General features: G+C 46.2%; 1 protein-coding gene across 2 annotated transcripts; it reads left to right on the top strand.

The window, feature by feature from the left end:
* The first annotated feature begins 32,404 nt into the window (after positions 1-32,404).
* Positions 32,405-50,435, top strand: NKX2-2 (NK2 homeobox 2). 2 transcript variants are annotated; one of them, XM_024110705.3, is made up of 4 exons: positions 32,459-32,597; positions 40,916-41,592; positions 42,830-43,138; positions 50,115-50,435. In XM_024110705.3, the coding sequence occupies exons 2-4, from the start codon at positions 41,334-41,336 to the stop codon at positions 50,228-50,230; spliced, it is 684 nt and encodes a 227-aa protein (XP_023966473.1). In that variant the 5' UTR covers positions 32,459-32,597; positions 40,916-41,333; the 3' UTR covers positions 50,231-50,435. The 2 variants fall into 2 exon arrangements, with proteins under 2 accessions (XP_005287545.1, XP_023966473.1); XM_005287488.4 differs by lacking the exon at positions 50,115-50,435 and having other exon boundaries at positions 32,405-32,597; positions 42,830-44,095.
* The last annotated feature ends 21,654 nt before the right edge of the window (positions 50,436-72,089 follow it).

The following is a 72,089-nucleotide window of genomic DNA, read 5'->3' as shown; positions in this document are numbered from 1 at the left end:
AGAACTGTGAAAAGTGTAAGGTGTAAAGTATTATGTCTTGCTTTCATTTTAACAAGGTCCCTTGTTCCTTTTCCCTTTGGCTGGAGAGAGTTTTTAGAAGGTAAACCCCCCTTGTTGGACAGTCTCTTAGATGATAATAACTGTCCTTTTGCAGGAAAGAGAAGATGTGAGTTGAGATGGACTGGAGCCATTCTTGTTGCTAACGTCCGATCACATTTCATTTTAGGTGGTGCGTGGGATTTGGCTGGAGCTGGTAGGGGTGGCAAACTCATCTGGATCCTTTCTGTGACCCGAGCTGATCAGGACGCCTTTCAGGATTAGGACGAAGAAGGAGCGGGGTTCCTGGAGGTGGTGGGGGTGACAGCCGCGATGGGGAAACTCACTCCAGTAGCCTCCGTCTCTTCTTCCCTCTGTTCTTTCATTTCCTCACAAAGTCTCTTTCTTTAAGGTCCCCCCAAAATGGAGTGATGGATGCAATGACCCATCCCTCACTATTTTGTCCACCAGTTAATATCCAACGCTTCAATTCTGGTTCATTAATTTCTGGTTCCACATCATCTGTGTTTAACAAGCATAATTTCAATGGTCCTTGGATTACATCAACATCAATATGGCCTCTCTGGTTTAGACTAGTCCCGTTTTTTTGGTTTTCTTGCCCCGGTTCCCATCAGCATTTTGTCATTCTAGGTTATCGTGACATCTTATGAACTTCCACTCAAGTTTTACAGTTGACTTTACTATTAGGGTAAATTTGCAGGCCCAAGTGCTCACCATGGAGGGGTTGATGCTGGGCAGGGCCGGCTCTGGCTTTTTTGCCGCCCCAAGCAAAAAAAAAAGAACAAAAGGAAAAATCGGGGCGGCCAGAACGGCAAAGCAAAAAAAAAAACCAACAACTTGCGGGGCGGCCGGAGCCAGGGTGTAAGGGGACTCCCTGTGCTGCAGACGTGCCCTGGGCAGCGGGGTAGAGGCGGAGGGAGCGGGGGGGAGAGAGAGAAGGGGGGCGGCCAGGGCTTCAGCGGGGTGCTCGTCACGCGGCCCCGACCGCCACGCTGCCTGCCGGGAGGGCTCCACGCCGCTCTGGTCGGTGGGGAGGGAAGGACACGGGCTGTCCTGCCGGGATTGCTACAGACCTGGCACCAGCTGGGGCAGACGGAGTGCGCAGCCCGCTCCCAGCAGGACGCTCCCCTCCTCCACTCTGCCACCCCCTACAGGGCGGCCAGACCGGCAAACCAAAAAAAAAAGCGGCCGTGCCGCCTTAGGATTGGGCAGAATGCCGCCCCGTAGAATCTGCTACCCCAAGCACGAGCTTGCGCGGCTGGTGCCTGGAGCCGGCCCTGATGCTGGGGGCCAGAGGCCTGGTGCTGCATTACCTTTTCCAGAGCAGTAGTGGGTGGGGTGTTGCTGCCCTTGGTGTTTTAGGATGTGCGGGGTGACTGCAGAGACCAAGGTCCTCCTCCATTTTGGAAGCTGGGGCTGTGGGCGCAGGGAGGTGGATCAGACTGTGACTGGCTGCAGCTCCGGAACACATCGCATTGCTGTGCTAAGTGACGACCAAGTTGTTCAAGACAAGCTCCCTGTGCAGCATTAAAAACCACGCACAAAGGGAAGAGCCAAGGTGAGTCCCTCCTACGCCTCCCGCCCAGTCTCCAAGCCCTATGCCAACCTGGAACCCGGACTGTGCAGAGGGGACTTTGTTGGGCCTGGGTATGTGGGGATGGTGGGAGAGCCTCCAAGTAGCATGGAAATAACTGAGCTCACCTTCCACGTGAAAGAGAAAAGATCCACGCAGACTTCCCTACCCGAGTCAAGGGAGGAAAATCTTGACTGAGTTTTGACTGAGGCCCTGATCCCCAAATGAATTTAAACCACCTGATGAATCAAGCCTGAATGTTTCCCTGGAGTAGCCCTGACCTGCATAAATGAATATAATGGTTGCCATAGACCACTGCCCTTTCTGCTGCATGCATGAAGCTGTTGCAGAGCTCAGACGCCCAGGAGCAGAGCCATTGGAGTTACTACCCTTTCAAGCAATTCGACTTGGCATCCATTCTCTGTGATCTACACCATGCTGTCTTCGCATATACTGATCAGGCCCAGGGTGTCACGACCTTTCATACTTCTCCTCGGATGGTGGATACATGTTTGAAGGAAGCCCAAAGCCAATCAATAAACTTTTGTGTTTGCAGATGTATCGACTGTTCAGCTTCAGACATCATGGAAGAGAAAACAAGACCATGTGATGACTCAGACATGACTCGTTTTTATTTGCCAGTAACCAGTGCTGACTGACTAAGTGTTCAAAAATTACCAGTCAGCCCCTCCACCCCATTCCGCTCCGGACAAATCATGAGATTGGCATAAAAATTACGAGATTTTTAAAAGGTAATAGTTTTGAGGTCTTTTTATTTGCTTTCTGGCTTTTGAGCTTTTAAGGTTCACATTTTCAAGCTTTTCTGTACAAACACAAGGACTAGAAATTTACTCTTTTTAAAATGAAAGCTGAGAGTCTCACCTAGTCACATGACTCTGGGAGCTGGGGCTTGAAGAACACCAATTATCATGAGACCTTACACTAAAATTGCAAGTGTTGGCTGCACTGAGTAAGGTTTTTATGACCCTATTGAACATGAAACTGGTTTAGATAACGAATAACTGGGATCGTGTGGCTGACTTGACATTTGCTTGAGTTTAGTTAAAATGTAAATACGATAACCAGAAGTGTGCTAGAAGCAAAAATGAAAACAGTTTAGGAGCTTACTTAGAATGTAAGCTCTTTGGGGCAGGGACGATCTTTTGGTTCTGTCTTTGGACAGCACCAAGCACCATGGTCCATGAGTGGGGCCCATACGCGCTACCACAGTACAATACAGATAATACAGAAGGGTGACGGGATCATTCCAACCACACAGCTGGAGTGATGCTCCAGCCGCAGCTGTCCTGATTTAGTTCGGGACCACTGCTCCACAGCCCATGGATGTTTGAAGCAAGTGCAAAAACCTTGGGGAAGGAGGGGGGGCATTTGCCCCTCCTAGCTCCCGCCTCCCCCAATTAGTGCCACTGTTGAGAATGCCCTACAGTTCACACTCCTGTAGTCCAAACGGTGGCACTGTTAGGATCAGAAGGTAAGAAAAATGATAAAATAACTTTAAAATATACATATTGTGGGGGGGTTGTTTCATTTTTTTCAATAGTTCTCGAAAACATTTTAGTAATGCTTAGCTCTAGTCAGCACTGGGACCCTTTGTGTTGGTGAGGGTTAGGATGTTCAGTGGCCAGTTTTTGCTTGTCAGGGGTGGCCAGTGGCTGGTTTTTCTCCATCTCAGAGGTGGCAACCCTACCTACATTCCATATGTCCAAATTTGTGTCAAGTTTTTCAGAATCGACTAATGATTTGGGGCACCCAAATTGATGTGTCTTAAAGGCACCTAATTTTCCCAAACCAGTGAGCATCCACCCTCTGAAAATCAGGCCCTCTGAAGGCATCCCAATTTGGGCACCCAAAAATTTCGAGAACTCTGAGGCCGTGTCTACACTGTGGAGACTATGCTGGTATAGTCTCCATCGTGTAGACACAGCCTCAGAGTTCTCGAAATTGAAGCCAATGAAATCAAGTTGGAATAGAGATGTTTGGAGAAGGGAATTTTCATCTGACAGTAAATCCTGACATTTTTACTGCAAATCCAAACAGAAAATGTAACTATTGAAAAGTTTCATGGAACCAAATATTCCCAAAAAAGTTTGGAATCAGAAATCTTTCTGTAGAAACGTTTCAACATTTTCCATCAAACTGAAGTGAAAATTGTCCTTTTGCGTTGAGGTTTTGACATCAAATGTCATTTTGGATCGTGGTTTTGGCGATGCGGTGTCTACCCCATGCAGGCCCTGAAGAGGTTAATGTGGGCCTGGGAGGCCAGTTAACATACCTGGTAGCAGCTGGGAGAGAGAGAGAGAGAACCAGCCAGGGGCTGGGTGGTGATGATAAAGCCAGGAAGTTTGCAGCAGAAAGGGGCTTTAGGGAGAGTCTGCAGTCACTCTCTGGGGGATTGAAGAGGTAGGAAGCAATCCAGTGAAGCAGACTTTGGCTGCCAGCTACAGGGTCTTTGGGCTTGAATGCAGAGTAGAGGGTGGGCCTGGCTTCCCCTACCAGCCACCATGGAAGGTGAGGTGAAAGCCCTTGAGGTAAGGGGTGTAAGGTCCATGGAGCCCAGAGACAGATGGGAGACTTGCTATAAGGACACTGAACTATACCTGGGTTGGACTCTCTGTTACCCCTGAAGGGGTGAACTAAAGTATAACCCGGCCAGAGGGCCAAGTAGCAGGAAGAGAAACCACCACAGAGGTGGAGCAACCATCAGCAGAGAGCCTCATACAGGGAGACAGCCACTACATCACATCTGGCCACAGGGGGGCGCGCCTGCGGTGAATGAACCCCGTTACTGTTTTAAACTGTAAAGTGAAATCCAATGATATTTTATGTCAAAATAAAAATTGTCATGTTGTTTCAGGATGTCAATTTGAAATGAACATTGTCGTTTTGACATTTCTTGCCATAAGCTTGAAATTTTTCATCAGAATTCAGGTTTACTTGGGAAAAACTGCCGTTTTTCGATGAAACCGGTGGAAAACTTTCTGCACAAAAAATGTCAACCACCTCTAAATTGGAATTCAAGTTGGGGCCGGTGCAGTGGTGATCAGGATGATGTATCTTGAAGGGGTGAAACATTGCAAACCACCAAGGCTGAAAATACCTGCTGGATAGACGTGGAAAACTGGGATAATCCACTGTGGAAACACCAATGGGTTTATCCATTGGGCCTCTATTCTTTCCTCACAGACATAAATTTGCTTCAGATAATGCAGTTCCCAAGATGACCTGTGAACTTCCAGACATGGGCATGAAGAGGGAGTTTATTCTTTGTTTTGAAACCAGGATGAGATCCCTTGGACAGATGAGGCATGGAATTCTAGCTCCAACTATGCACCATGTGTGGGATATTTCTGGAATGCAGGTCTACAAGTCACTCCTCCAGTCAGCTGCCTATGTCCCGGTCTACATACAAAAGTTGTACCACTTGAACTCTAACTCCCTTGACAAGGAGCCAATTACCCCATCAGCCCCAGGCTGGTAAAGAGGCAGGAAGGAAGTGCCAAGGGGGGAGAGAGAGGGGACTAGGGCTAGGTGAGCCCAGTTACACAGAGGTCTCTCACGGGAGGGAGACCTCTGTTTCCCTCAGATCCTGAGGAGAGGGCCAAAAAGCACGGTGGTGCTGTAAGTAGATCGTCGCTCAGGGACTGTTGTGGAAGTAGTTATACAATATAACTGTGTCCACAGGAGGAGTTGTACCAGTCTGCTTATTTCCATACAAAACTCACTCCCCGAACTGAAATTGTTAAACTGGTACAAAAACGGTGTTCATAAAGGGCAAGAATTTGCTGCAAGTTGTGCTGCCTTTGTCGTGCGGAGAACTACCGGTGTCAAATGTGAAGAATCTCCCAGGGTAGAAAAATGTCACTCTTAGTTTGATGGAGGGATTGTCGCTTTCTGAAGCACATTTTGCATCATGCAGGGAAAATCACACACTTACTGCTGCAGGGTCGCATTCTGTTCTCGGAGGATGTGTTGCTCCCGTTGACTTCAATGGTAGTTGCATGTGTGTAGCGCACATGGCGTGCTAGGCAGAGTGGCCTAGTGGCTGGAGCACTAGACCAGGACTCTGCAGACCTGGATTCTGTTCCTGGCTCTGTTGATGACTTTGAGCAAGTCACTGCCCCTTGCTCTGCCTCAGTTTCCCCACCTGTAAAGAAGGGGATAGGATTCCAGACTCACTTTGTAAAGGTTTTTGAGATCCGCCGATGAAAAGTGCTACATTGGAGGTAGATATTATTATCAGACAGCCGAATCTGACCCATAGTAATTAATGGACAATATTTCCACTGTTGATTTCCTTACCTCTAATTAAGTGTGGAAGGCAGCGTCTCACTAACATTTAATTATTCCTCCTTCTTGGACTATATTTATTTGAGATTCAACTTTTTCCCCCCCATCCTTTCAACAGCACATTGTTTTAGCTGGAGTAATGAGTTTCAGGAATATGTCAGAGCACTTTGGTGAGTAATATGCCTGGAGAGTGACACTCGTACGTGGGTGTTGTAATGTGCCTAACAACATTATATTCTGATCCAGCCCTGCGCGTAACCTCCAATTTATTTCTAAGCCCCTGTGTTTATTTAACTGAATCTGTCTTCCATCGTTTAAAGCAGTGGCACTCAACCTCTAAGAGCCCAAGAGCCACTTCATCATCGCATAGATGCAGAGAGCCGCAAAGACGCAGTGAGTCACGAAAGAATTCAGCGTACTGCACTCAGAATACCAAGACGTGTTACTCATACAGTCATCAAAACAGCTAAAGAGAGGTTATGGTCGGAACAGAGTTACTCAGAGCTTCAGGAAAGAACTGGCATTCTACGGCCGGTGCCCACTCCAGTTGGCCAATATTTCTGCCATCCACCTGGGGTTGCAGCCCTTGTGGGTGTATTTCCGTGCCTGGAGTCAATTGGAGAGGAGTCCCACGCGGACCGGGGAAGAACATGCAAGGCTCAGGAACTGTACGTTGGCCACCATAATTGTCACAGTAGTGCTCAGAGGTGCCAGGCGGGATCAGGGCTCCATTGTGCTGGGCACTGCATTTTGGGGGTATACGTGTCCGTATACACACACAAACTGAGAACAGATAGGGACAGAGAGAGAGACAGAGGAAAAAACATGAAAGCCAAGCAGTACCCTGTGAGCCTCGAAGAAGCTAGAGAGAGCTTTTGGGTCTGTTGGATAAATAGACTTGCAGCTGTGAGCTACGACATTGCTTCTTTTGGTTTTGGTTCCTACTGCATTTAGATTAGCAGGACTTTATACATTCCTTGTGCATAAACAAGACTGAATCAAAGAAAATACCTGACTCCATCAATTTCTGCTTCCAACTGGAACACTCCCCGGGGCCCAGAAATTTCACTAGCCACTGGGGTCGAAAGGGAGCAACTTCATACTCACTGGCTTCCATAATTAACCCATCAAATTGGCAAAGGCAGATTGGCGACCAGTGCAAGATTTGAAAATGCCTGTATCTGTCTTACTGAGAAGAACACCTTCTTGTCAACTGTTGCAAATAGGCCACTTCCATCTTAATTAAATTGGCTCGTTAGCACTGAACCCTCACTTGGTCAGGCAATTCCCATCTTTTCATGTGCTGTGTATTTATACCTGCCTACTGTATTTTCCACTCCATGCATCTGATGAACTGGGTTCGAGCCCACAAAAGCTTATGCCCAAATAAATGTGTTAGTCTCTAAGGTGCCACAAGGACTCCTCGTTGTTTCTGAGAAGAATAGAAGCAGAAGGATAAAGCATTGACCATGCTGCCCTTTATGTTGATTGAATTATCTGCAGTTTTGTGGGTTCGTCACAGGTATTTTAGGCATCTAACACAATTAATTGGAAAAAAACCCACCCTTGGCTTGTTTTTCTGTTTAGTGTTCTGGAATATAATAAAAATGTGAAATTGCTTAAGACACTTGACCTCCACAACCTCACTTATGCACTTGTTTCACTTTTTGTAGTGTTAAGGGTTGGTGACTATATTGAACGTGCCTCCGTTCTCTTAAGTCTAGCAAAGAGATTGTGCACATGTTAAATGCAATGCTCCAGTGGCAGCATGTTGCATGTCCTCCAATATCACTCTCCTATTTATTCTTTTGTAGCCATTCACAGAAATTATTCTCTGTTATGAATAAAGTTATCTCTGATGTCCTTCAAAAAATAATGTCAGGCTTTTCACTGACTGAAGGAAGTTCAAGGAAAATATTCCAGGTGGCCGGGACATGAAGAACAAGCTATTGAACCTGCCTTCTGTTCTCCTGCTTCTATGCCACACTCACCATTTGAAACATGTTTCCTTTGCTTAATGAATAATGATTAACAGCACGGAAGCATTTAGATTGGTAAGAACCAGGCAAATAAATGACTGGAGCTACATATATCTATTGTATAGAAATACTCTATGAGCCGGATCCTCTACCGATGTAAACCAAATAATTGAAGTCAATTGAACAATTAATTCAAGGGAGCTCCACCAGGAGAAGATCGGGCCCTATGTTTGTATTGATTTTCACCCACGTACACACAATTGTTGAGTTTTATATTCAACTTTACATTGTCACCATTTTCTTTTCTAAACTGATCCTGGTGGAATGTGACCCAAGGCTAATTGAAATGCTGTATTTCTAAACGAGGTCAAAGAAAATCATCCTGGAGCTTTTGTGAGTTTATTTCTCTCCTTGGGTATTGCAGAAAGTCAAATAAAACACACACACAAAATAAGGGCATGGAAGCAAACCTGAGGTGGGGAAACAAACGTGTGGAAATTCCTTTGCCAGAGTGGATGAAGTGGAAGAAGTTAAGCAGGGGAAGGTTCTGAGATCAGTGCACGATGTTCATTACCCTAAAGCCTACAATATCAAGTCATATCAGGAGAGCAAATTAAGGTGGAACAACAAGGCGTTAAAGGTAAAAAATACAGGGCCAGATCCTCAGCTGGTGCACATCAGCCTGGTTCCACTGAACTCAATAGAAGTAGGCCCATTTACATCTGCTGGGGATCTCCAGATAAGATTTCAATCACCTAACTTGACGGAATCTTTCACGTCTTAGGAAACTCTTGCTCCCAGCATCCAGTCCAAGCACGCAGGCTGTATGGGCGGAGATGGAAGACGAGTAATTCTCCTTCTCAGTCTGCAGAACGGCAGATTGGTTGCTGCTTAGCTTACGCTGCAGAATTATGGCTGCAGTAGACTCCACGCTAGTTGCATCTCACCACAATGGCTGTAGTTCAAATCCATAGGTACAGAACTGCCCGTCTCACTGTAGTATGAAAGGACCTCCCTTTGAGCTGGACTCTGCAGGTTACGAATCCTGGCCTACCTTCTACAGTAGACCCAACCACCTATCCTGTGTGCCTTCGAGCGTTGCTAGAACAGTAAAGAAAGGTGGTATTTCAAACACAGTTCCTGCTTCACCTAACTTGCTACGTCCTTGAAGCCAGTTTCCAGCTCTCCAGTGGTAAAACTGATGACCACAAATAACAGCCAAATCATTTATTCTTGGTACTATGGTTATACCTCGAGGCTCCCATTGTGGTAGGCACCGTGAGAGTATATAGGATGCCGTTTCTGTCCTAAAAAGCTTACAATGTAAATAGATAATGGAAGGATGGTTATCCCCACTTTACAGACAAGGATCTGAGGCACAGAGAAATGAAATGGCTTTCTCCAGGCCACACAGGAAGTCTGCAGTTAAAGTTCAGCTAATTCCCGCCAAACAAAATGGGAATTCGCTATCAGGCCATGCTCTGAATCAAGGCAAGTTCTCAGCAACAGCAATGCCTAGGGCCCTACCAAATTCACGGCCATGAAAAATGCATCACGGACCATGAAAACTGGTCTCCTCCCATGAAATCTGATCTTTTGTGTGCTTTTACCCTATACTATACAGATTTCACGGAGGAGACCAGCGGTTCTCAAACTCAGGAGATCTGGGTCTAATTCGCTACTCTGCCATTTGTATAATTGTAATTGTTAGGGCCCTACCAAATTCACAGTCCATTTTGGTCAATTTCACGGTCATAGGATTTAAAAAATCGTAAATTTTCTGATTTCTGATATTTAAATCTGAAATGTCAGTGTTGTAATTGTAGGGCTCCTGACCCCAAAGGCAGTTCTGTGTGTGTGAGCGTGGGCGGGGAGTTGCAAGGTTATTGTTGGGGGGTCGGGTATTGCTACCCTTACTTCTGCGCTGCTGCTGGTGGTGGCACTGCCTTCAGAGCTGGGCTGTCGGAGAGCAGCTCCTGCTGGCCGGGATCCCAGCTCGGAAGGCAGAGTCACTGCCAGCAGCAGCGCAGAAGTAAGGATGGCATGGTATAGTATTGCTACCATTACTTCTGCGCTATTGCCTTCAGAGCGGGGTGTCCTGTCATCAGCTGCTGCTCTCCGACTGCCTAGCTCTGAAGGCGGTGCAGAAGTAAGGGGGGCAATACTGCAACCCCCTAAAATAACCTTGTGACCACCCCCGCAATCCCCTTTGGGGTCAGGACCCCTACAGTTACAACACCGTGAAACTTCAGATTTAAATATCAGAAATCAGAAAATTTACAATTTTTTAAATCCTATGACCGTGAAATTGACCAAAATGGACTGTGAATTTGGTAGGGCCCTAACAATAACAATAATACAAATGGCAGAGAGACGAATTGGACCCAGATCTCCTGAGTCCCAATCCAGTACTAGCTGTGATATTTACACTGGGGCAAGAACCATCTTTTTGTTCTGGGTTTGTACAGTGCCTAGCGCGATGGGGTTCTGATCCATGACTGGTGCCCTTAGGTATAACAGTGCAAATTAACAATAACAATACTAAATACCTGACCTGCCACCAGGCAACCGTGACACCTCAGTGCTCAGAACTCAGAGCTTGGGAAAAAATGAAAGAAGCTGATTTTGAAATATTTAGATTTAAAATCACAGGCCTCCAATCCCAAGAACACTTCTGGAGCTGAGTAACCCAATGTTCATGGATAATCGATCCCATTGAATCCTGCTTTCAGGACTGGGGCCTTTTTCTGCTACAGTATTTTTAGTCCTTGGCCCAGACTTCTAAAGGTGCTTAGGTACTAATGATGCAGATAGGTGTCTAGTGTGATTTTCAGAAGTGCCCAGGCTTTGGGAAATCTATGGGAGTTAGGTGCCTGGGCACTTTTGAAAAATCCATTACGTGTCCAACTCCATCTTGAGGGGCCTAAATATCTTTCAAAATCTGGCCTAAATTTTCAAAAATGGGGGCCTAAAATTAGGCTCTTAAACACGTTTGACCTAATTTTTAAAAGTGCGCAGCACTCTCCACTCTCCTTGTAGTCTACGGCAGCTCAGCACATTTGAAAATCTGGCCAAATGTACGTGGAGGCGAAATATGGATTTAGGAGCTTTGGGCCCCCAGTCTTGGAAATATTGGCCTTTACTGGTTAAAGTGTCAGAGCATGCAGCATTAAGGAGAGAACCTCAGTCTTGGCTTTGAAATCACGTTTCACCATTTCATGTTACAACATTAATATTACTTACATTTATTTTTGCACTTAAAATAGCCATGCATTTCTCTCTCCTTAGGTACGTCTGGGAACTGAAATAACCCACATCAAAGTTTATCATCATATTAATTTGGAATATATATAGTCTTTCTCTGAATGCCAGCATAAAGATGGGGATATGGATACATTCCTCTTTGTTTCTCACAATGTAATTTTTTTCTCCATTGTCAGCATCATTGTTGATCCTGAAATTATAGTGTCTGGGGAGATATTCAACAGGAGATGTTAGAAATAAAAAATGGGTTTTGGAAAATAACTGCAACAAGAATATTTAAATAAACCTGGAGATTACAGAGGGAAAATACAAAAATATCTCCAAGGAGCTCATTTGGTTTCATTCTGCTTCATCTGAGAGTTATCTGAAGGGGGGTGGGCAATAGCCCAAATTTGACAGGCACCGTAAGAAAAAAATCAAGCATTTTTCTATACACAGCTGAAACTATTAATTATCCTGTAGTAATATGAGTCAAGTTTTCAGTATTCAAATGAATTCCTGTATGCAAAAGCTTTGTCAGTGTAACTGCTGGCAGTGCGGCTATTCTGCTTGAGAATTTGGCTCGTAGAACCCCCTTTTTTAAAAAATCTCATGATTTTTAAGCCAATCTCCTGGTTTTTTTGAGGCCCGAATTATGAGCTTTGAACGCCTGGGGATGACAATACTGCACCTGATGTCTGCCTGAATGGATTGGGCCCCAGTCCTGCAAACACCAAAGATTGCAAGGCCTGTTTGTTCTGTCCAGCTTTAAGAGAATGGGGGGATTGTGCAGATCTGAAATATGTCGATTTCGGCTGCTGGGTTATTATATGGGCCAGAATGGACTTCAATGGAGCTAGGCCGATTGATCCCAGCTGAGGATGTAGCCTGCATGTTTCTTATTGGGGTGGCAGGGTGGCATTGGAATAGTGGTTTACCTTTGTATCTGTAAAATGAATCATAGAAGGCCTGCAGTAAAGACTAGGCACCGTTCTTTCATGGAAATGAGTGTGCGAATCGAAATCAGTCAATAAACAAAGCATGCACCCAACTTTACTCAGTGGAAGTACTGCTCGCAGAAGCAGTCCGCGGAACTACTCCTCAGAGCAGAGTTACGGGCGCGTTTCAAGATGTGTCTGAATTGCAGTCGTGGGGTGTGATTTCAGATCCCAGGGCCATACCTTTAATCTAGCTAGCTCTCAAGTTAGCCTGTTGTGACCAAGAGCAAACTTCGGAATATTACCATGATATCCTCACGGTAGATGCCGATAAGGGATAGTATATAGCAAATCCAGGAACACCAGAATGGAGAATTGTTGAATCTGTTTGTAGACACCCCCTCCCCCATTAAGGAGGTTTTCTGCTGACAGCTTATTTGATGTCTGCAGTTAATTAACCCACAGATAGAAAGGAGGTTCCAATGATTTCCACTGCAGGTGACATTCATTAAAGACCATGTGATAAGTGTTACAGTGAAATTACTAATTTATCAAACCATGGAGGGTTTGGCCCAGTTGAGCGTTGCAAATTCTCCCAGAGAAGGGTTATGTAACAGTTTGCTGCTGCAAAGTTCAGATTTCAGACTTTCACATCAGCACACCCCTAACCTCCAACGTGCCAGATACTTTAGAGAGGTAACTGGCAAAATAACACATCCCACTGGCTGGGTCAGGGCTGCATGCTATGCAATTGTGCCAAGATTTTCAAAAGCCTCCATTTTTCCTTGCCCCACTTGAAACACTTGGCCGGGCCCGATTTTCAGAGGAACCCAAAATCAAAATTCTCGACCTTGGTCATTTCCAGCAAACATGGAATTTTGGCTACTACCCACTCTGACGCCCGTTGGCTACTACCCACTCTGACGCCCGCTCGGATTCTGCCTGGTAAGTGACTTGACCATTCTCTTTGAGATTCAAGAACACAATCCAGTCTGCCATGGGGCCAGGGGGAACCAGACCTGCACCGTTCGTGTGAATAATACTTTGTGATAAGGGCCTTAAAACATTTGGGTTTACTTCTAGGGTTGTTGTTTTTTTTCCCCCCCCACAACAGGCTTTTATCTTAAAGAAAATCAAAGTTTTCCTGCCTTTGAAAAGCAGAGCCTCCCTGATACTCATTACTTGACTCCGCTGTTCACTCAGGCCTTTCACTTTGATGAGCAAGACTGGTTTACAGAGAGTATTTAGCATCTTGATTAGTCTGTAATGCGACCTGCTTTTGAATGGTGTTTTTGAGGATTTGCTGCTGCTTCTGTGGAAATAAATATGGCAGAGGGAGTGCTAAGACCATCTCGTACAGGAAAATGTTTTGGTTGAGTTGTATTTAGGCACTCGGCTTTTTCCAGACTGTGATCTCTTGAAGTGGGTTCTAGCCCAGGAAAGCTTATGCCCAAATAAATTCGTTAGTCTCTAAGGTGCCACAAGAACTCCTTTGTTTGTTTGTTTGTTCTGTTTTTTTGCTGATACAGACTAACACGGCTACCACTGAAATCAGTTATTTTTAACACCCATCCCTTCCTGTCTTGCCCTAAAGAAGGGTGGTTATTAAAACTTGTCCAGAGGGGTGTTGATCGTCCACCCACCCACCCCAGTTTGAGAACCCGAGTCCTAAAGTGAATGTGTAAAAAAATTAAATAAAATTAAACCTAAGACATAGGGGTTTCTCTAGTGCACGAGCATGTAACTCCACTGAAGTCTATGGAGTTAGTCCAAAGATGAATTCCCCCCCTTTTTATTTTCATGTTGGCATTATTGTCTTATGGGCCGGGTTCCGGGGTTAGGCTGCTCTTTATGGATAGTAAGGCACGGGGTTCAGCTCACCTCTGTCCCATAGTCATGGTGCTTTAAGAGTTGGGGAGGGCTGATGTAGGCCAGGATCTGAGAAATAGGACACATGGGGGGGAGGGATAGCTCAGTGGTTTGAGCATTGGCCTGCTAAACCCAGGGTTGTGAGTTCAATCCTTGAGGGGGCTACTTAGGGATCTGGGGCAAAATCAGTACTTGGTCCTGCTAGTGAAGGCAGGGGGCTGGACTCAATGACTTTTCAAGGTCCCTTCCAGTTCTAGGAGATGGGATATCTCCATTAATTTATTTATTTATAATTTATAAAGAGGAAGCAGTCTCCAAGTCTAAGGGGGAAAGGACAGCTGCAGGAGAGACTGGCTGAGGGCCAGCAGCTGGCCTGAATGAGAACCACGTCCAGAGGAGGAGGAGGTTTTATTTCTGTATTGAAGCAGGATCTCTCAGGGTATTTGGATGCCTGTTTCATGGTACTTCTCTGGGGGAGTGTCCTTGTTTGGTGAAGGCGGTTCTAAGTGTGTTAAGGTGTATATCCTGGACTTTCTCCCTGGGAGCATATTCTGTGGTATCTGAGATACCAGATTTCTTGGTGTGTTTGTGGTGGATCTGTGAAGGCAGGTGTGGTGACTGGAGGATTGCTAATGGGCTACTTGACCTCAAATGGTCCCTTGAAATATGTGTTCTACTTCTGTTAAACAATCTGTCCCATCTTGTATTTAGCTGTGACACTCAGAGTACCTTTCCCAGACCTGAAGAAGAGCTCCTGTAAGCTCAAAAGCTTGTCTCTTTCACCAACAGAAGTAGGTCCAATAAAAGATATTACCTCACCCACCTTGTCCCTCTAATATCCTGGGACCAACATGGTTACAACAACACTGCATACAAAGATTTCAGCCAAAGCCCAGTGAAGTTAATTGAAAGACTCCCATTGACTTCAACGGGTTTTTGATTAGATCTTGTCATGTAAACGGGAAATGTAACAGTCTAATACCTGAAACATATAAACATGAAGGGCTATTCCAGAAGGGTACAATCTGGAGTAATGAGACATGTGGTGTAAGTTATTCAAAGGAGATGCTGCCATGTGGTTTTCTGCAGGCTAAACTTTAAAATGGAGAGGACCTCTCTCCCTGCTGCAGAGACAGTTGCCCTTTTTGTGTCTCAGGTCAGAGACAGACTGTTGCAGAGTGATTCGCTGTATTTTCTCTCTCCTAGAGACTTTATATTTGTTCTTTCTTTTCTCCCCCTATCCTTCAGTATTTTATTTCTGTTCACTATAATTCCGACATCAGTAACATCATTATTGGAGCCGGTCAGGAATTTTTTGATGAATCTTTTTTTGTTGAAAAATGCCTATTTGTTGAAACCGAAGCTATATGTGAAGCAGGGTTGGGGTTGATAAATTCCCCAACTTGAAAAAACTCAGAACTGTTGAAGTGTTTCATTTTTGCATTTTAAAAACCAAAACACCTCAAAAAATCCTGTTTTTCCTTTTGAGATAACTTTTTTTGTTTCAAAATTTAAACTAATCAAACTGAAAAAAAGAGAAAAATGCATGAAGAGAAAAAGATCAATATCAAAATGAAACATTTATTTTCGATCATTTTGAAATGTTTCAGTCAAGGCAAAACAAAAACATTTGGGGGTTTGTTTGGTTTTTTTGGTTTGCAAATTTTTTTTGAGATTTCACCTTTGTCCCAATTTGAGATGGGAAATTGCTTTCAAACTTTCTCAGAAATATTCAGAGAATGAAAAACCATTTTGCACCCAGCTCTCATCGTGATTGAGAAACGTAAGAAATGTAAAAAAGAGAAAATAAATGTCAGCAAAAACTACATGTTGTCAAAATACATTTTTGTCAAAATCTGCAAGACGTTTTGGGCAATAAATATCTAGTAAATGAACGTTAGAATTAAGTTAGTTATTTAAAAAAAAATGAACCCTACAAGCGATAACTAGCTGCTACGCGTTAGTGAATATACAGAAGAAAAAGCTGAAGCCATGGCCTAGACAAATTTTCTTATCTAATGCACAGGTTCATTGCAACATGGACTATCTACCCCTAAGAGAGCACGGCATACAGCTGAATTCAATACATTAATCAATGGAGAGGATCTAGAAGGTACGTAAAAGGCTTGAATGACGAGTGATGGCTCAAATATTTATTCTTTCTCCACAAATTTCCATAACTGTTGCTCCCAATGGTGCTATGTTGTTCTACCTGAAAAAAGGCACAACTCTTTAAAGCAGGGGTCGGCAACCTTTCAGAAGTGGTGTGCCGAGTCTTCATTTATTCACTCTAATTTAAGGTTTCATGTGCCCGTAATACATTTTAACGTTTTTAGAAGGTCTCTTTCTATAAGTCTATAATATAGAACTAAACTATTGTATGTAAAGTAAATAAGGTTTTTAAAATGTTTAAGAAACTTCATTTAAAATTAAATTTAAATGCAGAGCCCCCTGGACCGGTGGCCAGTATCCAGGCAGTGAGAGTGCCAGTGAAAATCAGCTCGCGTGCCGCCTTTGGCATGCGTGCCATAGGTTGCCTACCCCTGCTTCAAAGCCTGGGCATTGTCATTAGTGATGAGTACATTCAATTAAGTTAATAACCCACCTTATTCAAACCATCTGAACTTGTTGGATCTGCAAATTAGGAGGAAATAAGTTTCCCCTATAATTGTCAATACTTCAAGCTCCCATCTAGACAGGCGAATACTGTGAGAGCAATAGAATAAATCTTCAGATGGAATAAAGAGCAGAAGTACCACTGAAGCTATGTCAATATAGCCCAGCTATGGATCTCCTCCCCCAATATTTCTTGTGGTGTTGCTTCACTTCACACTTTTGTCCTGGTTGGAAGCAAGGAATGCATAAAGGTGAACATTAATGTAGGGGTGGGAAACTAACCAAACTTTTCCAGACCTCTGGGTTCAGGTTTGGCATCAGTTTCAGAAGGGCACAGTTTTCTTGGCACCTTTGTCAGAAACACTGAATTTGATACAGAAAGTCCCAGTGGTTCCAATCACTCAGTCCCAAGTCCTCAGAAATGCTCACCAGTATCTCGTTATGAAGTTTTGACAGCAGCGTGATACTTGCCCAATAAACTGACGCATGCAGCAGCCATTTCTTTTATCCCTTGCTGCAGCTATCACTGGCTGCGTTGGTGGTGTCTGAAAATGATTGAGTGATGGATCTGACATACAATGTCCCATGACACACATGTTATCTGCGCTTTACCAGCTGGCCCACCTGTCACTTATGAAGTGTACAGTATCACTGTCACTCATTTTAAAACATTTTTCTTTTTTGGCACAAATTCAGAAGAATTTGTTGCACCCTTGGTTATAGCAAAATTGGGTAAAGTATTTTGAAGGGGACCCATATTCCTGACTCCACAAAAAATACTGTAGGTGCCAGACTCTGTGAAACAATACATTAATCAATACCATAAGTTGTCACCTGTCCAACATGGTTATAGGTGCCCTATATACTATCGTGCTGAGTGTTTTATAAGAACCTGGACGCACAGATAGACAGATAATGGTCTATTGTTTGGGTTTCTTTTCATAGGAAAAGAACACTGATGGGAATTTGAAACAATTTTCTTCACTGTTCTTATCTTCTTACGGACTTTCCCTTCCTTCTAACCACACTGGTGCAACATCCGTTTGTCTTTTCCAAAGAATTGCTGACACGATCCAACTAGCTATAGAGAGATGTATTTGTCTGAATCCTTTACGCACCATCAGCCATCTCTTAGGGCATGAAGAAGGCTCTGCCTTCCCTTTCTATCCTGGGCCACTCTTCACACGTCCTGTGCTATGTATCATAAGCTTTTCCCTCTCTAAGTACTCTTTGATTAAGGGATTTCCTCCAGCTGCCCAATACTATATTTGCCATGACAGAAGCTCTGGCTTCATTCTTAACACGTGTTCCAGGTATTTCCATCTTCTTTTCTGGATAACGTTGGAGACAAGGGGTTGTTGGACTCTCTGACTAATTTTAGCATTTGTTATAAATTCGTTCCATTTAATCGCTAGTCTTTTCCTGCAATGTTTGCTTTCAAAGGCATTCAAAGTCTGCCTGTGCCTTTGGTGGATTTCCAGCTTTCATACTCAGGGTACATCTACACTACAGCGGGGAGTCGATTTAAGATACGCAAATTCAGCTACGTGAATAGCGTAGCTGAATTCGATGTATCGCAGCCGACTTACCCCGTTGTGAGGACGGCGGCAAAATCGACTTTTGCGGCTTTTTGTCGGTGGCGCTTACTCCCACCTCCGCTGGTGGAGTTAGAGCGCCGATTCGGGGATCGATTGTCGCGAATCCCCGAGAGGTCGATTTCTACCCGCCGATTCAGGCGGGTAGTATAGACCAGACCTCAGTGTATTCTGGCAGAAATAACATTCGAGTTGCAGATTTGTAGCTTGGTATTAATTCACCCCTCTTAAATTAAATCCCTTTCTTTGTGTAAGCAAACTAAACAACGGATTAACTGACTCTCAGTCTTAGACCACATGGAACCTGTGTAGAACAGTCCCACCATAATGGTTTGGGTTTTGCTAGTCATCTGCTTCCACGTCTTCCAGGGGCTTTCTGGATTATTACCTAACGCTGTCTTGGTCCTTGGTAACCTCTCCAGTGGTGTGGTCCAAATCGATCTGTGACCATTCTCTGGTTCACATTCACATTTACCCTGCAGTCTGTCGAGTCAATGACACCACCGCACAGTGGGTGTAAAATATGACCATGCTGGTTTTTAAGTGTGACAGACACCATCTCGGCCACTCGACACTGGGGATTGAACGGGGCACTTCCTGAGTGAACAGCGCGTGAGATACTACAGCTTTAGCATCAACGTGCTCAAACTGGGGCTGTCGCGGACTTGAATGCTCAGTTGCACCCACTCAGCACTGGCCTAAAAGACTAGCCGAAATGCAGGTTCACAGGGACTCAGGCCCTGTGGCTACAAAACAATAAATAGGAGTTCTGAAATTCTAAAAGCGAAGCAACAGAGTCCCCCTCAGTCAGAGCAGTGAGCCAGGGCTCACCCCAGATTACTTTAATTCCCCTTTCACCAGCTTTCCTTCAATTCATTAAAAGCAAGTTGTCAGGACCAGATTCCTATGGACGCTGGATCTCCTTACTCCTCTCTGGCAGTGGAAAAGGGCCTCGAAATTGGCCATCAATTACCTTTTAAGGCTCCATTGCACTGCCAGAAAGACATAAAGGGACGTAGCCCGAATGAGAATTAGGCCACATGAACTGTTTACCTGACTGAGGGAAATTCCTTGTCCCCTGCTTTTCCTAGGGCAGTCCTCTCTGTTTCAAGACACCCCCTCAATCGGCATCCCAGTTAAAACAGAAATCATTTCCCTTAAGAGTCTTCCAACCCAAATTTCCCGCTTGGATTGACTCTCAAACCTCTCCAGAGGGTTCCTCTCATCACCTGTTCCTCTCACGCTCTCCTCAGCGAGGCGTTGCCTGGCTCAGCCTCGAGGAGGGAACACACCCCTCCCCTTCAACAAGGGTGTGATACGCGCTGGGCCGGGCAATCAACTGAAACTTTTATGGCCTCATTCTAGTCACGTGACCTTAGTAGGGGTTCCAAAGGTTAATACCCCTGTCATATGGCAGGGGTCAGTATTCAGTGACTCAAGTGGCAATTGCTATGAAATACGGTGCGTACTGCCTAGTTAGTTACCTTTTCTAGTGCAATCTGAGATTCAGCCGATTAGCAAACGCCATCTGCCCAGGCCTTACTGACCCTCAGCGCCTTGTATCCTGACCATGTGGCCGGTCCGACAGACACTTTGAAATCCACTTGGCAGGGAGCGGGTCATGTGAGCACAAATAGGCTTCTGATTCTCATCGCCTGAATCGGTGTTTCTCAAGGACCAGACCATGGGCCGGCGCCAGTCCCTGAGATCTCCCTGACACAGTTTAAGAAGACAGCAAGCAGTTCCTCGGATATCAAGAAAGGTTGAGAAACACTGGCCAAGATGCATTATAATAAAACCAGAGCACTTTTCTTCAGCAGATCTCAAAGCCCTTTACAAAGAAGACCCATATAGTTATCCCTATCTTCCAGATGGAGAAAGAGAAGTGAAATAACTTATCCAAAGTCAGGGCAGATCTGGAACAGAATTCAGATCTCTTGAGTACTAGGTCAATGCTCCACCCATTAGGCCACACTGCCTCCTCTAACTTACTTGCCAGCAGGGTAATTGTTATTGGAATGGCTGTCCAGCTAGCAATGAGAGAGACCAGAGCAGGGCTTGTATTTTATTAGTGTGCTCTCCAAGTCTTTGTTAAAAATACTGGGCCAAGTCCAGAGTTGAATCTAAGGGTATCTACACCAGTGTAACTTCTTCGGGCCCAAAGAGGGTGTTAAAAACGAACTAGTTTAAATTCCCTTTGTGGATGGTGTGACTTTAAGGGGTCACCCAGGGAATAAGTCGTCCCCCACAACTTTCACCCAGGGAAGGGGACAACAGTTCCTTTGTCCCTGTCTTCTCCTCCACCCCCGATTTTCTGCTGTCCCCCAAACAAAGAGTTTGCTGTACGTGGAGAGGTGCAGCCACCACCACCTCAGGCTCTTGCTACACCGCAGCCGAGCGGGAGATGAAGTCACCTTTGCACCCCTCAGCACAGCCCAAGGGAGAGCACCATGTACCGCCAGCAGGAGGCGCACCCTCATACCATCAAGCAAGATGCAGAGGAAAAGTCTGAAGAGAGACAGGGAGCAGGTGGACTTGGGCAGGGAGAGGGTAGAAAGAGTTGGGGGTTGAGAGAAAGGAGGTTGGGGGAGCACAAAGGGGGCTAGAGAGAGAGGTTGGGGGAACACAGGTGGGAGAGAGGGAGAGGGCAGTGAGTAGGGACGGTGGCCATTTTGCTAATTTTGGCATGTCAACGTTTTGAGTGTCAAATTTAACCCAAGGGGGGGGGGAATTTTCAGTGAAATTGCTTTGATTGCCTCCCCCACTCCCCACACATCCGGCTTTTCACCCCACTGTAGAGCCGGTCAAAATGTTTCTAAACATTTCCAGTTCTGTAACAAACAGACTGTTTCATAACTTTTTGGGCCTTTCCTCCCCCTTTTGCCTGCTCCCTCTACGGTGAAATAGGGCGAGCCAGGCCAGGCGCTCTGAACAATGCCAAAAAAGCGCACGGCGTTCTTATTCCTTTGTGTGTCTTTGGATCCTAGAGGTTGCATCCCTTCTCCCCCCCCCCTTCGGGAACCACCCTCCTGGACTTGGCGAAAGGTGCCAGGTACAACCTTGAAGCCATGAGACCCCCCTGCATTGGTAGACTGTATGCAACATGGCAAAACCAACCTGAATGGTCTTCTGTGCAAACTGAAAACAGAACCAACCCTGCTAATCCGTTCTAACCTCCCACGGTACTAAGCTAATATAAACCCCAAACACTAATATATTACTCAGCTCTTATTTGCCTTTCGTGTTAGTGCTTTCAGTGCTTTATTTGACTTCGCCATGGACTGCTTCCTCCAGGCCCATATGCTGCTTTCATTTTCCCATATGTCCTAAGCACAGCCACAACCCGCACTCCTCTCCACTTCATGAAGGGGGCCCTTGGAAATGAAGTCAAGAGGGAGATTTTCATAAGTGCCTGGTGGATTTAGGAGCACTGGGGCTGCTGATTGCCTCCGGTGCTTCTGACACTCCTTCCCCCGCCCCTCCTCTGCAGCGAGCAGAATGATACACCTGTGACCCACTGGCTGGTGTCTGTTACAGAGCAGGCACAGGTGCGTAATCCACCGAGGATGTAAGTCTGCTAAAGCACCAGCCACACAGTTCTTTAGCCCTAGCTATAGAGACTCATGTATGTTGCTCTGGACGGCCCCGGCTCACTCCTTACCATCAGCCAGGACGGTGGTCATCAAACACAGATCCACAAAAATGGGCCTCGTCACATGCAATTTAGGCCCTTAGGAATTGCCTTAACACATCAGACCAGTCGTTTAGAATTGAGGCTGTCCCTAGGCAAGGAGAATCTGGCCCCTAGTTTTAAAAATGGTGGCCAGTCTCCCACGTGAGGGTGCGGAGCACTGATTTATGTTTTCAGTCTGATTCGCTATCCTGCTCCGAATACAAGCGCACACCTTTTCACACTCCGAGTGACGTCGGCGGGGACTTAGGGTTTTCTCTCTGGGTGCCTAGATCTTGTTCCTGGGCGGCTTTGATTAATCCAGAGCCCTCTCAATATGGACAAGCATTTCAAATGTACATTACCTGACCCATGGCCACATTACATTACTCTGCCAGCATGTTGTCCAATCACCTACCTCTGTGAGACCCCCTCCTATCTAGTCTTGCCAGGCAAGGCGCTGTGGGCGGATAGTTGGAAGGAGTTGTTGGCCACTCCCCCTGTTTCTGTAACATCATCATTTGGCAGAGAAGTTTCATCAGTAAGTGTAAGGGTCTGGTGATTTTTCCAGCCCTCTTGTTCTTTGGTTCCCCTTTCTCGTGCTTTTCCAGCTCTTCCCATCCTGCTCCTGGACTCTCCTTTCTCAGGCAGGCCAAGCAAAAAGCCTCATTTTCTTGGTATTAGATTATTCCTATTAAGTTTAACACAGCAGAGCCTAGGATGCCTGGTCCTGGGCCAGGGCTCCATTGTGCCAGGCACTGTACAAACGCAGAACAGTAAAATGGTCCAAAGAACTTACAATCTAAATAGAGTTGCTTTGTCCTCTCCCAGTGGTGACTGCAGCAGAAACCCCACACTCACCCCTGTGGCTGTAGGGACCAGGGCCGGCTCTAACCTTTTTGCCACCCCAGGCAAAAAAGAAGAGCGCCGCCCTGCCGTACCCCACCCTGCGAGCGCCGCCGAAATCCCTGCCCCCACAGCACCGCGCCAGCCCCCGCCCTCCCAGACCCTGCCCCCCCCGAAGCCCTGCCCCCCAAGCACCACACCGCCCGAAGCCCCCACCCCCCCTCCGAGCACCACGCTGCCCGAAGCCCCACCCTGCCTCCGAGCACCATGCCGCCCGAAGCCCCGCCCCCCCAAGCACCACGCCACCCGAAGCCCCGCCCCCGCGAGCACCACACTGCCTGAAGCTCCTGTCCCCCCTCCGAGCGCCGCGCTGCCCGAAGCCCCGCCCCCAGAGCACCACGCCACCCAAAGCCCCCACGCCCCCTCCAAGCACCACGCCGCCCGAAGCCCCGCCCCCCTCCGAGTGCCATGCCGCCGAATCCAAAAAAAAATAAAATAAAATAAAATAAAAAATCGAGCGCCGCCCTGCCCCAAGGTGCCGCCCCAAGCACGTGCTTGGTCGGCTGGTGCCTGGAGCCGGCCCCTGGTAGGGACATATCTTAGGGGAAGTCTTGTGATCCACAGGACAGCACACTGGCCTGGGGCTCAGTTTTCTGGCTCTGTTGCTGGCTCACCATGGGCAAGTCACCTACCCCTGGCCTCAGTTTCCCCATCTTTAAGAGGCTGATAATGAGACTGACTTCTTTGTAAAGCACTTTGAGCTCTTCTAATAAAAAGTGCCATATTAGAGCTAGGTATTATCACCATACAAGCGATGCTAATTTATGATCAGGCATGGTCAGTGCTGACTGCTGTATGCTGGAAAGGAAAATGGAGAATAATTACTAAAAATTACTGTTTCAGGACATCTAACTTAAGGTGTATTTCGTACCTAAAACAGGAAGAGGCCTGTAACAAGAACAGGACCAGTGTTTTCCTTGCTTCAGAGACATACTGGATTATTTTTCAGGAGTTAGTCTGAAAATCCGGTCTTTAAGAGTCAGGTTGATACTGCCAGATTGTTATATGTGTTTAAATCAGCAATGACAGCCAGTGGCCATCTGTTAATCACAGGTGTGTATACTCAATGGATATGACAAATGAGATATAGTCTTTGCCCTGATTCCTCAAATATGTTGGTAGCCTGAATCAAGTGTGGGGGTTGTTTTGTGTGTGTGACATGAATGTGCTTAGGGGGCACTGAAATCAGGAGGCGTTTTGCCGTTGACTTAAGTGGCAGCAAGACTGGGCCTTTTGTAAGTGTTGATTTATGGTACTTAACTATATTTGGCCCAATTCAGATATGAGTAAAGTGGTGTCAATTGAAACCCTGATGCACTCAGACCTAGTCCTTCAGACATACATACACCCATTCTGCTGACATGCCTGGGAGTCTAATTTAGCATATGTTACACACCATGGAGGCTTCACTCGCTCCCCTGTGACTTTAATATACCCAATCTTTGTGCTCCTCCGTCTATAAGTTACATCGTCTTAGCCTCTCATATACATTGCATGTGAGAATAGAGCTGAGTGAGTGTAAGGGATCTAAAGTGAGTTTAGAGGAAACTAACTTGCCCCACCCTGTCCAGGAGTGTGGTGTATCTACTGCTGCATTTCTCACACAGCCAGGACTCCAGCTGATGTCTGTGAGAATTTAGGAAGCATGAGAAATTCAGGCTCAGGCCCCGTATTGTGCAATGAATCCAGATCCTCAACTCCTCCGGGACTTAGGCACCTTTGAGGATCTGGGTCATGCTCTATTTCCAAGCAACAATATTGTTACTGTTGTTTTTCATATTAACACCTGTTTATATTTTTATGAGCGACTGTCGATTGGAACCAGATTAGATTTGCCAAATGGTCATTCTATATTTTGCAAGAAGTGATCTAGTTCAGCAACACAATTTAGCTAGATGGACCACAGCGGACCATGTCGAAAATGGCACCTTTCTGAAAACCTCCCACCATTGCATTATCACTGGAACTGTTCCACCAGCAATAATGTAGCAGGGCTGGGAGCTCTAATGTAGACAGGCCACCTGCCTCTGTCTGTGTTTTAAGTACCCACAGCTCTCGGTGTACTCATTCTATGTGTCTTGTGGTCAGTGGGAGCTGTTGAGTGCTCAGCATCTCTGAAAATCAGCTCACTTAGTTAGGCACTCAGCTTTAAAAATAATGGCCAAGACTGATCACCTTATGAAGGGGAAAGAACAAAGACAAATTAATTTTGATGATAATAGGCAAAGAATGTACTGCTATGGCAGGAATCCCCAGGGCATGCTGTTACACGTAGTCTTACAACTTCTTTTGTTGACTCAAACACTTTTTAAAATGTTACCTTTTTGTCAGCGTTGTGATGTACTTTATTTTGGGGGGAGCTGTGGCAAGCAGCAAAGATGCTTGCTCTCTGCCAAAGCCAGCTCTTGAGTCTGAGTTGCTCCCTGGGAACTGGGCAGCAGTGTTTGAGCTGAGATTGCGGAAGCCAGTGTGCCGTTTGTGACCACCTCTGTTCCAGGACTAATGCATACAGTGTAAATAAACAAGTTACATTAAGGACATACGTGGACTGTATGGCTGCTGCAAGGCCCTGCCATCTACTACAGCTCAGCAGAGGGGCAACACTCCATAATTTTTGCACATTGTTGTATGTTTATTGAAATAAATAGGACTATTTTTCGTATTGTTCTTGTTTCCTTATTTTCATATTTGACCACAATTGAATGAATGAATTAATGAATGAATGAATGAATGGAAGTCCGTATGTCAGAGATTTGTGGGAAAGGGATTTGCAAGAGTTTTATTACAATCCCATCACTAAATCAGATATGGAGTCATCCATTGTATACTGTCACAATTATCCCTGAAATACTTTATTAGGACATTTTTGCCACCACCCCCCGGAATGGGACAGCTTGCACCAAGTGTCTGTGGGTTGGGTTTCATTTCCTAGGGAGAGAGTCCTTCAACCCCATAGGAGGTCTTCACTCACACAGACGCCCACCCCATGTCACATCTCACACACACAGAACCCCGCAAGGTGCTAGGCTGTCACTAGATACCGTGTATTTCCCTGGGGCAGATTATAATCATTGCTAATGAAGTGCCCTTATCAGCAGCTTGTTTGCCAAGAGGGGCGGCCTCCCACTTGATTATGGGCATGAGCAAGAGTTTTTGTTTCAGTGATGACTAGGTCGAACCCACCTGCTCTCCGTTTCCTTCCATCCCCGAGCCATTTGCCTTCCACCCAAACCTCGCTCTTGCCTTACCCTGCCCCTGGATAACTGCACATCAGCTGGTCAGCCATGAAGGCCACATTCCTCTTGACATCCCCTGCATGGGCACTGGTCTTTCTTTTCCCCCTGTGTGGGCCTATCTGTTGCAGTCTTCTTGGGATGGAACACGAAGAAAGAGCCACATTCAGCTCCTAGGAAAGACAGGCAGATCTTTACTTTGCCTGCCCCCCAGGTCACTGAGGGCAGCAACACAGAGCCTGTGTCTGAAGGGGAATCAGCACTGAGTTATTGTCCACACTCTGTTCTCCATTAGGCTATTGATTCAGCACTGGTTTCCCATCCTCTGAGTCTTGCTGCTATCAGTATTCTCAGCCCCCTGGGGCTAAGGTTATGAGCCAGCCAGGTGATAAAGCGTCAGCTGTACTAACCAGCACAGCAGGGGAGCTTGAGGCCAGTGTGCCCCTACAGCCAGAGATGCATGAGGGGCCAGTGGGGAAGAACGGGTGGGACAATGCACCTCAACTCTCCCAGCTATGGGCCTGGATCCCCCATAGCTGGGCCTGGGTGACAGCACATTTTGTTCATTCAAGGCGCCGGTTTGGCTCCTGTATTTACGTAAAACATCCGAGTCCAACGTATGTAGTACAAAGAGGCAAGATGGGTGTTGCATGCGTTTTATACACTCATCGCTCAGAGAGCAATAGAATCCATCAATGATTTTAACATCAGACAGTCAAGATGCTTCTGATCACTGAACTGCATGGGAGAAACATTGGCAGAAGGAAGAGGCCATCAGGAACCTGGCTCTGGTGTGCTGGTTTTCTTCTTAGCCCCAATCATAGTGTTGAGCAGCTTAGGGTTGCTCTTACATGCCCCAGCTGGTAGATGGGCCCTGAGGAGCATTGCAGGAGCACAGCAGGTTCCCGCAGCTTCTCGTTTCACCCCTAAACCTCCCCCTGCCCCAAGCATAGAGGCTGGCTCTGCTGACTACCCCTGCTGCCGTCTCCCCTGGACTTGCAGGCAGTGGCATCTCCTTTGTGCCACCTGAGCATTGCAAAGGAAGTGGACCAAGACAGAAAATCTGCTCCCCCATGTAGAAGGGGACGCAGCTTGTGGCATGCATGTTAGTGAACGGAAAGGTAGTGTTATTTGCATTAGGGTAGTGCTGAAGAGCCCTGATCAGGGATCAGGACCCCGTTGTGCTAGGCCCTTTGCAAACTCCTATGAAAAAGACAGTAAAGTGAAGCACGTGTTTCACTTTAGGCACGTGAGTCGTCGCACTGAAGGATTTCTCACGTGCTTAAGTGCCTTCCTGGATTAGGCCTTTAGCCGCTGCAAACATAAATTTCACTTCCCCTAGTTGCTAGTTTATGTTGTTGAACTGCCAAGGTAGCACATCAATGTCCAAAAGCAAGTGTGTGATAAAGCTCTCACTTCCTGGAAGTGCAGGAAAGCCATATGCCATGGTACTCTGTAACCCACGTCAGATCTCAGCGAGGCAATTATCTATGCTGTTATTCGCTAACACCTGGTGCTCCATGGAGCTAACGAGAATGTGCCCATTTTATTCTTCACAGAAATGTGAAGTGTCAGAACATAATGCCAAGTACATTGTTCTATATACTTTCCAATGTATTCACCTGATATGTGATTTTTATCCCCTTAAATTCCTTAGTGTTGCTGTCTTTCTCCCATGGAAATGAGCAGCATGGTTTTTGTCTTACTGGGGCACAAGCTGTCACACAAGAAAATCCTGTATTTATGTCACATCCTAGTGGATTAATGGGCCTGGGATCTTTCATTTCAAGGAGTCTCACAAAGCCAGGGAAACCCCTGCAAGCTTGAATGAGAGTTGGGTGGAAAGGTGGCCCTATGGTTGGGGTCCTCCTCTTGGACTTTGGAGAGCTGGGTTCAAATCTCTCCTCTCCACAGATTTCCAATGTAACCTTAGGCATATCACTAAGGCCAGATTTTAGGCAGCTAAAGATACAGGTAGGTGCCTAGAGGGATTTTCAGAAGTACTTAGATGCCTTTGAAAATCTGGCCCTTAGCCTCCATATTTCAGTTCCCCATCTGTAAAATGGGTATCAGGGCATAGCCCCACCTCACACAGGTAACACTTAGAGGTAGTGAGATGCCCATATATTGTGGTGAGAGGGACCATATCTGACAGAGGTGAGACAGCACAAATAATAACCAGACAACTCCCTCCGGGCTTAACATCTAACGAAACTCAGAAGTATGAGTTATTTTGTATCTTCTGTAAAGCCACCAAGGACCAAGTGAGCAGCTCTAGGAGAGACAGCAAGTAAGAGGCGGTCAGAGCTGAAATGGGAGAAGGACCTACAGGGAGTCTGAGCCCCTTCATGGAAAGTTGGGATCTTCATCTTTCTTCCTTCTTACTCTACTGGTCTTCCAACTCATCGGGCAGGTTTGGACACCCCCCCCCCCCCCGCCCACACACACACACACACAGCCAGAGTAACACCTCCCTCTACTAGTCGTCCCATATCCTTATTCATGTTACTAGTATTTTAGGGCCAGATTTTGCCAACCTTATTCACTCGGCATAGTACTTGCTTATTCCCATTGGGTGCTCCCTGGCGTCCATTTGCCATTCCTGCTGCAGGACCAAGTAAACCTAGACCCTCCCTGACAGTTCTTTGTCCAACCTGTTCTTAAAAACCTCCTCCGAGGGGGAGTCCACAACCTCCCTTGGAAAGTTTTTCCTCAGATCTAGCCTAAATCCCCCTTGCTGCAGATTAAGCCCATTGCCTCTTGTCCTACCTTTAGTGGACATGGAGAACAATTGATCACAGTCCTCTGTGTAACAGGCCTTACCATATTCAAGGGCTGTTATAAGGCCTTCTGTTCCCCAGATCAGACATGCCCAGTTTGTTTAACCTTTCCTCATAGGTTGAGTTTTCTAAACCCTTGATCACTGTGGATGCTTTCCTCTGGATTCTCTCCCTCTTGTCCACATCTTCTCTTAAATTGTGTGCGGCAACAACGTATTATCCACCTGGTCTACAGCCTTTGCTGAGTACGCCCATTGAAGTTAATGGAGCTACTTATGGAGTAAGCTGCTACTCAGCCGGAGTAATGGGATCCGAATCTGGCCCTTTCTGACAGGAAGCAACACCTCCATGTGGATCACACAAACAAACAACAAAAAGTCTCTCCCCACCTGTGAAAGACACCCTTCAATAAAGCCCCCGTGTAACCTGTTTTTAACAACAGATAAAGACTTAATTTCCGAGAGGAAGTGTGAAGTACAGTAGTAACCATTTCAAGATCAACAACCACTGCTGGGCTTAGTATTGCATGCGATTTTACGGCAGTAATTAAAGGTTTCTTGGTGCATTGTGAAGAGCCAGGAGGTAACTAGCAGTTGGAAAGGTATTGTTTGTATTCAGAACCTAAGGTTAAAAGGTGGTTTTTATAGCAGGTTTTTTTGTTGTTGTTGTTTTTGCACCTGTTGAATTGTCTACTTTTCCAGCTCCAAACACATCTTCTTCCCACTTTTAAATGTTACATAAGTGCATTTATTAAATGAATACGGGGGTTGTTTTCTTTCTGGGTCTTTCAAAAATCTCTTGCTATTGTTTCTAATGGGAAATAGAATCCCTTTATCATTCTAGTTGGTCAAATATTGATTGAATCCAAAACGATGTTACAAGAACAGTAAGGGTGCAAAGTCAGCTTTAGGAAATGCCAGCATTCAGATTGCCTGTGCAACTTTCATTTGCCCCTCTCTCCCCCGTGCAGATACATGATACAGTCTGAAAAACCAGAAAGTCTATCATGTGGAATCACATTGGCACCCAGACAGCTCATCAGCAACGTTGGATCCACAGGACCGACTTCTGCCACTCCAATTAACACAGGTAGCAGCAGTAGGTTGTCATCTTATATGTGGGCAAGCACTAGAGGAGGGTGAGACACACCCTTTGGCGGTGGGTTTCACAGATATTTGCTGACAGCACATGGTGAGTCTTAGAAATCTCTGTTCCAAGTTTTCAACAGGGAAGTGGGCTCTTGGGATCACAGACCCTTCTGCCTCTGTTCCCACCAGCCTGTCCCAGTCCAGCTCCTTGTGCTAGTCTCCCTGATCAACCGGTCTTCATCCCTACTCCCAGCTTGCAGGCCCAGGCTCCCTCCAGGATCCTTGTCCAACTCAACTCTCTCTGATGCCCTCCCACACCCCTCCAGTCTGGCTCTGGTCCCTTCTGCCTCCTCCTGCATGCTGCCTGGCCACCAACAGGGAGAGCACTAAACCATAGGCTAGACAGTCTCCCTGCTCTCAGTTCCTGTGTTCATCACCACAGTGGCCCAAGCGGCCTAGAGCAGCAACTGCAGAGAAAATGCTGCATGGGCTGGAGCATGCTCAGTGCAGACAGAATCTTCAGAGAATTTAGCTTCCGAATTCTAACCTGTCTCTACCAAGCACGTGCAAATTGAGATTTTTCCAAATTTGGGCTGTTCTTCATAGGGAGGGCACAAGACACATCCCTGACACCACGGCACCCCTCCTCCCAAATGCTAAATCCCTGCTCCAAAGCATGGAGGCCCAAGAGCTTCTCAACGAAACAGCTGTAAGAATTCTTTGAACAGGGGCAAAACAATGCATTCTTCGCTACTCTTGTTCTCGGAAATGGCTGGAAAAGGCTGAAACTTTCCCCCTTAAAGAATTCAACCTGAGGCAGACACCCGGCATGGAAAACTGCCACCCAAATAGTTGAACTTTGACAAAGTTATAAGTAACTGAAAACAGGGTCTTATACTGGGAAGTGTTGGGTAACCTTAAAGGAAGCATGTTTACCTAAGGAACATGTATCCTAGAACAGTGGTTCTCAACCTGGGGTCCGGGGCCCCTTGGGGGGCCATGAGCAGGTTTCAGTGGGGCTGCCAAGCAGGGCCAGTGTTAGACTCGCCGGGGCCCAGGTTAGAAAGCCGAAGCCCCACCACCTGGGGCTGACACCCAGGGCCCTGAGCTACATCACCTGGGGCTGAAACCAAAGCCTGAGCAATGTAGCTTCATAGGCATGGGGCCCCAGGCAGTTGCCCTGGTTGCTACCCCCCTAATGCCCTGGCTTTTATACGCAGAAAACCAGCTATTGTGGCACACACGGACTGTGGAACTTTTATAGGATGCTGGAGGGGATTTCAGAAAGAAAAAGGTTGAGAACCCCTGTCCTAGAGGCTGGAGCCAAGAGAAGGCAAGGATCTGGCGGGAGTTTTAAAAAATGAAGGGAGGGGCGGGAATTTGGTTTCAATAAAGTCACAGCAAAATCCGATGTGGCACAGAGGAAGGCCATAGTCCCACGAGTGAGTGGTCTCAGGTGAGTAACTGCTCACTCATGGGGATCACAATCTGGTTCATCAAGTTTACAGAGTGTGGCCAGAGGGAAGGGTTAATTGTAGTTTTAGACCCTTGGATTTTAAAAAACAAACAAACCAACAAACAAAACACTCATGGGCTTGATTCTGTCACACTTCCTCTTGTTGACGACGCCGTAAGTGGGTTTTAGCCCACGAAAGCTTATGCCCAAATAAATGTGTTTCTAAAGTGCCACAAGGACTCCTTGTTGTTTTTACTCCTTGAGTAGTCCCACTGATTTCAGAGGGAGGGGGCTACTCCCGGAGTAAGATGCTACTCAGGGTGAGGAAGGGTGGCAGGATAAATGCGTGGGTGGCAGTTGTTTTTTTTTTGGATTTAGCCCCTTGATGTGCAAAAAGAAGGAGCAAAATTATTTACTGAAGGGGGTGGGATAGGAGAGGTCCCAGTCTAGAAAAGCCCCTCTTGCCAGCAGTGGCACCCACACCCACTATCATCCTCTACCTTTTGCATGCGGATGTTGCAAGCGAGGGTCACTTTTCATTCCTGGGCTCCAGGGAAACTCAGCCACGACCCCTCACCCACCTCCCGCCAACAACAAAAAAAAAAAACCCGAGCTGCAGCTGGGGCCGTCGGTGGAAAAGCCAGCTCTAATCTCTCGCAAGCCCGGTGCTATCAACGCTTGGATCAGCCTATCTAATGTAAACGGGCTTTCACACATAAATAACGTGCCACATCTGGCTCTTTGGTTTTTACGGCGTCTTAGCTACAGAGCGATTTATGGAGGGCGGTGGGGGAGAGTTGGACATTGCACCGCACCCGGCTTGGGTGCCACATGCAAGGTGGGGAGTGGGGCCGGGGGGAACAGAGCCAACCCCCTGGCCGGCCGGGGAAGGCCGGCTCTGCGGGGATCCGGGTGCGAAGGGGCCTGCCTGGGAGGCCGGGCACGAGTCCGCCGGCTGGGAGCAGCCGGGCCTTCCAGGAACCGGCGTGTTTGCGCTTCTCCCCAATTTATGACCGCCGGCCATATGGCCAATATTTCGCCTAGCGCGTCACGCGCCGCGGAGGAAAACAAACAGCGCGGGGCAAGGCGGAGAGGGGGAGCGCCGGGCGAGCGGCCACGGGGCCGGCCCTGCAAAGCGCCGCCGGAGACAATGTGAGGGGCAGCCGAGCCGGGGCGTCGCGCGTGGCTATATAAAGCGGCCCCCGCAGGCCCCGGCGCAGCAGACAGGCGCCTTCGGAGCTCGCCAGCGCCTCGCCCACCGCAGAGCAGCTCCCGGCTCGCTCCAGGTGAGCCACTGGGCGCTTCCTCCTGGCCATGGGGCGGGGGAGGGAGCCGGGTTACCTGGAGGGGTGGGGAGGGGCATGGTGGGGGGGTGCCGGCTGCTGGGTGTAACTTTAGGGGGGGGTGTAGGCAGCGCCCCGAAGTACAGAAAATGGGGGGGGAGGTAGATTCGCCCTGGGGGTGAGATCGTTCAGCGAAAGACAGAGCAAATTGGGAGGAACAGATGCGTCTACACGGACAGCGGAGGTGGCTGGCTGGCGGGAGAGGTGGCTACGTGGCTGTCTGGCGAGATGGATGGATGGCGAGCGGGCGGGAGGGAGGGACGGACAGGTGGATGGGGAGCTGGTCGGACAGACATCGCTGTTCCAGGGGCACTGGGTCCTCCAAACGAGGTGGGGGGGAACTCGCCGAGGGTCCCCCAAACTGGATCACCGGGGTGCAAGGTGCTAGCTGGCTTCCCAAGGGCTTTGGGGGGGGGAGTTTCCTCCCCTTCCCCCCCCCCCTCCAGATCTTGTACAAACGGACGCTGATCTCTCCTGGCCCGGAAGCAGCAGGTGGGGAAGGGGGGGTCTGCTGCTGGGGGCAGAGGATGGCGCACTAGCGGTTTGCACCCGAGCCTCGCCGCTTTCACACCGCCCCCTTCCCACGCACAGAGCCGGTTAAAGTTTTACCTGGGCTTGCGCAGTGCAAAGGTGAGCAGCTGCTTGTGAATTCCGCGGAAGAGGGGGGCGGAGGTGGCGTGGCCGGCGATGGGGGGTGGGGGAGGCTACCCAGCCCCCCGGGGGGGGGTGCACTGTGCGGGGGGTCAGTTTCGCCCTCTGCGAGAAGGAGACGTCGGGCTGCGCTCGGGTCTTGCTTCAGCTGCCCGCAAGAAGCGTTTGTCCTGGGGCACCAGTGCAGGGGCTGCAAGAGGGACCAGCTGGATAAGGGGAAGGTAGCGACCCAAAGCGCTCCGGTGAGCGATTGCTTTCGCCCCAACCCTGAACCTCCTCGGGTCATTTATTACCTGCCTGCTCTAGACACTCGAGAGCTCAGAATCCCCCCTCCCCACAGACACCCCCCTCCACTCAATTACTCAACGTGGGTGGGTGATTTCACAGCCCTAGCTGCTGACAGCGCGGCCAAGCCCGTGCCACAAGGCGGCTGGGTGGGTTTGTTATGTGAAAGGTCTTGGGCTGGGGCTGTGGGTTTCCTGGGGAGGAAAGGTGAGCGGGTAGGTTACAACTCCCTTCCTTGTGCCGCTGGGACATTTCTCGCTTGAGTCAGTAGAGTCCGCCAGAGGATCAGGAATGGTTCAAAAGTAACAATTTGCACTCGGCTGTCTCTTCCCCCTTGCGCGGGGTGTTTGTGATTTCATCTTCACCTTGCGAACTTAACGCGACGCGTTGGTCCAGGTTTAACCCTCGCGTTTGCATCCCAGAGCACCAGAGTCGTTGTGGTGGTTTGTTCTGGGCTGCAACTCCGCTCTTCCTCGGAGCTGGGTTTTCCAATCAATCGGTGGGTGCAATCGATTTAAAACTCGCAAATCCATCCCCCTTCTTTCCTTTCCAGACTCCACAGGAGTGAAGAGCTCCGCTTAAGGTGCCTCAAATTAATTTCAGTTTCAAAATTAGTCCATCCTTTTAAGCTTGAAATAGACATTTTTTTAAAATCATTATCAATGGCTCGCTTTAAAAAAAACAACAACTCCTACCTACTGGGTGGAGATATAGGAAGTAAATTCAGATAAGCAAGTGCTTTCAGCGCCGTATTTCATAAAGAAATGATAGATCTCCTGCATTCAAATTGCCCTTATCAAACAGAGTTGGGGTTGGTTTTTTTCCCCCTTTGGAAGAAAGAACACTTCTGAGACCGGCTGCCAATGCTTAATCTCATTGGGACACGTTTCATCATTAGAAAGAGGCGAACGAATAAAGCTGAAGGGTTTGCTTGGGGGGACCAAACATTTGGCTTACAAATAAAACAGTTCTAATAGACTGGAACGGAAAGGATACGCCCGGGGCCAGACTTAAAGCTTTTACAGAAAAAATCAGCAACTCGGTGGTTCCCAGTGTCGCAAGTCACAAATCTCCTGGCTTCCCGCTTCCGTAAGGTGCGGGAACACACTGCCCGGCGTCTGCATGGTCTATGATTTGTATTGGCAATATATTTCAAAGATCTCATTAAAGTGCATTTATCAAAGTCCTAACATGGGCCCTCGGGTCTGACATAACCCACAATGTGACCGATTAGCCCACGGGGGGGAAAAATAATTTCTATTCCAATTTTACCACTGGGGGGGGGGGATGGTGAATTGAGACTGTTATCATAGTTGGGGCTTGAGGGAGGGAAAAAACCAAAGAATAATCATAAGCATGAAAAGCTCATTTAGATTCCTGTGTCCTGAACACGATGTAATTGTTTCTCTGTGAAGATTGCATTTTCACTGCCTGGATAGCACATTTCGCTGATTCCTTGACAGAGTAGGGTTAATATGAGCTGTGCAGATCAGAGCGTATTTGTCTATGCTTAAAACACGGGTAAAGTCTTTGCTGCTGCAATTCCTCCAGCCACGAAAAGAGAAGGACATTTCCCCATCAGAAACATTAACCCTCCCTCATTATAGCCAATGAAGAAGCCTTTTTTAATCAATTTAAGAGGTTGCGATGCTCTGTTATTCTACAATCTCAGAGGCAAAGGAAAACGCTGATTTTTGTTAAACCTCCAAGGATTTCACATGGGCAGGTCCTTATTTCAGTCGCCTTTCTTGTTGCTTAGACTTGAGTTTTAGGGGCTGTTATTGTTCGCTCCCTTGATTGCCCTTGCAAAGTGCTTTGCAAAACATAACCAGAAATACTGGTGTCAAGTGAAAGAGCACGCCCATTTAAATGTGGTTTTTATACATAGGTGGATGTATGCTTAGATATATAATAAGGCTATAAATTTGTGGGCTCCGAAGCCCTGCGGTTTTAAGTTGCCTATTCAAGGGAAGAGCTCTTGTATGTTACATTTTTTTTTTTTAAATCAGCAACAAAAGATGACACCTCTTATGGCTGCATCTCTCCTTTTCCCCCTGCAACATTATAAAACAAAGCCTGTATTGTTTCCTGGCATGTTTCGAAGGTGAATCTCTTCATAACAATTATCAGAAGTAGACGGGGCTATATTTTCCTTCCCCATTGATTTCAAGTGTCTTCTATCTAAGAGTATCAAACCAAAGATAAAATAAACCTTCTCCCCGAACAAAGGCTTTGTGTCAGCTTCACTAATCCTCACCAGAGCGTTAAGGTGCAATATGTTTTGTTTGTCTGGAGTGAATGAAAACAATTTCTTGCACCTTTGCTCTAATCAAACAATAAAGTAATCCACTTGAAGGCTGTTATCTGAGATGGGATGTTGTGATGGGTTAGAGGTCAGCCCCATATACTGTACGGGGAGGAAAAAAGGGACTTCTGTTAAACACCTTTTCATTCACGAGGAGAAAATGAAGTCAAACAAATTAGGGGCTTAAAATAAATGGAATGACCTTGTACTTTTTAATGACTGGAAACCCTTCTGACCACTAGCAAAACTAACGCATGTCGTCTCCTCCGGCTCTGGAATACCAAGGCCAAGTGATTGTTTTAACTGGGTCGTTCCTTGCCTACTACAGTATAAAGGTCTCTATCCACTTTAATCCAAGCCACTTCTTTTGCTGGCTCTAGATAATAGACCCATGATTTGCTGCCTTGTCCTGGGATAGTGGGGGAGCAGATATTGAACGGGCTGATCGGGCTGACAGATGGGGAAACACGTTTTCACACGCAGCCCTGGCCATTCCCATGTGTGCCCTGTGACAGAAATTCAGCCTTGCATTGGCACCTTTCTCCCCATGGCGCAGGGACCCAGAGCAGAGGCTGACCCTAGCACGCTTCCTTCGCGAGGCATGTCTGTGTTTTCGGAGGGCGGCCGCGTTCATTTGAGAGAGGTGGCTCTTTGCCTCCCTTGCCCTCCCCGGCTGAAGCTAATGCTGTTGAAATGTCTTCCCGGGGTGCGCTGCAGCCTTAAGGAGCCCGCATTCCAGACACGAGTGAAAAAGGCAAAAAATGCCTCGTGTTTGAGCTACCTGTAAAAGTAAACAGGTAAACACTTCCCCACTCCTAGAGGGCACTTGTGCTGAAGTACCGCCACTTATACTGTGTACACGTACCTCTCCTTTTCAGCCTCTTGTTCGGTTGTTCAAATAACCCCTCCATCCTATAATTCCGGGGCTTAAATTCAGCGGGATCTGTCTGAAAGAGCATTCCAGCCTTTTTAAACAGCAGGGTCAGCGCTCGCTCGGTTTTTCAGGGTTAGCCGAGGGCTTTGCTGCAAGGCAATTTGACTGACGCTTTGCGAGGGTGTGTGTGTGTGTGTGTGTGTGTGTGTGTGTGTGTGTGTGTGTGTGTGTGTGTGTGTCCCGGGATTTTTTATTTATTTTGGTTAGGATTTGCTGATCGATTTACTCTTAATCAGCAGAGATAATATTGTAAGTGACCTCCCCAAGTTACCCATGCTACTAATGCCAACAGGACACGGACAGGGAGATCTTGGAGAGTCTAGATATTGATGTGATCTTCTTGAAATACCTCTATGGCGCCAGTGCCAGTCCTAAATTTGATTATTAAAAAGCCCAGAACTGAGCCAACCGCTATTTAGAAACACAATTCCTGCTTAGGCGAAACACTGAACTGGGGGAAGTTGGGGGACTTATCTCGCCCATGTCTCCCTGCGTCTTTCCCACCATCATGTCCTTCCTCTGCACCCTGGCCTTTCACACTGCCTGGCCCTCTCGCCTAGAATCGGAGTAGGATCAGAACAAAATAGAATGGGGAAGAGGGCAAAGGAAGGGTCCCGTTAAAAGGGAACAAAGGGTCAGAAATTCAGGGGGGCTGTTTACAAAAATCGGACAAGGGAAGCGAAAGCAAACCGAGAAAGTTTGGAAGCAGATGCAATGCGGATCAAGCGTCCACACAGTTATTAAACCGGAGCTGGGAAATATACCTTCCGTGAAGCACCTAGATTGATCTGGCCGATAGTTCTCTTTACATAGAATCCGCCATAGTGCTGTGTGTCTATTTCATCACCTAGTCACGTCATCTGCAGCAGGCCCGCCTGAAAACCTTACTCTTGTGGACCTCACACCTGTTGTGTCGGCCAGGCGCTCTTCTGGCGAGGGGGAACAAGCGATTCCCCTTTGGACCCTCATTAAAGCCAGTTTTGTTCTCTGAAATAAGGGGCTTCACTCTCGGGGGAGCTTGCTTCTATTTGGGGGTCTCCGTCTCAAAAAAGGGGGGTTCTCTGAAGTTGGGCTGGTCGTGGCAAACGACTGCGCCACACAGTTAGGTTTGGACGCGGTCACACGTGAGCTTAAAGGCAGCAAAATGTACACCCCGAAGAGAGAGCGTGGGGGAGACGGGAAGAGAAGGCGGATTAACACAAGCTCATTCCAGCCCCCTTAGATCATGAAACTGACCTTGTTAAACCACCGGGAAACTGGGTTTGATTTTTTTTACTCACGTGATTCCACCATAGTTGTGGGAACTTGTCCAGAGCCGTGTTTCTAAGCGGGACCAAGCGTTCAATATGGAGGGGGTGGGGTGAGGGACAAAATTATGACTTATGGCAGGTCTTTGTGTACAAAGGAGACTAGCTGGTCACAGTCCAGCTGTGCTGTTCGGTCGGTGTGTGCTTGGCTAACTGGTGATTAATGGTCCAGGAGCCCTGGTTTTCCCTTAGGAAAATATTTACCTATCAGGTGGTCTGCGGGAACGGAGACAAGTTCATCACAGAGTGAGCGTGTGTGTGTTGTTTCGCTGGTTTCATATTGATCAAATCTCATAGGTCCTATTTACTCCTGATTTCCTTACTAGAAATCTGTGGTTCGCTTGCCCACTTTCAATTGTTTAGTCTCCCCCAGAGGAAATTCTCTACAATTCATGGAGCTTCTTCCCCCCACAAGAAAACTTTGCAGCGCTCTGCTACACTACAAATATTGTGCTGGTAAATCATCTTCCACCTTCGGTTTTGTTTTCTTTGCCAGAGGGAGACCCATACAAATCCTGCGCTGTCCTGGTGGCTTGAATTCTTGGACTGGTGGCTTATTATCTGAGGTGGCTTCTCTTATTGAATCGTAGCTGTTGGGTCCACAGTGCTGTTGTTATTTGTGTTATGAACGACGCAATTTTCACACACACACACACACACACGCAATTCTCTCACTTTGTTTGTTTTACTGCGCTTCCTAGATGGCTAAGGAAAGTGACCAAGAAATAAATACAGGGGTAGTCCTGGATTCAATCTTTTTTTTTTTCAACATTAAAAAAGAGACAGGGGGAAAAACGCCTCGACTGCAAAGGAAAGAAGAGTCAGTGAGCATCAACATGAAGGAGTTTCCTTAATATTGTGGAAGGATTCAGAAATGAATGAAGAGATAGTCCATTGAAAGCAGTTGAATGCCATGACAACTAGCAACAACCTCAGATTTATTCCAAACAGTTAGAACCCATTGAAAGAGGGCGTCAATCATGTATTATTTCGCCCCTGAAATAAATGCAAAAACTGAGCTCGGACAAAAGCTTCCAACAGAAGCCGGACATTTGTCTACATTTCGCCCATTGTCCGCAGCTTAGCAATCGGTTTGTATTTGTGTTTGCCCGGGTCCGACCACCCATGATGCGCTCAGGGCCTTGCTAAAACCCTAAGGCATTGTCACCCACATCACATACTAGAGGGGAGGCAGGGTGAGGGACAGCAAAACAAACTGATCAACAATAATAACTTGCTCTGCGGTTTCTCCCCCAGCACCTCCTTGAAACATGCCCAGTTCTTGGGAGGGAAAGTCAAGGCAACTTCTATCCTCTGCTCATCCCCAAAAGGGTGGGGAGGAGGGAGAAAATCCCGGGGGGGGGAATGCAAATCTCACATTTAACTCCCCATCTTTATTCCTCCCCGAAAAAACCCCACAGAGATCCCTTTAAAGGGCACAACTCCTCCGGGATCGTGGCATCAAGTTGGCTTGTCCAAAAATGTAGCACACACGAAAACCCCACCCAAATATCCCAAGAACGAAACAATAGAGCGCGGTGTCTGTCCCCGTGAGCTGCAGGGAGGGGGTCGGGGGAGGTGCACTGGGATAGTTCACTTAGTAGGTCAAAAGGAGAATAGGACTCTCAGCACAGACCCAAGACAGGGCTCCGGACCATTAACCCCTCCCAACTGAACCAAGTCCTGCGCTAGCGCGGAGCGAAGCGAGCGGAAAAGTGGCGCACAACCGGGTGGACTGGTGAGGTGGGGATGCGCCCATGGAGAATTGGCTAAAACGGCTTCTCTTAGCTCCGTTTCCTATCCCCCCCCCGTGGAATCGGGGCACCCACGGGCATTTAAGACGTGGGGAGGAGTGAACTATGAAATAAAGCCGCAGTGAGAAAGTATTATAGACGTACGGATAGGTGGGTGTTATTTAGCGTTGCTATTTTTAAAGGCGGATTTTCAAAACGCAGACGCCGCTATTCATTCGCCTCTATAATATATGTGTCTGCAAATGGCTGAGAGAGAGATCCACTTATTAAAAACAACCCTCCAAATTCAACACCGAAATTAAACATCTGGCTGCATTCCCTTTCTAAGCCCCACGTCTAAACGCTGCACATCCATCCAAATAAGCAAGTGATCTTGGTGGGGAGAAGAGAGAGAGAGAGAGAAATAAATTAGTTCTCTGCAAACAACACACCGAAATCGCCCGCCCCTGTCTGGGTACCGATTGATTACATTTATTGCCAGTTCGGTTGATTTCGGAGCAAACTAGAATCAATTACTTGCTGTTTAATTTATAGTACTCAGCCTTAAGCCTCAACCAAAATATTGACCTAGGAGGTTTACATAAGTTGGTCTCTTGCCATCTTGTTTAGGTAACAACCAATAATTTGAATAGATTTCCTTTTAACGTCGCTCGCTGTAAATACTCAATTTTCCAGCCTGGCGCAAAGCAGTTTACCTCAGTGGAGAGTGACAATGAATGCAACCCCCCCCCCTTTTTTTTTTTCCCCCGAAGCAATTTGTTTAAAACGTACTTTCGAGTGTGTGGAATATCAGCTCCTTTGTATGTAAATACCGTGCAGAAAGGCCCTCCCTATCTTTGTAATTAATTGACACGTTATACTACTCATCATGTGCTACAGAACCAATGGTGGAGACTCCAATCTCCCCCAAACCCCGCAATTTCACATCGGCACACACTGTCTTCATCCACTTGACTCCTAGCACCCGCCCACACGTGGCCAACCTTTGGCGTTTTTAATGTATTTTTTCCCCCTCCTCTCTGCAGGTTCATATGTGGAGACCAACCTTATATGGACTGCTCTCTCCAGCAATGGCTTGTTTTCCCCAAGCAGCAGGCAGCCGATCCGTGTGTTTAAACGAGACCCTGAAGTAAAACGCACTTTGGCATTTTTCCGGGAGTTACAAACTATTTCAGAAGCCAGTTGCCACTTGTGCTCCGTGATTTTTTTTTTTCTTCCGCAGCAGAGCAAGGCTGTAAAATATCTATCTATATCGCAGCTGATTTTTCCTCGCTCCCCCCACATCAACCTTCGTGATTTTTTTTATTCTTACCCCCCCCCCCCAACATACACACACCCTCCCCTCTTTCTGGGGTGTGTGCGGTTTGTGGGGTGTGTGTGTTTTGTGCAACAGCGGATTGACAAACTGGTGCTTCAACTTTCCTGCATAAATTTGGCCAGAATATGTCTTTGACCAACACAAAGACGGGGTTTTCTGTAAAGGACATCCTAGACCTCCCTGACACCAATGATGAAGAGGGATCCCTCGTTGAAGGAGCGGATGAAGAGAACGAGGGGTCGGAACCACCCAAGAAATCCGGCGTTCTGGGGCAAAACCCGCTGGAGGGGGTTCAAACTCTGCCTTTGAAAAACCCTTTCTATGATACCAGTGATAATCCCTATACGCGTTGGCTGGCCAGCACGGAAAGCATCCAGTATTCCTGTGAGTAGTGAAATGTACACTGATTCCGTGTACCGTCTGCATTGTCTTGTGATTCATCCGTTCAGCGCCGCAGCCTCTAACGTGTATTCTTAAATAATAATATAATTAATAATAAACCCTCCTATCTGTTATCTCTTCCTAAGAGCTATTACAGGAAGCATTCGCGCTCCGATTTACCCTGGGTTGTGGTGGTGGTTTTACAAGGCTCTCCGGAGTCAAACTAGCCGCAGGGAGAGATTTCTTTGGTTTTGATTCGATTGGGATCAAAATAAGGTTTCGGAAGCCTCTTATTTCCCCAAGGGGGGGGGGGTTATTTTTATGTGTTTGTTTTTTGTTTTGTTTTTAGAATGAGAGAGAGAGAGAAGTCAACCCAGCCTAGGGAAAGAAAAGCAAAAAGTAACCTCCAGCGATCTAAAAATAGCAGGAACCGAGTTTGCTAAATCAAACAGAGCGACCCTTGTGTGGCAATCTTGGATCGCTTCGGTGTAGACAGTTCAGAAATGTCTAAATGGCCGGGCGGCTGTGGTGATCAATGAAGGGACTGTTAAATTATCCTTTAAAAATCAATCCACGTACCCCCCCCCTCCCAGCAAATCGCTTGAGGTCCAAAGTCCAATAGATGTAAAAGAGATGCAACATTAGGCGAGGAATATGTGATCCGGATCGATGTGGCTCTATTGTAAAGTGTATACAGACCGACGGATGAATAGATCTGTAGACATGCACATGAATGTCTCCATGTATCTCAAAGTGTGTGTAATTATAAATGTGACTGTGTGTGTGTGTATATAGATAGATACATATAAATATTTATATTCACAATCTATATAATATAAAACACCCATCTCCCTGTATTCATATATGTTGATAGCTGTACATATACACACGTGTGTCGCAGATGGCCATATCGTTGGGAACATACATGGGAATGGTGTGTCGTGTGTAGTAGTTTACTTTTCCTCCAGTGTTTGCTGCTATGGTGGATTGTCGGAGGTAACTGCCTATTCCTGACGGGGTTAATTTTTTTAGGGGAAAGCCATGGTCCCTCAGCCCAAGCGAGGCTTGGGGGTAGCTGGTGCCCCCCTGGGAGATTTGCCTCCCCAGGATAGGGGGGATTTCGCTGTATTTCCAGGCTGGAGCAGGGGAGGGTAGAGAGCAGAGCCGCAGGTGCCCCCAGGCGGGGATCCCCCCCCCAGCAGCACCCCTCTGACTTATGCTCTTGATGGCCTTTCTGCAGTGCACGGGCTGGCCTCCGGCAACTCCCAGCAGGACTCCTCCAGCAAATCCCCCGACCCCTCCGCCGACGAATCCCCGGACAACGACAAGGAGACGTCCAGCGCCGGCGACTCCGGCAAGAAGAGGAAGAGGAGGGTGCTCTTCTCCAAGGCGCAGACCTACGAGCTGGAGAGGCGGTTCCGACAACAGCGGTACCTGTCCGCCCCCGAGCGGGAGCACCTGGCCAGCCTCATCCGCCTCACGCCCACCCAGGTGAAGATCTGGTTCCAGAACCACAGGTACAAGATGAAGAGGGCCCGGGCTGAGAAAGGTATGGAAGTGACTCCTCTCCCCTCCCCACGCCGGGTAGCGGTGCCCGTCTTAGTCAGGGACGGCAAACCCTGCCACACGCTCAAAGCTCAGGACTTAGCCGCCGCTACTTTCCAGGCTGGGATCCCCTTCTCCGCCTATAGCGCCCAGTCGCTCCAGCATATGCAATATAACGCCCAGTACAGCTCCGCCAGCAACCCCCAGTACCCTACAGCGCATCATTTGGTGCAGGCCCAACAATGGACTTGGTGAACATTGCCGAGAAAAGAGACTGAGGCTCCAATATCAAACCTCGGGGGGGGGGATATGAATATTAATTATTATTATTAATGATGATGCATTTTCCCCCCTCTCCTATTTTTCCTCCTTTTTTGGGGTTCAATTTGTTTCTCTTTTTGGGGGGGGTTGTTTTTTGTGCGCCATGTTTACAGAAATTTTTGCGCCATGCAGTGGTCCTGTCTACCTACAACTAAAAATAAAAATACTACTAGTAATAAGAATAAACCAGTATGCTCTTGTGATTGCGTAAAGTACTTTTGTGTGCTGTAGAGCTGTTGTCAGTCGTATATAAAACAAGTGGAGGACACTTTAAAAATAGAGAATTTGATTTCCCTTTTTTTTATATGAAACGTTACCTATTTATGGCCATGTATAAATTCTGACAACTATTCGCGATATATATATTTTTTGTAAATATTGGTGGTTATTGTTGCCATAAGTAACATTCAGGGCGGTTTATTTTCTTTTCGTCTTTTGGTTGGGTGCAAATCTTTCCCAAATATTAAGCAAGCAAACAAAATGTAGAAGGAAAAGAAATGTTTGGAACATCTCCATAGAAATCTCCAGCGAACCATTGTGTATAAACCCGGGGGGCGCGCGCTGCGGGGAGGTTTTCGATTTTTTGATAGGAATTTTAATAAAAATGCTGTGTTTAAAAAAAACCAACCCAACAACCAAAGACCGTTTTTGTTTGACTTTGTGGCTAACACGGGATCACCGGAGACCCCTCACTTTAAAGCGACATAGATAGGACTGATTCTTTAGGGGAAAGGCGAGCCTGATTATGTGATCAATGAGATCTTCGCTGGGTGCCAGTTGGTTTGTGGGGAATGATGGACTCTTTACTCGGAAATCCGTGCTTGGCCTGCTGCGGATTTCCAGCCAACAGCTCAGCGGAGTTTCTCCCCTCTTAGAACTTTTAGGGAAACTTTAATCACCCTCCCCAAACTTTCTGCAGACAATCAGGGATCTTTTTTCTTCTTCTTCTGCGTTCTGCCTCATTGTGTCTACTTGAGAGACAAAGGCGCTGGAGTGACTTTGTGGAAATGAAAAAATAAGCCCCACCACTCACTTAAATGTTAGAGTGCCCCTTCAGCGGAGAAGCTTTTGAGTCCAGATCGTCTCAATGGCTTGCCTTTGCTCGGGGGTTGATCTAAGCGGCGTGAGTTCGAAGTCCTCCTTTAGCCAGCAGTGGTTGGTAGGCGGCTGATGGGTGGCAGGGGGGTGAGTTCATACCCTCTTTCTGCTCCTGCGGCCAGATAACGCTTTGGGGCAAGTCGTGGGGCACACGGGGATCTCCCTGAACGCGGTCGGATTTGGAATGTAAAGTTTGCCCTAAAACCCGTTTTAACCAAACGGAATTTGTCATCTCCGTCCCGCGACTGGCTCCCTGGAGATCCCCTTCTGCGTGTGATAACACGCGTGGGGAATTTGCGGGGTGCCGCCGCGTATGGGGAGCTCTCCAGATGCGGTGGGATTGTGTAGGAAAGTTTGTCTAAACCGTGTTTTAAAGCAAAACTTCCTCTGGCTCTTTAAATGATCAGGTTAGAATATGCATTTAAAAGACGCACAGATCCAGCTAGAAAGCGAGTGTGTGTGTTATGCGCGCGTGTGTGTGTATAGGTACACAATTTTTGCCTCTCACTCTGTTCTCTCTCCCCCTTGTATATAATAGATGCACGCACACACGTTTTTTAGGCGCAAACCTACTCGAATATGCCCGGAGTTGACCCGAAATGCATTGGCCCCTCTGTCGTGGGGAGAGAGGTTACTTTCCAGCCAGGCTCTTTTCACTCTTCCCGAGTTGAATGCTGCCCCGTTTCTGAAACTGCCCCTCTTGCTATAAGCTCGACAAACAGCAGGGACGGCGGGGGCTGGGAGCACGGAAAGCAAACGGAACCGTCCCCACTGAATTCCCAGCCGAGCTCTTGTGGATGATCAGATTTAATTCAATATCGCGCGCAAACATGATTATCTGTAACAAAATCGGCGGCGATCCATAGCTCGGAGTGGACAGTGCTGGTGAGGGGAGGTGGACGGGGGGGGGGGTCCTTCTAGCCATGCGCGGATCTGCTTCAGGACTGGAGTCCCAGATGTGATTGCAATTTCTTGCAATGGTGTTTTACGAAACTAAAGCGCAAAGTGGGCACCCGCTGAAATTCTCCCCTGGTTTAGTCGCTTCACAGAGCGGCGGGGGGGGGGGGTTGTTTTTGGTGTTGCTTCAGGTGAAACCTTATTCCACACGGACCCCCCCCCCCCCACACACACACACACACAAAAGCCAAGAAATGAGTCCGGGTTTCCTCAAAGCCTCCCGAAAGCCGAGGGCAATCGGCAACAACTTGGCTGGCAACCAGCAAGGCACGGCTCTGCCGGGGCCGGATCTAGCCTTGTTGATAGTTATTAGCCAAGCTCCCCCCAGTCTTAGCTGAACAGACGCAGCGAGAGATCTAAATGCATTAGTGGCAGCGTTTGGTTGCAAAGAGGGAATCTGATTTTTATGTTTTAAAACCATCCCTAGAGCCAGGCGCGGCCGAGCTCCCTGTGAAGTGACAGTGGAGTGAAAATAGATTTAGGTGGTGTGTGAATAAAGGAACCCACATTACAGAGCTGGACACTTTCCCCCCCTTCTAATTCCACCAGCCGCGCAGAGCGGGTGGGAGGGAAACAATCACTTTCTGCTTGGACCCTATTAAGTCCATCAAGCCAGTTGTGTGGCCCTCACCCCCCCGTGGCCTTATATTTCACACGCCGCCGGGGCAGTTTGGCGCAGTCTATCTTTGCACAATATACAGTAGCCACCACAAAACAGCACAATGGGGGAGGCTGGTAGTTGAGGATGTTAGAGGCGTACATATTAAGGAGGTCAGAGAGAAAGAGAGAACACAGAGGGGACAGGGGTAGGGGGAAAGAGAGAGAGAGACAGTGCTTTCCAACCCCCTCCCCCTGGTCTTCTTTTTAGTGCCATTCAATTCGTTTATCAGGAGCGGTGCATCCCCGAGTCAGGGCGAAGTATCCTTGGGTTTTGTTCTGGCTGTCACTTGGGGCCATTGTCACCCGTGTTGTACATGCTGTATTCCATATGGCCATCTGGGCTGACCCTCACAAAACCCAAATTGTGTCCTGCTTTCAAAACCTGTATTGTTGTCTGTGAAAGGAAGACGAATTAAAAATTCGTGCTATATCTATTCTGGGGGAGAGAGGGGGGGGGAGGGGGAAAGAACCCCCCTCTCTCTTCTTTGAAGGATAACAGGGCCTCCTTTTCTCCAGCCCCACTGACAAGTTGGTCTCTCATTTCACAGGAAATTAAATTCCTGCATCTGCACGGGGCCTAAACAAATCTCGCCCATAAAATGAAATCCAAGGGCAGCCGCTGCACCCCGATCAAGAATTGTAGTTCCGCTGCCTTCGGGTGGCTTAGCTGGGTTTTTCTCCTCTGCAGGGAGAACAAGGTTTCATTCACAAGGGGGTGTAATGTTATGCAGGCTTTTTCTCACTGCGCAACTGGAGAACGCTGCGGACTGACCATTTTTTGTTCTCTTGAAGAGAACTGTCTCTTTCTTGTGATAGTGCTTCCTTGTTCCAGGCAGGCAATTTTGAGAAGTCGCCCGCCCGGGCCTTTCTCGGGAAGGCTTTCTCGGGCTGGGGCGAGGGGTGCTCGCGGGTAACAATCTCCACCCGGGCCAGACCTGGTGGCCTTCCTTTACCTGAAGTGTCCGACCCATCCATCGCGCCGGAGAGTAGCTGGAGATATTAGAGAAATAACGAAGCATTCAAGGAGCTAAATCCAAACAGGACGGGAGCAAACAGCTGACCGGGCTAACTTTGATTATTTTTTGGTTTCAAGAACACACCAAAAAAATAAAATAGCCGACAATCCTTTCTTTTAACATACTAACTCCCTTACTACACCGATCAGACTGTTTATCTTGACTGGTAACGCGCACACAAACTCTGCCATTGCTAGTTTGGGTTGTGTGATGCTGTGAAGGGGAAAGGGATGGATTTCCTACGCGATGGAAGGTTGTTGGGGTTTTTTTTTGTTTGTTTTTGTTTTGGATTTTTTTATTTATTGTTGTTTTTTTGGTTTTGTGTTGAGTAAGGCATAAACTGTAGCTCTCTGGAAATAAATCAACACTCAGAAATGTTAATGGGCCTCTTCCAACGTAGCCTGTTGTGGGCCAGATATTTTACCCTTCCACTGTTAGGCGACGTGGGTAACACATTACACCCCCCGTGGGCGATCTGTAAAAATAGAATCGTGTCTGAGACAGGAAAGAAAAGGCGAGTCTGCGGGATGAATCATGCCCTCCCCCAACCACAACCCAATCAACGGAAATGATAGTTAAACCTGCGCTTTAGGGTTAATTTCCCTCCTTTCGCTCGCTTCTTAGTGTCCCTCCCCCCGTCTATAGAGCAACTATTTAGGGGAATCAGATAACCTGGTAATGAGGTGGAAACCCCCCTAAGCCAGGGAAAGAACTTACTTTCATTACCTATTGACTGTCGGGCTTAGCCGAGACCTGGCGTGGGTTGTTCGGGCCTTTTCAAGAGGGCTGGGCAATGAAAAGCTAATCCAATATTTACCAAGTCTAAGACCAATTCTCAGCTGTCGTCATGAAGGGACCGAAGCAGCCAGGGATGGAGTGTGTGTGTGTGTGTGTGTGTGTGTGTGCACACACACACACACACACACACACACTCCATCCCTGGCTGCTTCGGTCCCTTCATGTACACACACACACACACACACACACACACACACACACACACACTCCATCCCTGGCTGCTTCGGTCCCTTCATGTACACACACACACACACACACACACACACACACTCCATCCCTGGCTGCTTCGGTCCCTTCATGTACACACACACACACACACACACACACTCCATCCCTGGCTGCTTCGGTCCCTTCATGTACACACACACACACACACACACACACACACACACACACACAGCCCCCGTTCTAAAGCAGGCCTCTCCCCATAAGCCGCGCCGCGGCCGAGACGCCTGGAGTGGCGGTGTGTAGCAGATAGTGTAGTGTGCACTATTTCCGGAAATATGCACTTGTGGCTTCATAAGAGTGACACTCTCCCCGTGCCGATGGAGCATCTCCCTTTATCCCAGCATCTGCAAATAAACCCCGCGATCTCCCCGCCACGCACGCGGGCCGGGGCTATCTTGCAAAGGAAACAATCTAGTTTTTATTGCTTTCCTCCCCTCCCCGCCCCTTGAAGACTTCGATTTTTAGGCACTGTTATTACTAAAGCATCACCGCAAACAACCGGGAGCGGGGGTCCCCTAAGGAAGGAGGGGAATGAACTATCCAGCCCTGAATCTCATTGTAATGGCACTTTGTAACCACAAGGGGTCATCAAAGTTCTTCCTTTCTTGCCACTGGGTTTTTTTCCCTCCCCCGCTCTGAACTGTCCTTATGATAAATGGTTTTATTTCCCATTGAAAATCATCTCCAGTCCCGAGAGGTGGGTTTTTGTTTTGTTTTAACAACCTTAAAAAAAATCTCACAGCCAAAAAAAAAAACTTGAGAGAGAGAAGTTAAAAGGCACCAGCCTGATCGTCTGAAGCCACTTGCTCCCTAAATTGTGTTCAAACCCGAGTGGCCAAGCATAAATCAACCCCCCCCCCAACAAATGAAGACTCCAGTTTATTCCATTTGCTGTATTTCCCCCCCCCTTTAAAAAACCCCTCAGTTTGTTAATGGAAGAATCTGACCAACTGTGTGAGTTTATAAACGCGAGTGCTGGTTTTAAAGTGTGACTCTAGTTTCAGATTCTGTTGGCTGAGTAGCAGCTAGATTTTAAAACCAGACACACAGCTACTGTGTATATGGGAGATTTTACTGTATTCCTCCATGTGCAATGTGTGTGTGCCCACTGTATGTTTATTTTATATATAAATATTAGAGGTGTAAATAAAAAAACACACAATCCTCAGTAGATTTCTTTATCTTGTATTTTTTTTTCATTCTCATTCTCTCTCTCTGTGTATATATATATGTACATACAGACACACACATTGGTGGTTGTGTGTGTGTACATACCTCTAGTATGCATATATGGCTGGCTGGCTTGCACACACATGTAGCACAGACGAATATCAGAGGCTTATAACCATATGCTTGTTTCTGATCGATACTAAATGCCACCAGAAGAAAGAACAGGAATACTTGTGGCACCTTAGAGACTAACAGATTTATTAGTCTCTAAGGTGCCACAAGTACTCCTGTTCTTTTTGCGGATACAGACTAACACGGCTGCTACTCTGAAACCAGAAGAAAGTGACTGGTCAAAAAGTGCATCGTGCAATATACTTATGGACCTATGGGAATGCAAACACTATCGCTTTAAAGTTGCAACTGACCTGATGGGGGATGAGGGGCGGACAGAGGGGCTAGGAGGAGCTCCGGCCCACAAACAGGTAGGGTGTGGTGTAGGGAAAGAAGACACAGGGTAAAACTCAGGCAAGCAAAGATTGCCGAGGTCAGCAAAGAACAGAGTGGAGGTCCAGGAGAAGACTTTTTAACTCGAAATCACATTCTGGGCCCGGAATGAAAGCTGTTCCGGGATCCCACCGGGTTGGTTTTTGGTTGCCATCATAACCCCCCCTCGCTTTGAGATCAGAGCTCATGCCGCCACTAGAAAATGGCCAGCCTCTTTTTTACTTACAGATTGCCCCTTGTGTCCAACTCAAAACACAACACAAAATGGGTGGAAGACAACCGGTTCCGTGATCTACTATTATGAAGTCATCTTTAGTCAGCAGCCTACAAAAGGGAAGAAGTAAACGACTGGTAACATTACAGCTGGAAGTTATAAAGCAAGACACGAATTCTTCCTTCTAGGAAAGCCAGTGCTAGGACAACTCATTTTTGTGTTTGAAAAAAAAGTTCAAGTTTCCATTCATTATATGACGCAGCACTCGAGTTTCAACTGCTAGCACAAAGCAAAATGTGAGGGCATTTGATTAAAAATCGATTAAAACACGCAAACCACACTGGGTTGACTGATGATTTGCTCATACATGAACTGCTCTCTCTCCAAGAGCCTGTCCGACCGAAACAGCCTGTTCATTGCCACGATCTCTGGGCCCGGGGGTCGCTTGTTGTCGCTTTCCCCCCACCCCTGGTTATGGAGAACGGCGGATTTGACTCCAAACCCGGACGCCTACCGTGTTAGCGCTGAGGGTGAAAGTCGAGAATTGGAGGGTGGGGAGGCGATGCCGCGACTGTCCGCGGGGTGGCGCAATTGGATAAGGAATGAGTAGCACTAGTGTGGATTTCCCCAGGACTTGACAGGTAGGGTCCAGAGCTCCCCTTGCGATGGTTTAGCATATGGCTGTTCCCTCGTCTCCTCTAACTCCAGGCCCTAGCAAACCTGCCACGGTGTCTGGTATTTTGTCTCCCTCCCCAGCTGCTCCATGCTGTTGCATGGCTCTGGTCTGCATGCTGGTCTGCCCGGGATCTCAGCAGCAAAGAGCCTTTTCCGCTGCTGGCCTGGCCCTGTGAGCTGCTCCTGTCCCCAGTCAATCTAGAGGGCAGGGCGGCAGGAGCAGGGAGGAAAGGCAGGTGGTTTGCCAGTAGCTGGTGAAGCAGAGGGGCTTAAAGCCGGGCGCAGACGGCTTTCCCTTCCTCATGCTCCCACACGGTCGCCAAACTATGAAGCTGTTGACTTAAATCCAGGCCCCACCAGTGAGTAATTCCGTTATATATGGCCCAGCCCTGCACCCATTGTACTCAATAGAGACCTGAGTCTCTGCTGCCCTACACCTTGCACATCGGCTGCACCAGTGCAAAGCGAGTGCAAGATGTTACCACACCGGGCTGGCAAGCTTTCAAACCCCCTTGGGCACTGGTGAAATTGCTCACACATTGCGCAGCGCCGCAGGGAATTAAGCCCCAAATTGACAGTGGATCCGGGAGGCGGCTGGACTGAGAACCAAGTGGCCCATTGCCAAATCTTTTTGTGCCTACTCGGATATAGCTACATTGGGTATTTCTTCTGGGCCCAGCTGCTCCAGTATTGCTGCAGCGAAAGGGAGGAAGGATGGTCAGGCCATTGGCTTGGGCTGACTTTTGGCTCTGCCACAGACTTCCTGGGCGATCGTGGTTTAGTCACAGAATTGCTCCCTGCCTCAGTTTCCCTTCTGTAAAATGAGGATGAGAGCACTTGCTTTCCCCCACCCTTCCACTCTCATCTCTTTAGCTTGGGAGCATTTGGGGGCAGGAACTGTCACTCACAGGGTGTTTCAAAAACATTTAGCACAATGGGACCACATTGCAACTGGCCCGCTGTACAGTCCTCCCCCTCCCCCACCCCCAGAATCCCTGCACTCGCTTCCTAATGAGCACAGGTGATCGTCTCGCACCCTGAAGGCCATTAGAGTCACTGTCATTGATTTCAGTGTGCACTGGCCCAGACTTTAATTGCAGAGAGCATCTTAGCTCGCCAGGCTAATAGAGCTCAGCGGCAAAGGTTATGAATCATTGTAACATTTAATCAGCCAGGTTCCTGTTTCAATTCAATACTTGGGCAGTGTCACCGGGGGCTGTGGGATCTGGGCCCCATCGAAGTAGCAGTGGGAGTGGCTCACAGCCGATGACGGCCAGCTCGCCACTTACATCCGGAACAGGACTCAAGAAGAATGAAGAGCATCCTTAGTCCAGGATGTCCACTGCTCCTGTCCTGTGCCTGTTTCTGATGCAGAATATGAGGACCCAGGAGATCCGGGTTCAAGTCCTGGTTCTGCCACAGACTCCCTGTGTGACCTTGGACAAGTCACTAGGGCCCAGATCCTCAAAGGTATTTAGCTGCTTAACTCTCAGGATCTGGGCCGTTATCTCTCTGTGCCTCAGTATCTCTTCTGTAACATGGGGATAATCATCCGTCCCTCCTGCCCATTATCTATCTTGCCTAGTGGACTTTTGCCTAAAAAATGGGATCAAGGGCAGTTAGGCATCTAACCCACCTGGGCGCTTTTGAAAATACCACAAAGTGCCTATCTGCATCTTTAGGTACCTGAATGCCTTTGAAAATCTAGCCTACGCCCGACAGAGCAGGGACAGTCTCTTACTGTGTGTATATACAGCAACTGGCACAATGGGGACCTGATCTCAGCTGGGCTTCTGCGTGCTATTGTAATGTAAATAGCGCTAATACATTTCTTTGCACCCTCAGGAAGAACCAGTCTGCATGACTCTCTGTCTGCTCTCATTTGCCAGTTGGGAAATCATGACCCAAGTTTTTTCCTTGTCTGCTGATTATGTGGTCTCCTTAATGGCCTTTTATGAGGAATCCAATCCAAAGATTATTTTTGCAAATCCAAGCTTATCTGACCAACTGGCTCACCTTTATATGTTGTGCACCAAACCCTCCTTGCCTTACGCAACTGATTTGCCCTATGGATTTCAATCAACAGGATTTGGGTCAGGTCCACTAACACTTTTCATTATATTTGGCCCTATTTTATTAACTATTATTTTATCTGGGGCCTTGTTTTGTATGGAGAGTGGATCAAAACTATGGAAAACATTTCACAATCCCAGATGTATTTATTTATTTTAGTTTGTCAAAATTAAAACAGTGGCTACAAATTTTCATCAAATTCAAAAAAAAAAAAAAAATCAAACAGCAGGTCAAACACCCAGAAAAATAATTTGTGAAAATGTAGTTGATTTTTTTTTCAGGTGGAAATTTGCAATTTTGATGAAAAATTAAATTCTGGGGAAATGTCGGCTCAGCTCTCTGACTTTATTTGTGTTGCGGCCATGTTGGGCTTAGGGTATTGCAGAGCTAAAGGGGCTGAGGTAATATCTGTTATTGCACTGGGGGAAGAGACGAGCTTTCCAGCTACCCAGAACTCATCTTCATGAAGAAGACCCTGAAGCAGAGCTCTGTGGCGCTTGAAAGCTTGTCTCCTTCCCCAGTAGGCGTTGGTCCAGTAAAAGATATTTCCTCACTCACCTTGTCTCTCTAATTAGCTCGTTATGTAATAGAATATCTATATGTTCATTGTTTCTTCCTCAAAATAGCCTTGTTGGACTGACCCTATCCGATTATACTTGTCAGACATATTAGTTTATTCTTAATTAGAGTCTCAAGGTGAAATCTGGACTCTATCCCAGTCAATGGCAAAACTCCCATTAACCTCACTGGGCCCAGGATTTCAACCAGCAATTTTCTCTGGCCTTTCACGAGGTTCATAAGTCTTCGGTACGAGGGTTTCCATTTCTTCTCTGGAAGATAAGCACTGAACTAGTATCTCTCCAAACTTCAGAAAGAGCAGTTGCTTTTAAAGATTTATATACGCTATGCCACATTTTTCTTTCCTTCTGAATAATAAGATGAACATAGCCCATCCTGGTAACCAGCTGCCAGACCCTGGCTTTATTAAATCAATGGCAAAGCTTCCAGGGCAAAATCACCCTGAGCGCTGGCAAAACAGTTTCAAATGAAGTTTATTTCATTAAAAATGGCCCTTATTTGAATACAATTTTTTTTCACAAAAACTTGTCAACTCTTTTTTTGTTGCTGAGGAAAACTTTTGTGGCTTTTAAAATATTTTTTTTATTAGATTGCTTTCCAGGAAACAAAAAAAGTCAGTCAGTATGTTGATGACATTGTCAATAACATTTTTTATTTAAAAAATCCTCGAAAATTGAATAAAAAAAAGGTTCCACTTTGAAGCAAAAGCTATTTTGAAATTTCAAGCTGTTGTGCAAAGAGAGAGTTTTGTTTGCTGCCCAACTCTCTAGGTGACTTAATTCACTTGAATGACTCAAACTATGGCTTTGTTCTTTGCTTATAAATGGCAGTCACTCTTTAAGACCATACTCTGGCTTCCCAGAAAATCATGCCTGTCAAATGTCACCCAGCTGGGGTGTCCCTCACCCATTTTCCTCTGCCAGCGCAAATGTCATTGTGGCTTAGGGGGAAGTTCCTTGAGCTGACAAAGGAGAGACCAGGAGTTCAACTCTCCCTCTTTCACACTCACCATCTTAAATGTTGCACAAACAAAGGATTCTGGGCAATAAACATGTTCCAACATCCGCCACCTCCAGTTATTGGGAGTTCAGTAGAGATTCCCCTGGTAGCAGGTTATTTCAGAAGTGCTGCCTGCAGGGTTTCATGCATGGTTGGAAGCATCTGTGGCTGACCACTGTGGTAGACTGGGCTCAGTATGGGATGGACCATAGGTGGTCGGCTCCAGAATGGCGTTTCCAGTGTTAGTGTCTCCTCACCTACAGACAACCCCTGGGCTTTCCTCCCATCCTGACTGCACCCTGTGTGGGACCTTCCATTCCCACTGCATCTCTGAGCCCAGAACAGGAGAGGGTGACAAAGTTCTGGCTAAACTGGATCTTCACCAGGCAAGGATTCCCCTACCCAAGGGGAGTCTGCCGTTCCCTGTGCCCTATGGCAGCAGGATGGGGCCTGGGCTGAGGCTCTGCAAAGAAGTGAAACATGGAGCTTCTGCCTGAATTTTGGTTCGAGTCCATTTGAGCCCATGAGCGAGAATGAAACTTGGGGTGTGGCGCCCTTGTGAGTGGTACCCAAGGAGGAGGTTTGTATGAATCCATGCAAACTGAGCCTGCAGAACTTTCCAGGCTGGTGGTGTCTACAGTTGGCCTTGATGGTCATGGTTTAAATACCAGTTGGAATAGGGTAACATGGGACTTTGCTGCTGTATAATCCACAGGGTGGGGGTGGGGGGAGGGACAAGTCCATTCTTGGCCTGGAGCCTCCCAAGGAAGGAGAGTTAAGGGTCAATAAGACAGCAAGAACCGTAGAGTCCATGATGCACCTCACTTCTTTCTGTGAGGCCTTTAAGCCACTGGCATGAGAGCTATGACTCTTTCACCATTGTGAATTCTTATTCCATTTTGCTACATCCTTGCGATGGCGGGGTTCCTTTATTCTTGTGAACCCTTCCGCCAGGTGCCGTCAGCAGCAATGAGGGCTGTGTTCAGATATCTACACATACACTGGCTCCAACCCCAAGAACCCTGGACAAAATCGGCTACCTTCCCTGGCCACCTTTAACTGACACTACTCCCTGCTCACAAGCACCAACTCTGTGTATAATGCAAGGAAAAACTTTATTAGGGGACAAGGGGACCCAGCAGCAACTTGAGAAACACAGCAACAGTAAAGCCACACTATATCTATCGGAAAAATACATAAAATACCCATCCCCCATATTATCCTTGGCCTTAGTTCTTAACCTCAGTTCCGCACCCTCCTGGGGTGAACGTCTGATAAGCAAATGCCCCTTTGACACGTCATTAATGCCTATTATTATTTAGTTCTATTACTGCAGCACTTAGGAGCCATAATCCTGGACCAGGACCACAGTGCTAGGCGCTGTACAAACTCAGCTCTTTGTCCCAAAGAGTTTATAATCTATATACACATGACTTTCCCCCTCCCCACTCTGTGTTTGGTATCAGTGGGTAGAGTAGTCCCAGAGTTGGGGAGTGCACTAGAGCTGGCCTATCTCCAGCCCGCAAGGTAAGTGTGGCCTGTTCTTGATGCACCTTCACCTACCTCACCCACAGTGATGTCAGCTTGATTGGCACCTCTAGTGCTTCAGCAAACACTTGCCTCAGCCCTGCATCCCACCTCTAATCATGGCATCATCTCTGCACCACCTTTCATCATGGAGTCTTCAGTGGCATAAGTCTCAATGGCAGAAAGAACCTTTGATTAGAGCCCAAGCCACTGGGAATGCTCCCCTGCTATAAGGTAAGAGCCCTTTTCCTCCTTCTCTTCTAGGTTCACTCCGACTATCTCACCAATTCAGAGTTTGTGTACAGTTCTGGTGAGTCCCTCAACGTGTCACTTGGAGGAGTTCTGGGTAGAAAGCTGATACAGCTGAAGTAGAGCTAATGGGATTTATTTTTCCACAGAAAATGTTGAGATTTTGGGAATTAATGAACCTGAAATATTTCAATGAAAACCAAAAGTTTTTGGCTGAAAACAAAAGTATTTTAAGTCTGAAATTCCACCTCAGTGCCTCATGGGAGTTGTAGTTTGGGTGCACCATGCTCTTATTTTTTTCTATCATTCAGGCTTCCTGGTCAGATTACATGTCCCATGATGCACCATGCTCTCCCCTCTTGCAGAGAGCAGGCAATGCATTATGGGAGTCCCTAGCCATGATGCATCATGGGACATGAAGTCCAAGTGGGGTGCCTGGCCCATAGTGGAGAATGGACACATGAGGCCGGTGAACTACAATTCCCATGAGGCACTGTGGCAGCACATTCAAACTGAAATATTGCCATTTTCAGGTGTTTGATTTTTTTGATGAAGAATCAAAGGTTTCAGTGGAAAGAAATTTTAACCAAAACCACAATTTTCTGTCAAAAATAATATTAATGGAAAATTCTCCACTAGTGCCAGTTTTAAATATAAATGAGGCTAGAACATAGAGCAGATCTGCACTAGGTTGGGTTGAGTTAAGATGCCCTGATCCTGCAAACAATTATGCACATGTGTATCTTTATTTATAGGAATCATCCTATTGAAGTACATTTGAAGTACTCAACGTTAAACTTGAAAAGCTCAAATCTCTGTTGCATTACAAATTCAGTAGAAAATAGTCTGACACCACATAGAAGCCTGCCATAGTTCATGGGTTTTGAGCAGAACCAGAGAGAAAGATATCTTTAAAATAAAAATTGCAAGTAAACTGGCCAAAATAAATGGTGTACAATTAAACTTCAAACACAATAGCTCAGTGTGTTCTAATAGATATGTTTTTAAGGATGATAATAATTGAAAGAGAGTCCAATCTGTATTCTCTGCCTTTTTACCCAATTTTTTTTTTTTTTTAGCTAAGTGGAGTACAATACAAATGTACAAACAAGTCAATATTAATCTGAAACTTTCAGCAAAAAACAAAACAAAAACCCAATGACAAAGAATTCATACGTCATAAAAATGCCAAACAAATCAACGTGAACATATAAAGAACGTAGAATAAGGGGAAAATCAGCGATATAGGGAATTCATAGGATACTTTGACTCCAATATCTTTTTCATTTCTAGTTTAATGTGAATCTAACATATTGCAAGAATTCAGCAGTAATTGTAACGGGAATATCCACATATTTTCTGGGCAGGTCAAAAAATAACTCCAGTCATCCCCACCTTAACTTAACTTCCTACAGTGTAGGTTGGTGAGGAGGGGTGGAGACTGGGCAGAGGGTTGGCTCCACCTCCACAATGCACCAACCATCCCAGCTGAGCCAGAGAAGGTTAGGGGGTAGTAATCTGCCAGTTGGTAGGGCCTTAGCAGATTACTACTATACACACACCCCCCACACACACACACACACACACACACACACACCCCAGAGGCATAATTCTTTTCCTAGCAAGTCCTGGGGCAACCCAGCTGTGTGCCACACCTCACTCTGGACTAGAGGCACCCAGGCTCTCAAGCCCTTAGTGAAAAATAAATCACCTCCCAGAGATTTCAGATGCCATTGACTCTTTGCCCCCATGAAGTCCCCATAAGTAGAAAAGACGTCCATGGGGAAAGTCCTGTGGGACATCCTTGCTGGGAAGTCCTGACTGAACTTTAAGTTGTCTTATTCCCTAGTTAGTGTAGTTCATGGAGCTTTACATTGTGAGATTAAGGGCTAAACTCAGCCCTCGCATGCACAACTCGGACTGTCATTGACTCCAATGGGAGCAGCGCAGGTGCTTCCAAGAGCAGAATTTGGCACTTAAACCATCTCTAAAGAATGCCCTACAAAAGCAACCATAGTTGCCTGCTAGTCCTCCCCTCTCTCCCCAACGCTACAAAGAGACCAGCATGGACCGAGCCCTATGCCCAGGTAGACTTCCATGGAGTTCCATGAAGTGCATTGTTCTCTTTTCACTTAATTCTCAACACTACCATTCACCAGGCATCATGTTATGCCGTAAATGAGGCCTCGTTTAAAGCATGATGACTATGGCAAATCTTATTTTCATATCTCTAATCTATTTTGAATAGATTTTCCAGCCAATTGACCAGTTTCTATTTGTTACTCTGTTGTAACGTACCAAAGTTAATAATATTCACTATCCGAACCTACTGAAGGCCATCACCAGCCTCTTAACCTCCAGTCCTAGGGGGATTTCAAAACCTGGCTTGCATAGAAGTCTAGCATTGTTGAGTTGAGAAGCTGGTGATTGTGATGGTGGTCCATACACATAGGGTTTGAGCAAAGCCTGGTAAAGTCAATGAAGAACACCCCTATGGACTTCAGTGGACTTTAGATCAGGCCCTAACTTTGCAAATAATAAAGCGAAGCCATTTCCTCAACTGGTGATTAGAGATAATCTCACTGCAAGAAAAACAATAATTAATAATTTGTCCATCTCTAGGTAAGTGCCAGGATCCAAAACACTTTACAAATTTTAATTAAGCCTCAGAAAACCATGGTCAGGTAGGTAAGTGCCAAGTGTTGCATAGATGAGAAAAGTACTGGTTCATGATTGGCTGAAAACAGTCATGTGACCAATCAGCAGGCATCTATTTCTGCCTTTGGAGAACTTAGATCTACTGAGGTCTGGAATAATGTTACCCAATTAGTTCCCATCTGCAGAAGAATCCATCCCATTGGTGTTTCTCTTTGTGAAAACTCTTATTTGCTTCTGATGAATCTACTCTGCTACTGTAATCAAACCCCTGCTTCCTATCTAGCTTATCAAAGATTAGTTAATAGTTTGGAGCTCTAGTTTGGTCTCCAGGTCAGAAGACTAGTTTAAAAATAATGCCATTACAGGTGCAATAGTGAAATTAATAGGCCTCCTGGAGAGATTTCCAGATATCCCCCCAATGATGCCATTCAGAATATAGGTAGCAATACATATAGCAATGCCTTGTCTTAATAAACCTCCAGAGCTATTGTCCCATGAGAGGAAAAATTCATGGTCATGGATTCATAGATTCCAAGGCCAGAAAGGATCACTGTTCTAATCTAATCTGACCTCCTATATAACACAGGCCAAAGAACTTCCCCCCCCCCAGATCCCTAGAGCAGATCTGTTAGAAAAACATCCAGTCTTGATTTCAAAATGGTCAGTGATGGAGAATCCACCACGACCCTGGGTAAATTGTTCCAATGGTTAATTATTCGCACTGTTTAAAATGTACTCCGAATTTCTAGACTGAATTTGTCTAGCTTTAACTTTCAGCCACTGAATCATGTTATACCTTTCCCTGCTAGACTGAGAGCCCATTAGCAAATATTCATTCTCCATCCAGGTCCTTCTAGACTCTAAGCCAGTCACCCCTTAACCTTCTTGTAGTAAAGCTCAATAGATTTAGTTACTTGAGTCTCTCACTGTAAGTCATGTTTTCTAATCCTCTAATCTTTCTCAAGGCTCTTCTCCAAACCGTCTCCAGTTTATCAACATCCTTCTTGAATTATCACCACCAGAACTGGACACAGGATTCCAGCAGTGGACACACCCAGTGCTAAATACAAAAGTAAAATAACCTCTCTCCTTCTACGCGAGATCCCCCTGCTTATGCATCCCAGGGTCGCATTAGCCCTATAGGCCACAGTGTCCCACTGAGAGCTCGTGTTCAGCGGATTACGCACCACAACCCCCAAATCTTTTTTAGAGTCATTCCCTACCCAGGATAGAATCCCCCATCCTGTAAGTGCGACCTATATTCTTTGTTCCTAGACGTATACGTTTACATTTAGCCATGTTAAAACGCATATTGTTCGCATGTGCCCAGTTTACCAAGCAATCTAGATTGCTCTGCATCAGTGACTTGTCCTCTACACTATTTACTATTCCTCAATTTTTGTGTCGTCTGCAAACTGCAGACAGTATCAGTGAGGAACCAATCCCTGCAAGACCCCCCTAGAAACACACTCGCTCGAGGTTGGGTTGGCTTCAGTCACTATTAGCCACTCAGATCATTTGTGCCAACCCAGGCCACTTGGCACACATAGCAGCAGATCTTCTGGTCCCTCCTGCCCCACTCCTAAGCAATAGTACAGCAGGTACCCGTGCAGTACTGGGTTCCCCACCATGCAGAGGGGGCAAACCATCTTTGCAGCCTACCCAAAATTTGCTCATGCCATCCCTTTGAATGGCAGAATTACTGGTCCCACTGCATTACCCGGGGTGGGGATTTACCCCTATGAAGATGTTGCCTATTTTTTTCCATTCACTCTCTCCTGAAAACTAGATCAAAGTAGATTCTGGAGGACCCTGATCCTCAGTCAATATAAAGCGGTGTCACTTCATCGACTTCAATGGAGGTGCACCAATTTATACCAGCTCAGGATCTGGCCCAATCTCTGTAAAGAACTGGAAATAATTCTTTGGCTTTATTCCCTCAGAAGGATTGAGTGGCTGTGAACTGAAATTGGGAGTCTCTGAGAAGGCAATGAATTTTTTTTGTAACATACAGAATTTATGGCTAGACACATACCTTATTTTTTTTCCAGCTGTTTAATTCTTATTTTGACCTGTGCAAATACTTGACAAGTTTTTTTGTTTCTCTTGTGCTAAAATACAGCAGAGACCAATCTGACTTTCTAATACTAAGAAAATGAGAAATGCATTTGCATGTTTTGCTTCTTTCCTTCACACAGATTTCTTTCCTAGCTGAGGTTAAGGACACTCCATCATAATGGGAGAGGTTTTTATTTGAAATGTCGTGTAACCTATTTTACACTGGGGCTCTATTAAATGAATCCTCACATGGCAATGCAATTCATCTAGAAGATGACAGCCAATAAGCCAAAGGACAAACTATTGTCAACCAACTGCCTGCATTCTGCTCTCACTAACATTGCTATAAATCTGTGGTGCCATGGAGTTACTCCATTGTGTTTCTACACCACCTGGCATTTAGTAGTCATGAATGCTGGTCCATAGCTCCTAGATGCTTAGACTTACAGCCATAAATGACTGAGAGACAAGGTGGGAAACGTAATATCATTTATTGGACCAACTTCCATTGGTGAATGGTAACCACTCAGCTGCAAAAAAAAAAAAAAATAATAATAATAATAATAATTACACACAAATAACGAATGAGCCTAGCCAGCCAATGAATCAAAGCAGCAAAATGACCCCTATAATCTCCCCAGGAATGCATCATCAGCTTTCCCCTCCCTGCTCCTGACTCTATCAAACAATTAATTTTTTTAACAGAATTTCCAGGAGGCCAGGTTTGGGCTGTTTCAAACCAAGGTTAGGGAAGCAAGTTCCAGAGGCCCTATTGTCCTCCCAGCGAATGTTTTACAAGTGTTAACAAATGGGTAAGGGTTAAAAAAGACTGAAAGTAGGCAACATTATAATAACTAGATCAACTAAATAAAACAGACAAGAATTAAAGAACAACGTTGACTTCAGGGGAGTTCTGACAATTACACCAGTAAGAGTAAAACAGGGACAGCTAACAGAACTTCCAAAGGAATTAACAATGACTAAGTAGATGAGCTGTTAGGTGGTGTGGCATGTGACATATATTGTCCTTGATCCATATGCGCCAGTGTCAGCGTTGACTTGCGTTTGTTTCCTGGTCCTGATGGTATTTAAACATATTTTTTTAAATTAATTTACTTCGGTGCTTTAAAGAGAAAATATTTCTTGATGATGTTAGCCATTTCCAGTCCTTTTTTTTTAATTTGTTCCAATTACGTGATGTTTTTTGCAATCATACAAGTTGTGTACAAAAAGCATTTTAAAAACTATTGACACTTGTCAAGTGACATTTGTGCTCCTGTGTAGGGCCAGACTGACAGCCCAGTAGACGAAAGCCCTCCAACCGACAACAGAACAGCTGCAACGCTAGCAGTCAGAACTGTAGGATGTTTTTTGGGTATGCTGGTGACCTAAGATCCAGTTTGTGGTCAGTTCCTGGCCCTGCTACAGACGTCACTTAACCTGTCTCTCAATTCTCCTTTGTCTACTGTGATTGTAAACTCTTTTTGGAAGAGACTATCTTATATGTTTTCACAGTGCCTAAGGTTACTATCTTATATGTTTACACAGTGCTGCAGTGTAAACACTTCCTACTTTACCGGAAGGGGGTTTTCCACTGATGCAGTTAATCCACCTCTCCATGAGGCAGTAGCGAGGTCAACAGAGGAATCCTTCCACCAACCTCGCCCATGTCTATACCGGGGGGGGGGGGGGTTTACGTCAACCTCACTACGTCGCACAGGACACTTTTCACATCCCTGAATGATATAGCTGGATCAACCTAAGTTTGAGGTACAGATCAGGCCCAACACAATAGGGCCCCCAATCTCAGCTGAGCTATTCGGCACGGCTGTGATACAAAGCACAACAATGCCACCTACCCGCATCAACAGGTAGAAAACTTGATGGGACCTGCAGCAATTGGGACAACTCCAGTGGAAAGGCAGAGGAGAGCACTTGCTGGGGAATTCAGGGGTGGCTCCTCCCCCTCCAGAGGCTCTATCCACCCATTGGCTAGCCAGGGGAGCAGGGAATCTGATTTGTCCCTCACCCCCACTTCATTAATTTGAACCTTAACCTGAGCCATGCAAGACCTCTTTTTACTCTGTTTCAGCAGGCCCAGCCCCTCGTCCCCGTAACGAGAGTTTGGAGCCACGTCATTCTGACATTTTCAAAATGAAACAGTTCTACTTTTCCATTCCAAATGACTCTTCATTTCGAAATTACCTTTCATTTCATTTTGTTTAATTTTAAAAAGCAGGGCCGGCTCTAGGTTTTTGCCGCCCCAAGCAAAAAAAATGTTGGCTGCCCCCCTACCCTAGCTTTGGGCTCCCGCACACAGACCCCTGCCTCCCCAGCCCTGGGATCCCCCCCACCAGTGCTGACTCTGCCTGCTCTCCCCTCACCTCCAGCTGGTCCAGCGCTGGCAGGGTTGGGGTAAGCAGCGGGGGTCCCGGGCCGTGCCTCAGCCCAGGGTCCCTCCAGCCAGGGCTCCCTCCTCCAGGACCGGCCGGGACCCGGGAGGGCAGAGCTGGGGGACTGCCCCAGCAGGGGACTGAGGAGCTGGCGCAGGGTAGCCCCAGAAGGAGCGGAGTCCTGGAGAGCGGCCGCAGGCCCTGCACGGCTGCGCCCCGGGCACCGGTCCCCACTATGGCCCCGCTGCTGCTGCTGCTCCTGGTCGCCCTGCCGCAGTCCCTGGGTGGCTCAGGCCACTTCGCCCAGCCCCAGCTGCGATGCTGGGGGGCGGCTGCCCTGCGGCACCTGCAGGCAGCTCCGTGCGCCCCGCGTGGCAGTCCCCAGCCTGAGTGTCCCACGCTTGGAGCCCGCTCAACCCAGTCACAAGGTGAGGGTGCTGCTCCCCGACACAAACCACAGCGGTCCCAGGGCGCCCCCCCCGCGCTACTGTTGGCAGGGCTGGCTCTAGGCTTTTGCCACCCTAAGCAAAAAAAAAAACGATGGCCGGAATGCTGCCCCTGAAAATGTGCTGCCCCAAGCACGTGCTTGGTTTGCTGGTGCCTAGAGCCGGCCCTGTTAAAAAGGAAATGGGGAAAAAAGCTCAGAATCTAAATGAAACGTTTCATTTGACCTGAAATGACCTTTTTTTCAACTTTTCAGTTTGCCAAAGAAATGGAAAACATTTCATTTTCCAGTCCACCCGAAAAGTTTCTTTTTAATTATTTATTGGAATTGACAGCAAACCGAAACTATCCATTATTCACACAGCGCCACCAATAAGTGCTATTAACAGCTACCTTTGTTCTTTAGTTCGCTTTTTTGCTACACTTCAATAAAAGAGTGTCCATCCAACTCTCTGGTGTTCTTGATTATAGCTAGACAGGCCCGTATGTTACCCCCAAGATCAAATAAAATAACCCACAAAGACATAGCTGGGTGAGGACACAAAGGTGTGGGTTCAGGGAGACCCTTGGCTGGGATCAGAGGTGAAAGTAAGCCAGTACAGCTGCCGGAGCCCCGGGGTAGTGGCGACAGGGCTAAGTCAGCGATTTAAAGGGCCCGGAGCTTCGCTGCGGTAGCGGCGGCCAGAGCCCCAGGCCCTTTAAATCGCCCCTGAGCACTGGGGCTCCCAGCCGCCTCTGCAGCTGGTAGCTCCAGGGGTGATTTAAAGGCCGCAGGGCTCCTAGCCACAGCCAGAGCCCCGGGGACTTTAAACCTTGATTTAAAGGCCTCGCCTCTTCCGGTTGAGGCCACGCCTCTTCCGGTTGAGGCCACGCCCCTGCTCAGGACTCCGGCATACCAGTAAGTCCTTTAACTTACTTTCACCCCTGGTTGGGACATACACAAAAGGAAATTTGGGATGTAGACACAGAACTAAAAAGGATATCGGGGAGACAGAGACAGGGAGGACAGAAGGGAACATACAGGGTGAGAAGAGCTTGAAAGCAAAATAGAGAGATGGGGGATCTCAGAGGGGAGTAATTCACGAGGGGAAAAGAGAGAGAAGATTGAGATACCCCGTGAAGATGTCAGAGGGCAGAGAAGACTCACCATTGGCAATGAAGCCGGGGTCCCCTCTCATGGAGCTCATTGCAGGATTAAGGTGAGACCTGGTTGAAAATTTTCAACTCAATTTAAGTTACTCATAGCTGGCAATTTCCCCACATGCACTGTGTAGATAGCCCAGGTATCACTAGACCAAGTGAAGATCAGATACTGCATGAAAAAAATGGAGCTAAACGCTCAGATCCACCATGAAGTCTCTGAAAATAAGAATAAAAAGACACGGCAAGGATGTGCCTTCAGCTAGGCATGCCCAACAAGCTCACCATGTGTTCCTCTACACTACGTGAAATTTGCAGTTCCTGGCATCTCCATGCGAGGATACACACTCCAGCAACAAAGGGCAGTTGAGCCAAAGTCGGTATTATACGTCCAATAATTTAATATCATCGCATGCAACTATTCAAAACAAGTGTGACTCTACTGAATCCAGAGCGACAAGATGGCTGAGGTGATATCTTTTATTAGACCAGCTTGGTGAGAGAGACAAGCTTTCGAGCTTACACAGAGCTTTTCTTCAGGTCTAGGAAACTTTACACGACATGTACTGAATCCAGTGAGTTATGATCCAGTGTTGCATGCAAAATGAGAACTGTTACGGGTCAGTTATATTCCTACATGCCAAACGTATCTCAAAGGTTAGACAGACTCACACAGTGTGAATCTAGGGCCTGATCCAAAGCTCACTGAAATCAATGGAAAGACTCCCATTGACTTGAATGGATGTTGGGGCAGAGTCATGGATGGGGATTAATTCAAGAAGTTAGAACTTTGATTACCAAACTGATGAACGTCTACAAAGTGGCGACTGGCTGGCTCTCAGGCCAGTATGCGATACAAATAGACGCTTACTGATACACGTGCTACTGGGTGCGGGTAGGTAATGTGGCCGGAGCTGAAGGGCAATTTTTGAAATTGTAGCCAGATATATCCAGTTTTAATTGGAATATATGGGGGTGGAGGCAAGATGGGAATCGGAATGATGTGATTTAAAGATCTGATGTCTCTTGATTCCTCAGGGCCAGGACAAACAACTACATAGGATAGTCGATGTGTTCACTCTTTTATTTCACTTGCTAGAATGTTGGCTCATATAGTGGCTTTGCTTGTACTCTGAACATAGTTTGTTTTGATGATAAGGCCTCTGCTTCTTTACCCAATAAGGGAGACTGAATACCCGAGCATGTAATCCTTCCCCAATTCAATTAGAGTAAGCCTTTCTTCACTCAAGCCACCGATCACAATTAATTCTGGGACATGGCAAACAAGCAGGCAAACAGAGGAGGAGGAAAACAAAGAGAAAAAGCACAAGCAGAAACAATTAGATGAGTTCCTGTCTCCTCCTGGTTCCTTCATTTATCCCCCTTCCTCTACTCTGGGGTACCCACTTTGGTAACAGCTCTCTCAGAGCTTGAGAAGTCCAATTTACTCTCCAATCCACCAATGTCCATCTTTTCTTCAGCCACAATCCCAGACAATGATGTAGAAACAATTATAAGAGAGGTCAGTTCATAAAAAGTTCCAGGGATTAGCTTTAACTGAATTTCAATTAAAGCACAAGGCAAGCACTTGTGTGAGTGCTAGCTGCAAGCGAATGTTGTGAAAATCACTCTGCCACAAACCCGGGTGTTTTTTCTAAGATGAAAATTAGGGGGAAAAATGGTCCAAGAGATTGGGAAGAAAGTTGACAGAAAGATGAACTTTTAGGTAAAGATAGGTAGTAATTCTTCAATGGAATGGTTTTTCATTGGAAAATGCCACTTTGTCAAAATCAAACTTTGCATGGGAAAGAATCAGTTTTCACAGATTTTTCATCTGGAAAATTTTTTGAAATGTAAAGTTTTGAAATTGTCAGAATATGTCATTTTCAAAACAAGTGCCTGGTGAGTGGTAACTGACAGCCGCGTTGACAAACACCAAGTGGAAAATCTTGCATTCAATTCAGTAAGTTCACTCACGGTGGTTACTTACATTCACATTTTTTTACCTCTGATTAATATCTGATGAACTCTGCGGTATCACCATCTGAATCACCATCCCAGTATTTTTAGAATCAGTTTGATCTTGTCTTTGCTAATAGAAACACAGAGCACAGTGTACATATAATATATTTAATATTTTTCCCAATTCACATTCAACTTCTCCCTGGAGAGAGGTAGGAAGAAATTAACAATTACATATTACAGATGTTAGTCAAGTCACTTAATGCACTTATTGAAGGTGCTCAAATACTATTTTGAGGAGGGTGGAATAAAATAGAGACTATTGGCCTTTTTTCACCTCACGTTTTGTGTAGTGACTTAAATTATCAGAATATTTCACTAATCCTCCCCTAGCTAGGCACTTTTCTGTTATACAAGTTGCTCGTTCACCAGGGCTTTCAGTGGAAATACCTGTTGTTTCAGAGTCTTCCATTACGCAAACCTAAAGTGTGCTAGCATTTTAAACAACTTTACTTTTAACTCTCTGCTCAGGCTGCAAAAGACAAGTAATCTTCCTGAAACTGGTAGCGCTGAAGATTAAATTGCTCTGAGCAATTAAGCATATTCCAAGGTTCAGCCAGCAAGACATACTGTCCATTAATTACGGTAGTTCAGTGAGATTCTAGGGCAACTAGCATTTGTATGCTTACATCCCTCCTCTGAATGAGTATTTGTACACTTCAGCAGTATGCTAGTATCAGGCTATCTTATTATTACATACCACAGGGTTCCATATTTCAACTTCCTCCACTAGTGGAACCTTTAACTGTGCTATCCATTAGCTGTGCCTCCATGCAAGCCGCTGGCAATTTCTGAAGTGCAAGATGGGAAGAAGACCAAAAAAAAAAAACCGTGTAAATCCTCCCAGTTGACAGGATTTCCGCTTTAACAATAGATACATCATCCGTCTTGAGAAAGAGATTTCAGTTCCTCCAGCCTGGAATGCCAGAGACAAATACTAGGACTTGCTGGTGCACTGTGAACTCTTGTGCACCCTTTTCAACTAGAAAAAAAATCTGAGTTTTTACACTGTGATAGCTTTATTTGAGGGGAGAAGGGGCGGACAGATGGGGGAGCTGTTAAGACAAGAACCTAGGTACTAGTCTGAATGCACCAAGACATAATGTAACTGAAGCAAGGGTCATTAACGTAAAGTAAATATTAGAAAGATGCCATCCTACTAGTTAACTAGATGTTTGACAGAAAGTTTCTTTCATTGCGATGCAAAGTGTTCAACCTTTCCAAAGTAAATATTATGTCAGTGCTCACTTGTTAAACTAAAATATGTCCTGGTTCATTGAATATGATTATTTTAAAACGCATATTTCATGAAAAGTAGTATTCAGTGCATGTATTGTACCTATAGGATTCAAATTACACCAGGGTGAGACTGAGCGATACTCTACTATTATTCTGACAGCCACCTGATTACAGCTCTTTTCACCCAAAAAGTGATCTGAGAAAAGACCTAATGTTCGGGGGTTTAATGTCTGAACCATTTATTAATCATTATTATTAATTATTACATCATCATGTAGCGCTTAGAGTCTCTAACCAAGCTATGGGGTTCCCAGTGTGCTAGGCACTGTATAGACATAGTAAGAGATGGTCTCTGCCCCAAGGAGTTTACAATCTAAAAAGATAAAAACAAAGGCAGGATTACTACACTGCATTTTACAGAGAGGGACAATAAGATCCTCAAAGGCATTTAGGTACCTAACTACTATTGAAATCAAGGGGAATTAGGTGCTTAGTTACCTCTAAGGCTCTTGACCAAACTGGAGTACTATTAGCTCTCGAGTGATTTAGCCTGTGTTCACACTGCAAAGTGGGCAGGTTCCAATTCAAGTTAAAATGTTACCCATGCTCTACAACACACGCCCAGCCGCACAAGCCAACCTGAGCTTGGAGCACATCCAAACCCAAGTCAGAGGTTTTTCTGCATAAACAGTGCGGGGAAGGGGTTGGGCTGAAAATTGGGTAAGAGCTTGGGGTAACTGTGCAGTGAAGACATATCCTCAGTCGGACCCATCCTATCCAAACTGGTCTGGGTGCTTTCCATGAGCAATATTGGGTACGTCTACACTGGGAGGTAGGATTATTGATTACCAGCAAGGGTAACCTGATTTGCTTGAGCTAGCATGCTAAAAATAGCAGTGTGGACGTGGCAGCATAGGTGGTGGCTAAGGCCCACCCAAGCTTGGACCCACTGGACTGGGTGGGTGTGGCCTTGGGTGACATGTCAGACTTCTTCTTTTTAACACACTAGCTCAAGCAGCAGCACATAGGAGCTGGGTTTGGGGACAGAATCTGTCTTGATGACACTAATATCCAAGTGCAATGAAAATGTATTCAACAGAATAGAATATCTAAGGTAACACTTTATAATGTTTGCAATTCATTCTGCAAAATGCTAAACCAAAATAAGGCTCATCACATCAAACCACTAAGAACAGTCCAAACAACTACAATTACAGCTTTGTGCACATTAATACTTTGAAGTTAACAAAGAGCCGCTCAATCCAAGGTTTATTAAATCAGTGGAAAGACATCTGACTTCAGTGGGCTTTGAATCAGGCCCTTAAAAAGAAAATTTCTGAGAACAATATTAATCCATATAGCAAGAATATATTGTAAATCCTTTTCAATATGTATGAGTTTTCCATCTTTGTACCGATTGATATATTTCTCTCTCCAGATGAATATGTCACAATTTATAGCTCACCTGGTCCATATATATATATGGACCAAGGAGTGTTGTACCTAATAGGTTTAGATCATCCTTCTAATTTATCTCAGGTATAGCACATCTGTTTTAATTTAGCCAAAGGGCTAATTTTACACAATTCTTACCAATGATTTGCAGAGTTTATGATTTTGAAGGTCAAAAGAAAAATTCCCTTATGCTCTAGGGATGCTTTTCGAAATGATTCTGAATGGACAGAAAAATGTGTAGGCCTTCTTTGATGGTCCCTCTCATAGTTAGGTACAGCTGGATGAAAATCTATCACAAAAGAGAATTCAATGTTATCATTAATGGTGACTTTGTACAGCAGATGTTTTCTGCATATTACCGAAGACCGTTTAATTTATGAATCTCTGAAGTGAAGCCACTTAAAATTCCACATTATGTACCAAACAGTGTCTGAAAAATTCCAAGCTTTTTATATTTTGGTCCTTTTTTTAGGGAGGAAGTGTTTTAGAATAGAGAGAAAACAAAACTAAGGCGGCACACAGAATCCACACATAACAATGAACGTACTTATGATTATGGTATAGGGAAAAAATTCCAAGAAAGGTATTCTGAACCCATTCTTTCTTCCATTGAAATCAATGGGCATTTTGCCATTGACTTCAGTAAGGAGTTTTGTATAGTGCATTACCAAAGTAAAATAACTACATTCGAAACCGGAATAAAATAATAAGAACCTAGGGAAGTAATGACCTAATGAGAAAAGAATATGAAATGGTTTATAAATCTTCTCTAAAATAGCAGAAGAGTGAATGTTATTAGCATTGCCTTTTATAGCCCAATATGTTTCGTTTATATTTTTTCATCCCCTGTAAATCAAGTGGCTTTGTATTACCCCGTGATACAAAGTTCATTGAAGTCGTGGGTAAACGTCTATTGATTTAATTGGGTTTTGGATCAGTCCCTAAGAACAATTAAATGATGCTTTTTCCTTTGGGAGACTTAACCATTGAAAATGAAGCTGAAGTTTGTACAGTGTACACATGGTGAACTGCTGTCTTTCTAGATTGTCCACAATACATGAAACTATAGAAAATGCAGCAACATACTCTGGGATACCTGCTTTAACCCTATATATTCAAATGTTACCATTGGAAAACAGAATGTATCTTGACGTTTCATTTATGGTTTAGGTTTATTATTTAAAAACCTGTTATAATACTGTAGTACTTTATGTCCCTCCTTCTTACATGTAAATCATAGGCATGGCTTTGAATAGGTTGTAAAAGTATTTTCCTGTGATCAGTCACGTCTGTTTGGTTGAGAATAAAGTTATAGTGCTTCCTTTTCACATGATTCTCACACTTTGTATCTAAGTTAAGGGTTTTAAAGACTACTGGATAAAGGGTTTTATTCTCTTTCTTCTTGCTTCTACTTTTAAATATTACTAGGGTCAGCTCTCTAATTGTGAAAATCAGCATCATTCCACCAAAGTCCACGGGGCTATAGGCGTACTACTCCAGCTGAGGATAAGATGTTAGAATGTGCTCCTGTTTTTAGTAAATCTTCACAGGTCACCAAATGTAGAGGGGAATCCTGTATAATTCATGGCTGTTTCCTCAGGTAAATAATGTATGCTGCATATATTGTGTGTCTTCAAATGTTGTGCTTCTTTAAAAGTCCGGTAAAAAGAGAAAAAAAAATAAAAAACCCAATATATCTTACCCTGTCCTTCTCCCCCACCCATCCTTATTTTGTTTACCATATTTTACAATAGCAAGAAGTCACTTCATGGTAATATCATTCATTTTAGAACCGCACCTTTTGAGCAGGCAAAGGCACTCAGACTTTGTTCTCCGTCCTCTTGATGCACTTAAGTGATGACATTTTACCATAATAAAAGCATATAATGCTTTCTTCTGTTCCTCAAGTAAAATGGTGACCTTGCTTTTCGCATACCTACAAATTGCCATTGAATCTGTTATGCCCTCTTATCCCTAAATCTCCTTCACGCTAAGAGATAGATTGTGACCCAGATTACATGCCCACACACAGGAGTAAAAACCCCTTCACATGCCTGCAGCACTGAAGTGGGCAAAGATGTCCATTTCCTAAAATGGACGCAAGAGAGAATAATATAATATTGCAATCCTTTTCAGGAAGGATGAGCCCAAACCATATTTTCTAAGCACTGTTCCTAGATAAAGCCACACAACACTATCAAAAGCCTTTTCTGCATCTAACAATAAGGCAATTGTATATGTGTTTGATAACTGAGTTAAATGGATCATATGAAAGCATTTCTTTGTATTATTGGGAGGGTGCATGCCCTGTATAAATCCCACTCCATCTTGTATTGTTGTCAGTAGGGTTGATATGATGTGATGTGTTGCTGGAATTTAGGCTATTTAGTTTATATTCAATGTTTAAAAGAGATATAGCATCAGCTCCTTAGCTGGTGTAAACTGACAAATTACACTTGCTGAGCATACGGCCCATAG

Source organism: Chrysemys picta, chromosome 3, assembly GCF_011386835.1.
Source record: "Chrysemys picta bellii isolate R12L10 chromosome 3, ASM1138683v2, whole genome shotgun sequence".
Taxonomy (NCBI): Eukaryota; Metazoa; Chordata; order Testudines; family Emydidae; genus Chrysemys; species Chrysemys picta.
Note: the sequence above shows the minus strand (reverse complement) of the source record. Positions and strands in the feature narration are given on the sequence as shown.

Excerpts from the sequence above, each read along its gene's own strand:
- NKX2-2 (XM_005287488.4), top strand. The coding sequence starts at position 41,334 with ATGTCTTTGACCAACACAAAGACGGGGTTTTCTGTAAAGGACATCCTA. Across the intron at positions 41,593-42,829 it reads GGAAAGCATCCAGTATTCCT|TGCACGGGCTGGCCTCCGGC; the intron begins GTGAGTAGTGAA and ends GCCTTTCTGCAG.